The following is a 72,089-nucleotide window of genomic DNA, read 5'->3' as shown; positions in this document are numbered from 1 at the left end:
TTTAATCATTATAAATGACTATCTCTAGAGACAGTTCTTAATGTCTATTTTGTCTTATACAAGTATAGTCACCTTGGCTTTCTTTTGGTTACTATTTGCATGGAATATCTTTTTCCATACCTTTGCTTTCAGCCTATGTGTGTCCTTAATTCCAAAACGAACTTCTTGTAGATAGCAATCTCTGGATTTTGTTTTCTTATCCATTCAGGTATTTTATGCCTTTTGATCTGAGAGTTTAAAGTAATTAATGATAGGTGAGAACTTACTAATGCCATGTTGTTAACTTTTTTCTGTCTGGTTTGCAATTGTTTTGTCATTTCTTTCCATCTTCCTTTATTTTTTTTTTTAGTACTTTACTTTTATTCTTTTCACTTTATCTTTTGTGTTTTTATTATAGGGGTTTTTTTTTGTTTGAAATTAGCTTGATTATTGCACAAAATATCTTATAGTTATAACCATCTGTTTTAAATTGATAACAGCTTAACCTCAGTTGCACACAAAAACTACACTTTTAATCTTCCCCCCGCACTTTATGTTCTTATAATCAGTTTGATTCTTTTTATATTATATATCTCTTAACAATTTTTTAAATTTTATACTGGAATTAAAAGTAATTTATGTACCACCACTACAGGGTAACATTATTTTGTATTTATCTGTTTGTTCACCTTATTAGTGAAATGTATGCTTTTGAGAGTGGGGAAGGACACATAATGAGAACAGAGCCACAGTTGTCTAATAATTATTCACCTACGAACTACAGATGAGAAGTTTTCTTACAGACCCTGGGACACTGGAGGATGAAGCAAGGCTGTGAAAAGATAAGACGTCTCAATGGGTCCATGACTCAGAAAAGAAATACATTTTGAAAACAGACCAAGGACAGGACATGCTTTGATTTAGTTGCTATGCCTGGACCCTGACCCCCTCTGGGAGTTTTTCTCAGGAACACTGACCATTCTCGGGTCCCAGGAATGGGCTGAGCTGTTTGTAACAACATAGTGCCGGAAGCCGGTCCATCCTTGCTGTTTCAAGGGACCTGGCTTATATGGCATACTGTTCTTAATATGTTTGCTCACCTTCTTGGCACTATGTGTTTTAACCAAGGTCACCCCTCTGAGAAAGGTTGTTTCCCCAGGTAAGGATTTTCCCCTGAAGTTAGGGAGGGAATAAAACCCCTTAACTAAGTGCCAGGCGGGTAATTAATCACTTTAACTATGAACAATCATGCTTAAGCTACATAATCTTTACTCCCTGGAATGGAGATAAGAAACGCCCTAACCTTTGGAATAGAGATTGATAGGATTGGAATCAACTGGTATAAATACAGATGTAACAAGACAGCAGGATACACAGAACCTAGACTCAGAACCTATACAGAACCTAGACATAGAACCTAGACACAGAACCTACACAGAACCTAGACACAGAACCTACACACAGAACCTACACACAGAACCTACACACAGAACCTACACAGAACCTAGACAGAACCTACACAGAACTTAGAGACAGAACTTCGCTGGAGAGAACATGGCAAAAGATCCTGGGCAGAAACTGGCCACAGAACCTAGAAACAGAACCTAGAGACAGAACCTAGTGAGAGAACATGGCAAAAGATCCTGGACAGAAACTGGCCACAGAACCTAGAGACAGAACCTAGCGAGAGAACCTGGCTGAAGAACCTAGAGACAGAACCTGGCTACAGAACCTGGATAGAACATGGCAAGAGAACCTGACTAGAACCTGGTGACTGAACCTGGCTGGAGAACCTGGACAGAACCTAGCAAGAGAACATGGACACAGAACCTGGCTGGAGAACCTGGACAGAACCTAGCAAGAGAACATGGATACAGAACCTGGCTGGAGATCCTAACCAGAACTTTGCCGGAGATCCTGATCAGAATTTGGCTAGAGATCCTGGCTAGGCTGCTGATCAACTGAACGCTGCCTCTGTGTCGTTCCTTCTTTGCCGACTCTGTCCACACCTTTGGGGACCCCTGGACCTGCTGGGGTTGGACCCCAGCAGATGAAGTCCAATTTATTAGGGCTTTTGTTGTTGTGTCTAAGAACAGTTCACCAAGTTTTTGGTCCAGAGGTTTTCTACAAATTTAAAAAATATATATATATTTTTATTGATTTCAGAGAGGAAGGGAGAGGGAGAGAGAGATAGAAACATCAATAATGAGAATCATTGATCGGCTGCCTCCTGTATGCCCCCTACTGGAGATGGGGCCTTCAACTCAGGCATGTGCCCTGATGGGAATCGAACCATGACCTCCTGGTTCATAGATCAGCACCCAACCATTGAGTCCCTACAGCCGGGATCTCCAGATTTTAAAAATTCTGTTATTTTATGTTTATATTTAAATGTATGGTGCATTTTAAGTTAATTTTTTTTATAGGGAGTGAGGTCTTTTTTTCCTTCTATTTTTTATCCATTTGCTCTTGTTACCATTATCTTTCTTCCATTGAACTGCATTTTCACCTTTGCAAAGTATCAGTTGGCTCTACTTTACAGGTCTGTCTCTGGGTCTCTAAATCAGGCAGAGTGATGCTTCCCACCTTATACTTCTTTTAAAATATTGTTCTAGCTACTTAACTTAATCTTCACATATAAATTTTGGAATAATACATTATTTAAAAAATAAACTTGCTTGGCTTTTGGTAGGAATTACATTACACAGAATAGGTATCAATTTTATGAGTTAATAGGTTCACTGTGTTGCAACTCATAAAAATAGTATATACATTTATTGAGACCTTTGATTTCTTTTATCAGTATTGTGCAGTTTTCAGCAGAAAAGATACATACATATTTTGGTAGGTTTATAACTCAGTATTTCATTATTTTAGGTAATTGTATTTTAAATTCTGTTTCCTATCGATTGTTTATAGAACATTTTTATATGTTGTTCTTTATGCTGAACTTTCTTAGGAGTGGTCAAAGCAGACATATTGGCCTCGTGTCCAGCCTTAGGGGGAAAGCATGCAGTGTTTCACAGATGATGTTCTTCGCAGAAGGTCTTCATGGGTATGCTTCAGCAACTTGAGGAAGTTCCCCTCCTCTCCTGGTTTTCAGAGAATATTTATCATGAATGAATATTGAATTTTGTCAAATAAGTTTTTTTAAAAAATTTGCTGTGAATTTGTGGTTTTGCTTATTTACCCCATTTTTGAATATTGAACTAGCCTTGAATACTTGGAGTAAGCCTTATTTGGTCATATAGTATAATTCTTTTTATTTATTGCTCAATTGTATGTGCTAATATTTTTAAAGTAGTTTTCTTTTTTTAATCCTTACCAGAGGATATGTTTTCATTGATTTTAGAGAGAGGAAGAGAGAGATGGGGGGGGGGGGAGAGAGAAACATTGATCGGTTGCCTCCCGTACGCACCCTGACTGGGGATCGGAACACAACCTTTTGGTGTATGGGATGACACCCAGCCATCTGAGCCACACTGGTCAGGGCCAAGACTCCTTATCAATACACCTCTCTTCTCTGGTATTTTATCCTACAAGTTCTAGTTGCCATGGCTTCCTTAAAATCCATTTCTGTTTCGTCATCTTACTGAGTCAGCTGGACTGTTTTGGTCTCTTTTTTTGCTATGGGTTGGTAACTCTCTCAGCTGGAAGCAGTGATAATCATAGAGCTCACCTTATTTATTTTCTTGTTCTCAAGTATCCCTGTCTACACTGCCTGTTGTCTCTAGAGTCTAAGAGCCATTTTTTTCAGATGTCTGGTATGGGAGGGGTTAATCCATTTCTTTTACTCCATTATGGCCAGAACTCAAAGTCTTTATGACGTTTCTTGTTCAAAACACAGAAACTGACTATTTTAAAATTTAATGTTACATAGGCTTCTGGTTGAGGGTTTAAGGAGAGTGATCCATTATGAGTGTAAGAAAATGTTTTTTTGTTGTCAATTTCCCCCCCAAAGAAATTTTTTTTAATATATTTTAATTTATTTTTTTACAGAGAGGAAGGGAGAGGGATAGAGAGTTAGAAACATCAATGAAGAGACATCAATCAGCTGCCTCCTGCACACCCCCCACTGGGGATGTGCCCGCAACCAAGGTACATGCCCTTTACTGGAATCGAACCTGGGGCCCTTTAGTCTGCAGGCCGATGCTCTATCCACTGAGCCAAACCAGTTAGGGCCCCCAAAAAATTTTTTAGTGAACATCCTCAATGTGCCACTTCTGAAGCTGTATCTTCCTTGACATTCAGAAACAGCGAAACCTATGCAGCTAACTCAAGTGCTGACTTAGTCCCCATTTACAGGGCACTGCTTTACCAAACCAGAACTGATCTTCACGCTGGAACAAGGAGAGGATCCGTGGTTATTAGAGAAGGAATTTCTAAGCAGAAGCTCCCCCGGAAAGGTACTGATACTGGCAGATGGCACCCAAGAAAACTAGATCGGAGCAATCAGCTAAAGTGAGCAGCTGGAAGTGTTTCCCAGCACCTCCTTTCAGAGGCCTTTACCTTTGAATGATAGAATTAATAGTTCTAATGTGGAAGTGGGCCACCAACAAAGGGAATGCATCATAGGCACTTTGATATTCTTTTTATTTTTTATTTTTTTTCGAATTTATTGAGGTGACACTGGCTAACAAAATTATGCATGTTTCAGGTAGCACAATTGTACAACACATCATCTGTACACTGTACTGTGTGTTTACCATCCCAAGTCAAGTCTGTCCATCACCATTTATGCCCCCTAGACCCTCCTCCACCTCTCTCCACTCGGCCTCTCCCCTGGGCAGTCATCACACTGTTGTCTGTGTCCATGAGTTTTTGCTCAATCCCATCACTCTCTCCACCCGCCCCCAACCCCGCCACACACACACACAGACACACGTGCACACACATGCACAGCTGTTAGCTTGTTCTTTATCTGTGAGTCTATCACTATTTTGCTTGCTCATTAGACTCCACATATGAGTGAGATCATATGGTATTTGTCTTTCTCTGACTGGCTTGTTTCACTTAGCATAATGCTCTCCAGGTCCATCCATGCTGTCACAAAGGGTAAAATTTCCTTCTTTTTTACAGTTGAGTAGTATTCCATTGTGTAGATGTACCATAGCTTTTTTACCCACTCATCTACTGATGGGACTCTAAAGACACAAGTGTAAGAGATTTTGTCCCAGGGCTGTGCTCATTTTGATTCAATATATTTTCTGCTCTGTAATGATTAAGTCACTTCTGTTGTGCTGTACTAAAGTTCAATGGTTTTTTCCCTCTATTCTCTCCATTCTCCTGCTATGATCATGAACTGAGTTTTTTAAAATAAATATTTTAATTTAGAGTAGCTTTAAATTCACAGAAAAGTTGCAGGGATAGAAAGAATTCCTGTATACCTTGTACCCAATCCCTTACTGTTAACATCTTATATTACTAGCAGATTTGTCATTATGACTAATATAATATTGATAATTATTTTTTTTAATATATTTTTTATTGATTAAGATATTACATATGTGTCCTTGTCCCCACGTTACCCTCTACCCCCCACCCCCCCCACCCCCGCTCATGCCCTCACCCCCCCCCCGTTGTCCATGTCCATTGGTTAGGCCTATATGCTTGCATATAAGTCCTTTGGTTGATCTTTCCCCCTTACCCCCACCCTCCCCTACCTTCCCTCCAAGTCCCGACAGTCCAATCAATGTCTCTCCGTCTCTGGATCAGTCCTTGTTCATCAGCTTATGTTGTTCATTATATTCCACAAATGAAGTGAGATCCTGTGGTATTTATCCGCTCTCAGGTTCCATCCATGCTGTGGCAAATGGTAAGAGTTCCTTTTTCTTCTTCCTCTTCTTAAAGAATACCTTTCAGCATTTCATATAATGCTGGTTTGGTGATGATGAACTCCTTTAGCTTTTTCTTATCCGTGAAGCTCTTTATCTGGCCTTCTATTCTGAATGATAGCTTTGCTGGATAAAGTAATCTTGGTTGCAGGTTCTTGCTATTCATCACTTTGAATATTTCTTGCCACTCTCTTCTGGCCTGCATGGTTTCTGTTGAGAAATCAGCTGACAGTCGTATGGGTACTCCCTTGTAGGTAACTGACTGTCTTTCTCTTGCTGCTTTTAAGATTCTCTCTTTATCTTTTGCTCTTGGCATTTTAATTATGATGTGTCTTGGTGTGGTCCTCCTTGGATTCCTTTTGTTTGGGGTTCTCTGCACTTCCTGGACTTGTAAGTCCATTTCTTTCACCAGGTAGGGGAAGTTTTCTGTCATTATTTCTTCAAAAAGGTTTTCAATATCTTGCCCTCTCTCTCCTTCTGGTACCCCTATAATTCTGATGTTGGTACGCTTGAAGTTGTCCCAGAGGTTCCTTACACTATCTTCATATTTTTGGAATCTCTTTTCTTTTTTCTTTTTCGGTTGGGTATTTTTTGTTTCTTTGTATTTCAAATCTTTGACTTGATTCTTGGGATCCTCTTTTCTGCTGCTGGATCTCTGTAAATTATTCTTTATTTCAGTCAGTGTATGCTTAATTTCTAGTTGGTCCTTTTTCATGTCCTCCATGGTCTCCCTATACTTATTGAGGGATTCATTAAATTTATCGGCGGTTTCCATAAAATTCTTGAAAAACCTTATAACCATGGCCTTAAACTCTATATCCAATCGTTTGCTTTCCTCCATTTCTGCCATTTGTGACCTGTTTCTTTGTCTCCGCATTTTGGCAGCTTCCCTGTGTTGATAGAGTGGCCCTGTGCGCCAGGTGTCCTGTAGGGCCCAGTAGCTCAGCCTCCCCAGTTACCTGGGGTGGACACTCTTGGTGCACTCTTGGTGCCTTGGTTGTTGTAGAATCACTGGGAGGAATTGACCTCCAGGCCAATTGGCTGTGAGAATCAGCTGTGTCTAAAGTGGGAGAACTTCTGTGCTGAAGACACCCTTCTGGGGCAAGACTTGCTTCAGTGGGGCTTTGGTGCTCACTGAGTCTGCTCCCTGAGTGTGTCCCTTATGGATCTGAGGAGTTGCAGTCTGGTACCCTCTGACCACTGGGTACAGTGGCTCCTGGATCTAAGGAGGTGCTAATTCAGCCTCTGCCTGAGGCCACACAGCAGGAGCCACGAAGAGGCTCAGCTGTGAAGCAATGCAAGCCGCTGCGGGGCCTTGGGCCTTCTCTTGGAAGTTCCGGGTCTGCCTGGCTGGGCTGCAGTTAGGTACATTCACATGCAAAAGCCTCTGCCGCAGCCTGGGTGGGGCGGGGTCTCAGGGAGTCAGAGGGCGGAGAAAGCGGCCATGGCCGATTCTCCGCCGGAGTCGCGTGTCTCAGTGTTCCGGTAACGGCTGCAAGCACCTCTGAGGGAAAGCCGCCCTCAAGTTCGCTCGCTGCCGGACAGACCAGCTTCTCCCCGTATGAGACCTGGGTCCCCAGAGACTTCCCGGAACCGGAGTTCAGAGCCGTCGGGAGTTTGTGATTCAAAAAGACAGCCGCGTCCTCAGGCGCCACCCCCTTTCCTCGCGCGCGCGCGCCGCCGTACCTCTGCACTTCACCTCCGCAGCGCCTCTGGCTCTCAGCGTGTTTTTCTTTCCTTCTAGTTGTGGAATTTACACTCAGCCAGCCTTCCTGTTTTTCTGGATGATGTTTGCTCAGTCCTTTGCGGTAATTTTCAATTGTTGTATGAGGCGATAATTTCCCGGTGTTTACCTATGCCGCCATCTTAGTTGCTCTCCCGATAATTATTATTAAATGAAATCCATACTTCATTTGTATTTTCTTGTTTTGGTTCTAAATTTTTTAACCTAAGTATGCCATTTGATGCTGGAAAATAATTAATGAATATATATTAACAGAAGAAAAATAAAAACTAAAAAGCAACTAAAATTGGGAGTAACAGATCAGAAGAGAGAAAGGAACCATTGATTTTATCATAATATAATAATTGCTCGATACCATCTTAATAAATAGATGATTAAGAAATTACATAATGAAATTCAAAAGACAACTATTGGTGCAAACTGCAATCGTCCTTATTGTTGGGAGCTACATACATTTGACAGAGCAAAGAAATCAGACCTGTTACTAGAAAAGTTTCCTAAGAAGCTGTATCAGGGGTTCCTGGACCTCCATGAGGTTCATTGAGTCTAGGAGGTCACAGCATATACTGTAGTCATGTCATAGCTAAGATTTCTGCAGGGAAATGATACAAGGCAAAATCAGCTAAGAGAAGGGTGCACGGGACGAAGGCTAGAGGAAACGGGTGCAAGCTTCCAAGATCAGCAGCCATGAATTGTGACAACACATGTGAAATGTTGTCTACCTGGAAAATTCATTAGGACAAGGTCCTTGGGAACCATCTCCAAATCTAAGTTCTCAGATGCCAGTCAATGGTGAATCTTCCAAGCAGGCCGAGCTAAGGGGAGCACTCAGGCCAGCTGTGTTCACTCTTTTCTACACGCAAACTCACTACGTAACATAGAGTAAAACAAACGTACGCCATATGACTGATGTAAGGGGATTACATTCACCTGTTCAGAGCAATGCTATCAGATTATTAAAGCGATACACTGAAAATTTACTGTAGAATGTTTGAAACAAGTCATGAACTGTTAAGCCAATAAACAAAAACAACTCAGTATTTATTTATGTAACTAATACATAAGGTTCAATTCGGGTCAAAAAGTACAATTGCTAAAAAAGACAGTTTTTAAAGGGTATAGAAAAGCTTTGAATATTAGTGTACCAAATAAATTATCAAGTGTCATAAAAAAAAACCAACTTCAAGAGTTGTGAAGAGAAGTAGGAACACATTCAGTGTTATAGAACTTAATATTCCTCTCTGATTCTGTTCCACAGCCAGCGGACTCTAGCAGACTCTTCAGCATGTCCAGCAGGCCCAAAACATTTACTCTCTGGCCTTTTACAGAAAAAGTTTACTGACCTCTGGTCTAGAAATTATACATGGCATATTTTATAAAATTAATCTGCTATGTGTCTTTCAAAACTCTATTCAGAAAACAAAGAACAAACCTAATTTTAAAGGACCTTGGAGCATTAACAAAATATAGAAGTATTTTAGGCAAATGTCAATAAATTCCGCAAAGCAGAGATATTATTTTTCAATAACACTAAATTGCAAACAATATGAGAAAAATTAAAACCCCTCTATCTTAAATCAATAATGCATGTATTTCTTTTTTTAAAACCTATTTTATCAATGAGTAAATAAATATTTTACAATATCCAGACATTGTTTTAAATGAAAAACATATTTATTAGAACCTTTGGGCTATCATATAAAGCAGTTCGTAGAGGAAAATTTTCAGTTTCATATACTTATTTTAAAAAGCAAGAAAGTGGAGAACGAAGATGGCGGCATAGGTTAACAGCGGAGTTTGCTGCCTTGAACAACTACTTCAAAAGTGAAACTAAAAGACGGAAATGACATCACCCAGAACCACAGGAACGCTGGCTGAGTGGAAGTCCTACAACTAGGAGGAAAGAGAAACGCATACGGACACTCAGAGGAGGCGCAGTGCTGAAGTCAAATTCTGAGGTGCGGAGTGCGCGGAGCGGGCTGGCAGCGGAGGGCGCGGTTGGCGTTTTCAATTGGGAGGGAGTCACAGACTCTGAGCTCCAGATACAGGCGAGTCTTTAGGGACCCAGACTCAAACGGGAGAAGCGGGACTGTCTGGCTTCGGTCAGAGCGAGTGCAGCTTTCTCTCTGAGCTTTGCAGCGGGTGCTGGGACTCAGAGAGGCAGAGCCCCTGGGGACAGGACTGAGAGCCGCCATAACTGCTCTCTCCAGCCCAGCCTGTTGATCCTGTGTGACCCGCCCCGCCCAAGCCCTGCACACAGGCATTTGCCGGATAGCCTCAGGCAAACACCAGATTAGCACCTCCCTAGAGGACAGAAGTCCTCTCACTGCAGACACAGCTGATTCTCATAGCCACTTGGCCTGGAGGTCAAACCCTCCCTGGTATTAGCTACAACAATCAAGGTTTAACTATAAGACTGCACACAAAGACCACTAGGGGGTGCACCAAGAAAGCATAACAAAATGCGGAGACAAAGAAACAGGACAAAATTGTCAATGGAAGATATAGAGTTCAGAACCACACTTTTAAGGTCTCTCAAGAACTGTTTAGAAGCCGCCGATAAACTTAATGAGATCTACAAGAAAACTAATGAGACCCTCAATGTTATATTGGGGAACCAACTAGAAATTAAGCATACACGGACTGAAATAACGAATATTATACAGACTCCCGACAGCAGACCAGAGGAGCGCAAGAATCAAGTCAATGATTTGAAATGCGAGGAAGCAAAAAACACCCAACCGGAAAAGCAAAATGAAAAAAGAATCCAAAAATGCGAGGATAGTGTAAGGAGCCTCTGGGACAGCTTCAAGCGTACCAACATCAGAATTATAGGGGTGCCAGAAGATGAGAGAGAGCAAGATATTGAAAACCTATTTGAAGAAATAATGACAGAAAACTTCCCCCACCTGGTGAAAGAAATAGACTTACAGGTCCAAGAAGCGCGGAGAACCCCAAACAAAAGGAATCCAAAGAGGACCACACCAAGACACATCATAATTAAAATGCCAAGAGCAAAAGGTAAAGAGAGAATCTTAAAAACAGCAAGAGAAAGAAACTCAGTTACCTACAAGGGAATACCCATACGACGTCAGCTGATTTCTCAACAGAAACTTTGCAGGCCAGAAGGGAGTGGCAAGAAATATTCAAAGTGATGAATAGCAAGAACCTACAACCAAGATTACTTTATCCAGCAAAGCTATCATTCAGAATTGAAGGTCAGATAAAGAGCTTCACAGATAAGGAAAAGCTAAAGGAGTTCATCACCACCAAACCAGGATTATATGAAATGCTGAAAGGTATCCTTTAAGAAGAGGAAGAGGAAGAAAAAGGTAAAGATACAAATTATGAACAACAAATATGCATCTATCAACAAGTGAATCTAAGAATCAAGTGAATAAATAATCTGATGAACAGAATGAACTGGTGATTATAATAGAATCAGGGACATAGAAAGGGAATGGACTGACTATTCTTGGGGGGGAAAGGGGTGTGGGAGATGCGGGAAGAGACTGGACAAAAATCGTGCACCTATGGATGAGGACAGTGGGTGGGGAGTGAGGGCAGAGGGTGGGGTGGGAACTGGGAGGAGGGGAGTTATGGGGGGGAAAAAAGAGGAACAAATGTAATAATCTGAACAATAAAGATTTAATTAAAAAAAATAAATAAAAAGCAAGAAAGCTTTAAAAGAAAACTAAGCAAAGCAAAAGAGGTAATAAAGATAAAACTATAACTATAATGGTAAAAACTATAAAGCCAAGAGGTGATTCTCGGAATAAAATAGTTAAGTAAATAGCTAACCTCAAGTAGAAGAAAGAAAGCACTACTCTCACGTTAAGTTTGGGCTGAGATTCCTGCTTCTCTCATATCCCTTGGAATACTTCAGCCTATTCTCTCTCTCTTTCTTTTGTAAACTCTTAACCCACATGGGTGTCAAGAGAAAATGAGACTCTGCCAGAGCACATACAGTCACTGAATGAACTCCTTTCCTCAACTGCAGTATAACTTCCCCCAAAAAGGTCATCTCTGTTTTACTCTTCCTTACTCTGGCACGTATCATATAGTAAATATCTATTTATATAAAACCCTAATATGCAAATCGCCCGAATGGCAGAATGACCAGTCACTATGATGCACACTGACCACCAGGGGGCAGATGCTCAACACAGGAGCTGCCCCTAGTCTGCAGGCCCCCACTGGCAGTGGTGAGGAGTGGGACCAGTGAGCGGGCAGCGGCAGGCCAGCCAAGGCAGGTGTGAGCAGGGACTCCGATCACCTCGCCAGTCACCTCACAGATCAGCCCTGATCGCCGGCCAGGCCTAGGGACCATACCCATGCATGAATTTCGTGCACCAGGCCTCTAGTTATTTAATAACATTGCAGATTGATTCCAAAGCCAAGTGGAGAATGGTGTTTCATGTTGATTCACTCAGGAAACACTTCCCATAAATGCAAATGCCCAAGTCAGGCCTCTGGGACTTCAGAATCATCAGGTGTAGGTCAGCTCAGTGAAAAAGCTCTCTAGGTAATTTGGAGGCACTGCTTTTTATGGACCACTTACGCCATTTATTGTACAGACCTGTACAAGGAATATCACAAGGAGAATTTTATTTTGGAGAGCTGTGCAAAGCTGCATAAATATATCTTGTGTCACATAAGGTGCTGTGGGTTAAAAGGTGAACCATTATTTTAGGTACAATAAAGAAAGACAAAGTGCTACTCATTTAACTCTGGAGTTGCCATCTGTTTTTAAGATACTTCCTGATTTTAGTGATGGTAATTATTTTAAAAACCATGACTCCCGGATATGGGTGCTCTCCATGTATCCCTTGTTAAAATAAATGATTTGGGCAGTAATTTCTTTCAGATTTTAAAATAAATGTTGTTTAACTGTGTGAGACAATGACGGAACGCTCTTGGGTGTTTGTTTGTTTGTTTGTTAATCCTCACCTGAGGATATTTTTCCATTGATTTTTAGAGACAGTGGAAGGGAGGGGGAGACAGAGAGAGAAATAGCAATGTGAGAGAGACACATCGATTGGTTGCCTTCTGCACATACTGGACTGGGGGTGGGGATTGAGCCTGAAACCGACGTACATGCCCTTGATCGGAATTGAATCCACGACCCTTCAGTCTGCTGGCCGATGCTTTATCCACTGGGCCAAACTGGCTAGGGCTAGAACCCTTTGTTTTAAATTAAGCTTTGAGAAAATAGTTTTGCCCTGCTTGACAGGGCATCGAGATTGTAAATAGTTCTAAGGCCAGCATGGAGTATCATTTAGGGAAAGAATGTAAGTATAAAGTTATTGCTGGAGCCCAGCCAGTGTGGCTCAGTGGTTGAGCATTGACCTATGAACCCAGGAAGTCACTGTTGGATTCCCGGTCAGGGCATATGCCAGGGTTGCGGACTCCATCCCCAGTAGGGGGTGTGCAGGAGGCAGCTGATCAATGATTATCTCTCATCATTGATGTTTTCATCTCTCTCTCCCTCTCTGAAATCAATAAAATATATTAATAAATAAGTACATACATGCATACCAAAGCCAGAACCAGGATAAAGTGGTGACTCCAATATACATGGAAAATTTACTTTAACTCTCATCAGTTTTTTTACTTCCATTGATACTGTGAGGACCCCGCAGGGGGACCCTCGCTCTGTCCCACCGACCGACGGCGACCCCAATCAACCACAGGAGACGTCACTTGATGCAAACGGCATGAGGCTTTATTCCAGCGCGCGCTGGGGCTCAACCCGTACTCACTCACGCAGGAGTAGAGGAGTTGGGCGCCCAGCAAGCGGTTTTTCAGCTATTTATATGCAAAAATCACACATCAGGGAGGGGGGTGGCATGCAGGAGGGGGAGAGGAGAACAAAGAGATTCCAAAGGGGTCTGGTTCGTGTCTTGATAGGGCATTCCTACCTCGTGTTTTCACAACCTGTTTATCTCAAGGTTGATTGAAGCCCGGTTTACTCAGCCTGCCCTTTGTTGGGGCTATCTCCTGAAACAGCCTTAGGGAGGGCATCATTCTCTCTGTTCCTATCTCTAGTGGGGGAAGCCTAGGGAGTTGAGATAAAACGGGCAGCTAGGCCTGGCAGCTGGGCCTGTGCAGTTTGTAACATTCTTTTATTCTTCCATTCCCCCATTTGCTTTTTGGTAAGTTCTAATCATGGAACTTCTGTCTCTAGACATTCCTTTTCGAAACTATCTCTCTGGCGGAGAGACTGGTATTGCTGCCTGAGCACTAGTACTTGCACAGCACTTATTCCTTCTCTGATAAAGGTGACCAGTCGGTTTAAGATACAGGGCCCAAGAGTAAGAATTAAAAGCAATATAATAAGAGGACCCATAAGGGTGGATATGAGGGTCCACTGAGTCCTGGACTTCTCTATTTTGCCTGGGCTGTCTTAAGCCGGGTGTGATGAAGCCACGTCGGGATCCCGTCGACCTGACTGCCGTGGGGGTGGTCTTTTCAGTCCTTGGGTGGCAAATTTCTTTACCCAAACAGTGTCACCAGGTTGGAAGGGATGAACTGGATACAGGCAGATCATCTTGGACGTGCTTCTGGTCTGCTTTCTGGGTAGACTGTAAAGCCTGAAAGAACTTGAGTAAACGGGTGAGATGAGTAGTACAGGGTCTGGAAGAGTCACTAGAATCTGTAAAGGCCCCACTGGTTTTAGGGCAGCCTCCTGGGCTGCTTTGTCTGCAGTCTAGTTCCCTCCTGCTTCTGGGGAGTCAGTGCCAGTTGGCCCATCGTCCTTGCTCTGCTCATGTCTGTCTAACTGCTTACTATATTACCTCAAGGATCCTGGCTCTGAATTCTTTCAGGGAAAATGGGCGTTGAATTCTCTTCTGTAGCTGCTTCGTGCTGAGGAGGGACAGAAGTTTCTCTCAGAGCCAAGAGATCCTTGCTATCTGTCAGAGGGACGATGAGGCCTGGGCACAGAAGGAGGTGGGCTTGTGACCTGGCAGAGACAAACTGTAACAATGGTCTGGTGGGAGGAAAAGAAAACATTTCAGTTTTAATAACCTCTGTTGAAATGGGATTTTTCTTCTTAAAACTCCTCTATGGCTATCAAAAAGCCAAATCAAGACCAATTTATTTACTGTATCCAATTTGGCCTGATGTTTGCATAAACACAACAAGAATGGTAACTGACTACCTGTGCTGGAATTTCATGATTGAATCTTAATGTGCCCTGTAGGGCCAGGAAGCCAAGCCATCCAGCTGCCATCAGGCCTGCCTGCTGTATCTGCTGCGTTAGGTGAATCCCTCACCTGTAGCAACTCCACCTGAGCCCACGCTCTAGGCTTTAAGGCCCATCTCAGTAGCCCTCCTACTCGTTGCGGCCCAGAGTGTATGGGGTTCCGCAGGGATGCAGAGGCATCCTTATTGCTCCCCTTCTACTCTTACCAACCGCCAGTGATGGTAGGGCATGGGCCTGACGCTTCAGCGCCAGCCATCTTCAGGGCTCCCAAGCAGGATACCAGGCTTTCTCCTGTGGCACTTTTATTGGCTTCAAGTCTTCAGAGCTCAGACAGAACTCTTTAAAACATGATACTCCAGTCAAAGTTTTCATTAAATAAAACCACTACTGGAAACTGGTCTTATTGAATTTATGCAAAGAAATGTATTGCCATGACTTATTAAGCATTGCCAAATTTCAGAGGAATTATATAAGGAGAAAAACATACTGATCTGCTCTAAGATCTTCTGATTTTTCTTGTTACTGCTCTTTTATCATTTTCCCTAAGTACTTTGGCATAACTATTTACCCTCTGTTTAGGGAGGCAGAATGTAAATTATTTACTCTTTCTGACTTACTGGCCTGTATCATTTGATTAATTTTCTTTTAACATTTCTCTTCTCCTTCTTATCACATATACAACCTTTTTTAAATTTCATGCTTTCAAATTAGCCTTTAAACCTTCTTTCTATGTCCTTAAAAAATGCATAACCATGCCTTAGGCCTTCTATTCCAAACAGGCTTTTCCCAGTTTTCTACAGTTGAGGTTTTGTGCCACCTCTGACATGGGCATGGTCACACAGGCCCACAAGATAGTATACAGGCTGCCAACTGTCAACTGTCTCTCGATAGAGACTAAAACCTGATGGGTATTCTCCTTTGCCCAGTTGGGCACCTGCCCTCTTGGCAGCTAGACACCCTTTACTTTTGGAGTTCACCCCACATAGTCCCCTTCCAGGACAGCTAACACATAGCTATAGCAATATTCCTCAGTGTGGGAGACTGGACATTTGCCAGTTACAGCTACATTTAAACCTGTAAGAGAATTGAAGGTTAATACAACACATTAATACAATGAAACATAATAACATAATATTGGCATCATGGCCTCTTCAGGCAGTCAAATCCTCCGCTACTAAACATGAGCTATGGCAGGGCTATACAAACGTTTTAGGGAGGTGACTGAAGTCCACACTTTGACCTTTCTATATAAGGTAAAATTGTCCTTGTCTTTCTGAAGCCATGTTTATGAAGATGCAGGCATCATCTGAGTCTATTATGCAATTTTCTGCAGGTATAGTCCTTTTCAAGTTGGGGTGAGTCCTGGGGTCGTGAACTTCTTTACCCATACCGAGTCCCCAGGCTGGAAAGGATGTACAGAGTCCGAGGTGGCACTGGCAGGGCATCTCGAACAAGCTTATGGATGGCTTGCAATTTCTGTAAGAGATCACATCCAAGTAAGGGGTACAGGCATTCTGGCATGACTAGAAACGAATGAGTTACCGTGTTCTTTCTGAGGTCCACAGTCCTCTTTGATGTCCAAGGAAAAAGGCAGTTTGTCCAGTGGCTCTTAGAACTGGTGTCTTCTTAGATGTTACTGGTCCCATTGGCTCTGTCAAGACTGAATAGGCTGCTCCAGAATCACCAGAAAATTATCCAGGGGTTTTATTTATCTACAAATAATTACACCTAAGTAGACATATAAACATCAAATAAACATCCATATTTACACCTTTTCAGTGAACAAGTACTTTTACAGTCTTGGGAATTTTGGCAGATAACAGGAACACTGCCCAAGTCCCCTGATGGGGGCCTGACAAGAACAGATGTGGGGGCCTTTGGCTGGGGAGTACAAAGTCTCCATTCTTCCTCTCTAGGCACTGCTAAGGACAGGATCATTGGAGAGGTCTCTTCACCTAGGCAAGGCTGTGCTGAGTCATCTGGGGCAAAAGTGGTTTCTGCTCAGTTTCCCTATTTTACTTGTCCCAGCTTACTGGTCTATTATGCATTCTATTTTCTTAAAATGTATTCTGGCACAGGAGAAGGTTGTTTGCTGCACAGAGGCAGCTAACCTCTACACAACTGGGCTCAGACATCTGCCCAGCAACCTGCAGCCTATAAGTTCAATATGCAGCCTCCGGTTTTTCTAACCCAACGAGGTTTCGGCCAGTCTGAGTCAGACTCCTCCTCCTCTCTTGGAGAATTTCAAAGTCCTGATAGCTCCCAGGTCCAGGGAGAGTGCCTTTTTTTGTTAACCCTTAGGGCCCTGCTTTTTGCCTTTTTACCAGTTCCCTTTGTGGCAGAGCAGCAACCAGGCCTCTTTCAAGGGAGCGCACTGGAAGGAGATATTAACCCCTCCTCTTCCAGCCTAGGGTCTCCCAGGGGCCCAGCCAGAGCGTCCCCCAGCAAATCCCGGAAAGCCGCTGCCCTTTTGCAGTGGTATGGACTCAAGCAGGGGTTCACTGGAAGTAGCCGGCAGCGAAGCGCTCACTGGCTTCTGCCTGCAGCTGCTCGCGCCCACAAGCTCTGCCCCGCAGGTGCCCGCCAGCAGCTGCTGCAGCTCCTGTAGGCTCTCCTTGACTGCGCACATGCCTCTTCTCCACCAGGGGCTTCTGGGCCTTGCGGGCAGCTCAGGCATTCAGCCCCCCCTTTCTTTGACCTGGCTCTCAGGGGCGAGTCTACCTGGCAAACAGTTCTAAATCACCAGGGGGGCTGTGGATTCTAGCTTTGTTCCTCCTCCGCTTTTCTAGCGGGAGTTCAGTTGTTGTTTTATTTTATTCTTAGAAACCTTAATCCTTTAATGATTACCAAAGGTGAACATTCGGCAATTTTAGATTAATATTTATGAACATATTTTAAATGTACTTTTACTCTTAAGATATATCTAGACCTTTTGTGATAAAACTAAGAACAGGTATCAGTCTGATTCAGCATTGGAGGGGTTAAAAGAATAAACCAGGGCAGAGAAAGACTGTGCTTACAGTTACTTTTTGTAACCTTGAAGTTCATTGATAAGACCTGTTAGGTTTGCAGCCAGCAGCATAACTGCCAACCCCCCCACTTCTCTCAGCCCAGGCTGCTTTTCTTCACAGATTTTTTTTTTTTTTTTACTCTTTTATAAGCAATCTCAGAACTAAGCAATCTTGGAATTACAGCGATTTATAACCCAGGTAAGAGCAAAGAGCAACTGATAGACAGAAATTTATATTAACTAAGTGGGCGGATTCCTTCTGTAGTGGCGAGCAAAAGACTCTGAGAACTGTTAGAGATTCTTGCAGCCCACCACGGGTCCAGTCCAAACGTTCAGCCAGATGAATTAACAGAAATGCAAAATAAATCAAAGTAACTTTCACTTTACACAGACTAGTAGTGAGCAGCCAAAATAGATAAACACTCGTATTCACGCTCTCAGTAGACTAGCCCAGACTGAAGCTGAGCAGATAAACAAAACAATGCCCAACTCCCCAGACGGGCGTGGGGGCACTCCTGGCACCCATGTCCCAGAACAGAATTCTTGACCAACGTTTTGGTGAGAACCTACCGGAGGAGTTAAGACTGCATCCAGTCCCCCCTTTTGGTAGCAAATTGGCTAGTTCCACACAAACAAACAGCTGTTCACTCATGCTTCCTCAGTGTTTTAGCATTCATTTTAATTTTACAATCTCTATTGTATTCCTTTAAAAAATTTTTCAACATGTAATTAAGAACAGCAGGTTTACTTTGTCCCGACCTCATGATGATCGGTGACGAGAGACAGACAAGGGAGGGGTGACCTGTTTTCACAGATTTTCACTCAGGTACCCGCCTGACCAAAGTTGTGGAGCCACACAAAGGAGAGGAGAGGGCAGGCCCCCTCCCTCCACACTCGCACACTTTCACCAGACATTCATTCAGCAAAGGCATTTAGCCACCACAACACACAGTTTTTCTCAATCAGTAACATTTTTAAGAATAACCTTCAAAAATGCAAGACATAAGTTTTTTTATCATTTGAATTCAGTAAGCTTCAAGGTCCCAAGTTCTCAGCAGTTCTGGAAAACCACACCTGAGGCTGGCAAGCAGGTTTGACCCAGCCCTTGACTTTAAAACGACCATAATGCTTAAAGGAGTAGTTTGAGTCTGTCCCATAGCGTCCGTCCAGTGAGTCCACAAAATCAAACAAAAGAACACAGACACCAAACAAACAAACAAAGACACCTAAGAACAGCCTTCCGACCCCACGGAAAAAAAACTGAGTCTGTCCCATAGTCAGTTCATATGCCACCAAAAACACAAATAACACAGAAGTTGCAGACACGAGGACCCACTTCCCCCTCCTCGTCTGCCACAAACACTTAGCGGAATCAGACGGGCGTGATCCTGACAATCTCTGATCCAACAGCTGAAGCCGATCAGCGCCCTTACTAAAGGAGACTACCAGGCATCCCTGGCTCTCCACCACCCTTGGGGCGTCCCCCAGGGCTGCAACCTGTGGTCCTCCAGGCACGTCTACCGACCACTGTTCGGCCACTCTCACGAGTTGCCGAACGGCTGCCAAACCGAAAACGAAAGCGCGCACTCAAATCCAGACCGCTTGACAAACACAAGACAAAGACAAACAACTCGGGGCCCTCCTTACCTCCAAGGTCGGCTCCGCGGATGAGGGGTGGCCGTCTGATCCAGGACGAGCCCCCAAATGTGAGGACCCCTCAGGGGGACCCTCGCTCTGTCCCACCGACCGACGGCGACCCCAATCAACCACAGGAGACGTCACTTGATGCAAACGGCATGAGGCTTTATTCCAGCGCGCGCTGGGGCTCAACCCGTACTCACTCACGCAGGAGTAGAGGAGTTGGGCGCCCAGCAAGCGGTTTTTCAGCTATTTATATGCAAAAATCACACATCAGGGAGGGGGGTGGCATGCAGGAGGGGGAGAGGAGAACAAAGAGATTCCAAAGGGGTCTGGTTCGTGTCTTGATAGGGCATTCCTACCTCGTGTTTTCACAACCTGTTTATCTCAAGGTTGATTGAAGCCCGGTTTACTCAGCCTGCCCTTTGTTGGGGCTATCTCCTGAAACAGCCTTAGGGAGGGCATCATTCTCTCTGTTCCTATCTCTAGTGGGGGAAGCCTAGGGAGTTGAGATAAAACGGGCAGCTAGGCCTGGCAGCTGGGCCTGTGCAGTTTGTAACATTCTTTTATTCTTTCAATACATCTGTGTTTCAGTGAATGATACTACAGAGAACTAAAGGGTGCCCATTAGAATGATTTCTTTCAACACGAGGAACTTGGTGCCATTAAAAATGTATTTATCGACTGAGTGCCATAACCCTTGTTGAACTCGTCCCATCCTCTGGGTTTCCTGTTCCCAGCATCCAACTCTCTTAAATGTAACCTCCACTCTCGGTTGCTTCTTTCTTTTATATCCTCTTCTCTATTCGGTTTTGAAAATTATATCTTAAGATCCCAAATGCATAATGTATATTCATTTCTAGTTTCCTCTCTTTTTCCACTACACAAAGTTTATTTTAACAAAAATAAAAACATACAGTTGGAATTTTTTTATTGTTGGGAAACTGAGCCAGAAATCAAGGAGTCAAATACATAATAGGGCATATAAGTCCCATTCCTTAAGCAGTGTGTTAAATATCATAATGTATTTGTATTTTTCTAATTTTTAGAAAAATCCCAACTTGATGAACTCTCAGAGAAGAGCCCAGAAAGCCAAGGCAAACGGTTGTGGCAAGTTTTATTTAGCAACAAATCATTGGCTACAGAGCAAGTTATTTCAGGAAAACCATGTAGTCTGGATATAAACATTTTCCTGCAAGAGCGTCGCCCTGTAAAGTTGACACTACAGGGCCTGCTTATTTGCATCTCAGCTCATTGGCACCACATTGTCAGTGTTCAAGGAAGAAGGCTCATGAGATGAATGTGTGTGAGAAATGGCTCCTTGGTATTAGGATGGCAGAGCTAATACTGGAGAGAAATCTTTTGTTTACAGTGAAAACATAAAAGCCTGTGGTCATAAAGATGAAGTTACTCAGCATAAGACAGTTCAGGCTTTGTGGCAAGCTTTTGAATATAATGAATGTGGAAAAGCTTTCCTTGGAAAGACTGCCCTTATTTCATCCAACAACACCGACCCAAAAGTGAATTTTTGTCAACTTAATGAATTTGGGGAAAATCAATGTGATTTGTCAACTCTTGGAGTCCCTCAGAGCAAGCATCCAGAGGGGAAGAGTTACTATGAGTTTAAGGCAGCGGTTCTCAACCTGTGGGCCGCGACCCCTTTGGGGGTGGAACGACCCTTTCACGGGGGTCGCCTAAGACCATCGGAAAACACATACATAATTACATATTGTTTTTGTGATTAATCACTACGCTTTAATTATGTTCAATTTGTAACAATGAAATTGGGGGTCACCACAACATGAGGAACTGTATTAAAGGACCGCGGCATTAGGAAGGTTGAGAACCACTGGTTTAATGGATATGAATGTACTGAAAACAGAAATAATTTCAGTAGAGTCACTTAAAGAACTGACACAGAAGGGAACTCTTTAGGCCAAAAATCACACATTAGAGAACACCAGGAAATTCATATACGGGCAAAACCCTTTGAATATGGAAAGAATTTCAGCCATAATTCAGCCCTCTTGGTGCATCAAAGAACCCACACAACAGACCCATCCTCTGATTATGACACATCGACAGACACATTGGGTTTCAAGTCAACTTTCGACATACATCAGAGAGCTCACATAACAGTGACACTCTGAGTGTAATGAATGTGAGAAATCCTGCTGTATGGATGTACGCGTGACTCCGCCTCAGAAAAGCCACATAGGGGAGAAACGCTATAAATGTCATGAATGTGGGAAAGCTTTCAGTGAGAAATCATGCCTAAGGAAACATCAGAGAACTCACACAGGAGAGAAACCCTATAATGTGATGGGTGTGATAAATCTTTCAGTGCAAAGTCTGGCCTAAAAATACATCAGAGAACCCACACAGGGAGAAACCCTTGGAATGTAATGAATGTGGGAAATCTTTCAGCCTATGCCAGGCCTAAGGACTCATCGGAGAACTCACACAGGAGAAAGACCATATAAATGTGATGAATGTGGGAAGGCTTTCAAACCAAAGTCAGGTCTAAGAAAACATCACAGAACTCACACAGGGAGAAGCCCTATACATGTGATGGGTGTAGGAAAACTTTCAGGCAGAAATAAAATCTCAGAGGGCATCAGAGAGCTCATACAGGAGAGAAACCATACGAATGTAATGAATGTGGAAAAGCTTTCAGCAAGAAGTCAGTCCTAAGAAAACATCCGAGAACTCACACAGGAGAGAAACCCTACAATTATAACCACTGTGGAGAAGCTTTCAGCCAGAAATGAAACCTCAGAGAACATCAGAACTCACCAAGGGGAGAAGCCCTATAAATGTGATAAATGTGGGGAAACTCTCAGCCAGAAATCAAGCCTCAGAGAACATCAGAACTCACCAAGGGGAGAAGCCCTATAAATGTGATAAATGTGGGGAAACTCTCAGCCAGAAATCAAGCCTTAGAGAACATCAGAACTCACACAGGAAATTACACATAAATGTGAAGAATGTGGGAAAACTCTCGAGGTGGCTTATTGACATAACTACTTGGGTATTTATTCCCTGCCCCTTCTGTGTAGCTATGTGACCTTGGGCAAGTTGATTCTTATGTCCCACAGTTGCCTCATGGGTGAAAGGCGGGTAATGATGATAATTATTACAGCTCTTTTTGAAGGCATTTTATGGGTTAATCTATGTCCATCATAAGCAAATAGAACCTGGCACTGAGTATTATTAAAAATCAAAGTAAAGATCTGCATTTCTTTAAAAGGGTTGAAGCAAGAGTATAGTTCCTATTTTTTTAAAGAGATAAATTAGGCCCAAAGGAGATTCAGCCTTGATGTGATCAGCAGGTTGGAGTTCCTCACCCTATTATGGCATCAATTTTTCTCTCTCTCTCTGTGACACCATTTTTGAAAATTTTCAAGCCTGAGGCCCTGTTAACTGGCTCATGAGACTTAGCCCAAAACATTTTCTAAGTGTCTAGTTACCAGAAAATTGCTTTTCCATGAAAACAGAAAAAGCCCCCCTTTCCATCACTTTACCTTTCCCCTCTGCTCCTGAGCTTCTTTCTAATGAAAGCTTATAGAAGCCAGAACTAAGCCAGGGTATTATTCCTTGGGTTCTCTATCACAGTTCGGGTAGTAGTTACACACCAGGTGTATAAATATTTTAGCCTAACAACACACACACACGCACACCGTTTTGCTGCTACCCTAAGTTCTGTTTCTGTTATCCTGGAGGTGATTTCAGGTGTCACTCATGAATTGTAACACAGGAACTATGTCTTGTGTTCTCTTGAGTAACAGAATCACATGGAAACATTCAGAGAAAAGAGGACTCAGAAATTAGAGGCTGACTTAGCCCTACTCATGGGCAAATGGCATGAGTTTTCACATTCTTCCCCACAGGTGCGTCGGAACCTGGAAAAAATTAATTCCAAGTAGTGGATGGTCCTCTGCCAGTGTATAGAATCCATGGGGGAGGGGGCATGATTTGGGCCAGTGTTTGAGAATTCATTTTCGGGTCAGTGGAGAATTGTGACATGGGCCTTGAATAGAGATTGACTCAATTCTTAGAGGTCCTTCCATATTCATAAGGGAAACTTACCATCAGTAGTGGTTTCGGCATGACTATACATGTAAATGTTTCAGCAGTGAGTGAGATGAAATAAAATAGAATGATGAGATAGTCAAGTTACATCATTCTACCCATCAAGATAAAGGAAAACAAGTACAGAAGATTATAGTGAAAAGATGGAGTGTTCTGTGCCTAAGTGTGCAACAGAAACCTCTAAGTTGCCATCGGATTTAACTGCTAGCCCTTATTCCCTGCATTCATGCATTATAACAACCTATTATTTTTAACACATTTCGTAACGCATAGAAATCTCTAAGACATATGCCAGGGACCGCACGTTTTTGGGCAAACTGCACGTTATTTAAATCATCATAACTACAGATCATAATGCACTTTAGGTGTTGTTTTTCAATAATTATAACATTTTTATTTACAAAACAATTAAACAATTAAAGTTCCTAGTACTTTTTTAACGTATGGTACTGCGTAAAACATTTTCCTCGATGAAGAGGGACCAAACAAAATTTACATAAGTATCTAGATTCGCTCCTTTTTCCATGGGCGGCACAAACTCTGCAGGCTCTCGTAAGAAATTTTTTCTTTCCACTCGCTGGAATACACGTAGGTTCATGCTGCTTCATATCACCTGACAACCTTTTGGGTGGATCTTTACGAGGTGCTCTCCTTGCACACCCAGGGGAAGGGCTGGACAGATTTGTCTCTGGTTCCGGAGAGCCTTCATTATTGTCATCCGTTATCCAGTCTCTCGCCACCGATAGCAGAAACTGTTTATACTTCATTTTTGCTTGTGGATTGGGACATTGTACACTCTAAATGAATTGAAAAGTCCACAGTTTATAAGGTACAGCACTACTTTTTTTGTCCATTTCATCGTTTTCCTTAGAATGGAACAACACAAAAGGAAGTGTATCAGTTTCGTTGGTTTCCTTCCTTTTTCTGAGAGAGGGCATTTCTAAAATCTCCAGGAACTTGAAGACGAAGACTATTCGAATGACCAAAATACAATGTAACTGCAATGCTTTATGGGTTCGTGCAATTATATCGTTTTTCGTAGATTGACCTGCACGGTTTCCACCAATGAGGTCGCTTCATTTGATGTGAACAAGACAGCGTGTTGACATCTAAGGTCCGTAACAGATGGCGCGCGAAACACGAGAAAGCTCGTGAGCGGTACGAAAGGTGTTAAATGGAGGTGAGGATTTCAGTCCATAATTTTCTATTTGTATCAAATGTCTTGGTAACTTATCCTTAGAAAACAATATGCAAAGCCTGTACCCCCATAAGAGTTAGATAAACAACAGCTTATCCCGGGCCCACAGGCCCAGGGCTTGTCCCACAGAAGCCCCAGAGCAGTTACATGTCCCGCACAGAGAGATGAAATCCATAATACTGCATTTGTGTGACTCTTGTCCTTACATTTTGTCTATTATTATTGTCGATTACACTGTCATCTCTGAGTCTTAATGCAATATCTGTTCGCCAGCCTTGGAAAAAGAATAGGATATGTCATTGCATCTAATGTAGGAAACAGGATATTGATTTGTTTCATTTTAGTGGCATTTGGATTATTGGGACCTGGTTTACAATGAATGAGCAAGTCCCTTTCAAAAGGAGGTTCTCCATCTTCGTTTCTGAATATGACAGCAACCTCAGTTACACGGGAGAATTATATCTACCTGGGTCACTGTTACGATCATATTTAATCACCACTGTTACCTTTGTGGGAGCAATACCTTTTGCTTCTTCAGATTGGGCTTCTTTTTCTACCTCATGTAGCATCTTGTACAATTTTGTTAATTCAGTTATTTCATGCATGAGGTTGTTGATGTTGATCATGAGTCTTTCTGAGCAGCCCTGGTTTTCTGGCATTGCTAATCTTTTACTTGTAGCTTCGGCTGTATCCAAAATATAGAGTTGAGCAAACTTCCGAGAAACACCATCTGAAGGATGTAAAGTTCCAGTGCGGTGATAAACTTGTCCGTGTATTCTAAAGCAGTATGGCCATATCCTGATGGCGATGCAATATTTGCACCCATGGAAGCAAAAGCAAAAGAACTATTTATGGAACAAATATTTTCCATGAAATTTTTACTGTCAGAATCTTCGTTTGTCATTAATCTTTTTAAATATGCCAGGTAATCTGGAAAATGTATATCATTTGGACAGACTTTCCCTTTGCTACAACATTGAGAAAATTTCCCATCGGATGGTTTTTCATCAGAGAAATTTAGTGATAGGCAAAATTCACATCGAACAGTCATTCCACCACAACTGTGAGGATTGCATCCTTATGTACTCCATTTTCGCTGAGAAGGCACTTCCTACTGGTATTGGTAGTACTTGTTGATGATTGTTCTCGACATATTCTGTTGTTGCTACTGCCTTCTTTCAAGATCAGATGCACACTGCTCTGCAGACACTTTCTGTCGATAATGCCAGCATTTCTTGGCTGCAGAGCTATGTTGTATCAACAGTTGTTCTTATTTTTTTTTTTAAATATATTTTATTGATTTTTTTACAGAGAGGAAGGCAGAGGGATAGAGAGTTAGAAACATCGATGGGAGAGAAACATCGATCAGCTGCCTCCCGCACACTCCCTACTGGGGATGTGCCTGCAACCAAGGTACATGCCCCCGACCGGAATCGAACCTGAGACCCTTCAGTCCGCAGGCCGACGCTCTATCCACTGAGCCAAACTGGTCAGGGCTAACAGTTGTTCTTTAGACATAGTCCCACCTCTCTACTGTCATGGTCTGAGATGCAGGTGATTGAGAGTCCTGTCTATCAGGCCGCTGAAAGCTGTCTGACCAATGGCTGATTCTGGCTGATTCTGTGGGGGTGGGACTTCCTCCACCCTGCTGTCAGTTTCCACAGCTGTGATGAGGAGGCTGGGGTGACAGAGGGAGCTGCGCCCTCCAAGCCGCCCTCTCTCTCTTGCTCTGCTCTATGTCCAGCAGTCTCCTGCTCTGCCAAGTCCTTCAAACCTCTCGGCCAGAAAAGTCCCAGGAGTCCGCAGGTGTGGCTAGATGCCGGTGGCTGTGCCTCCCCAACCGGCGAAAGTTCTGGGAGCCCATGGCTGCGGCCACCATTGCCTCCTGGGGCACTTGACACCTGCGTATGCAAATTAACCACCACCTTTGTTGGATAATTTGCATAGTCACTCAGATTGGCTGGTGGGCATGGCTTGAGCGTAGCAGAGGGACAGTTAATTTGCATGTTTCTATCTTATTATATAGGCCTAGAAGCCCGGTGCACAAAAATTTGTGCACTCGGCGGGGGGTCCCTCAGCCCAGCCTGTGCCCTCTCGCAGTCTGGGACCCCTTGGGGGATGACCACCTGCTGGCTTAGGCATGCTCCCCAGGGTATTGGGCCTAAGCTGGCAGTCAGACATCCCTCTGGCAGCCCGGGAGCCCTCGGGGGATGTCCACTTGCCAGCGGGGACCAGGCCTAAGCTGCAGTTGGACATCCTTAGTGCTGCTGAGGAGGCGGGAGAGGCTCCCACCACCACCACTGTACTGGCAGCCATCAGCCTGGCTTGTGGCTGAGCAGGGCTTCCCCTGTTGGAGCACACTGACCACCAGGGGACAGATCCTGCATTGAGCGTCTGGCCCCTGGTGGTCAGTTTGTGTCATAGTGACCAGTCATTCCCAGTCGTTCTGCTGTTAGGGTCAGTTTGCATATTACCCTTTTATTATATAAGATAGAGGCCTGGTGCACGGGTGGGGGCTGGCTGGTTTGCCCTGAAGGGTGTCCCGAATCTGGGTGGGAGTCCCACTGGGGTGCCTGGCCAGCCTGGGTGAGTGGCTGATGGCTGTTTTCAGGCTGGTCACACCCCCTTCAGGTTGGGGGTCCCCACTGGGGTGCCTGGCCAGCCTCGGTGAGGGACTGATGGCTGTTTGCAGGCTGGTCAACCACCCCCCCAGTGGGGACCCTCACCCCATGGAGGTTTGGCCAGCCTAGGTGAGGGGCTTATGGCTATTTGCAGGCTGGTCAAGCCCCCGCCCAGTGGGGACCCTCACCCCATGGAGGTTTGGCCAGCCTGGGTGATGGGCTGATGGCTGTTTTCAGGCTGGCCACATCCTCTTTAGGGTGGGTGGTCCCCACTGGGGTGCCTGGCCAGTCTGGGTGAGGGGCTGAGGGCCATTTTCAGGCTGGCCAAGCCCCTCTGGCAACGGAAGCTCCCAGCCTCTCCTTTTTTCTTTTTTTTTTTTATTCTGGGATTTATTTACCTTCTATAATTGAAACTTTGTATCCTTGAGAGGAGCTCAGAGCTGGCCAGGGCGGGCAGGAGGGAAACTTGGCTTCCTCCATCGCCAGGGGCAACCAAGCCTCCTGCTTGCTCCAGCTCCATGGCCACGGCCGGCTGAAAGCAGGCATCTGGGGCTTATTTACCTTCTATAATTGAAACTTTGTTGCTTTGAGTGGAGCTCAGAGCTGTCCGCAACAGGCGGGAAGCTTGGCTTCCTCCATCATTGGGGCAACCAAGCCTCCTGCTTGCTCCAGCTCCGTGGCTGCCGGCTGCCATCTTGGTTAGGTTAATTTGCATATAGTTGCTCTGATTGGCTGGTGGGTGTGGCTTAAGGTGTGGCAAAGGTACGTCAATTTGCATGTTTATCTTTTATTAGTGTAGATTACTTCCTAAAAACTTTGCTGTGCTTTCTGCCTGCTTAAAGCATGCAGGTTGTTGGTCATTTCTTTTTACTATCCTTGAAAGTGACTTTAGATCTTGTGAAAATAATATCTTTTGCATGCTCTTTGAAGATGCCTTTTAAATCCATGGGATTATTTAATACTTCCAGAAATATTTGCTGTTAGTCCTGAATGAAACCTGATTGGTAATTTCAAAAGATTTAATAATTCTATGATCAGAAACTTGGCCAATTTGGAAGCTGATATTCAAAGTTTCATAGGATTTTTTTTTTTTTAGGCCTTCCCCTAAATTAAAGGTATGCAGAGGGAAACAAATACATTCCAACATAGGTGGATGAGTGTGTTAATCCTTTGATATTATTTAGGCAAAAACCCAATTTTTTGAGGAGTTAAAAACAGCTATTTTTGTTTTACAAATTAGTCTTAATGGAACTAGACTTGTGGCTCCAGAAATAATTCAAAATCTGCCAATTCTTTCTATCAAACCTCCCATATTCATCTCAAAAGGTTTATTAATATTAGCCTTAGAAAACCAAAATCCTTGAAGGAACTTACAATCTTTTCTTATGACTTTGAGATGCAAATGTTAATTTATCAAGGTGAACTCTTTCAAATAGAAAATTCAGGCAGGTAATTCTTAGAAGAACAACAAAAGAGTGAAAGGTCATTTGAACAGATCCTACTTTAATAAACTAGTGAGTTTTATGTTATCATACCTGTCTCATGGTTAATTTTTTTAGAATGGTAGCTATGAAGTCTCTATTTGCCTGTGTGTGTGTGTGTTGCAGATATGCAATATTTCTACCTCAAGATGGTATTCCAAATTTAATTTGTAAAAGAATTATATTTAATTGGTTTAAAGAAAATCAAGCACTTGTATAAATTAAATGATCAGAAATAGAATAACCCAAATGAATTTCAGGTTTATGTGACCTGAGAAAATAGTCAGTATTAAAGCTAGGTTAAGTTTGATGGTTTAATTAAAACTGACATGTCTTTAGAGTTATAAGAATTAAATATAATACTTTTGTCACTGGAAAGGGACTGGGCCCTGAGTAGGTCTGCCTCGGGCTGGCCGGTAGTGTATGGGCTTTTGCCTTTGTGTAGGAAAGATTTTGCAGCATGATTTTTAAGGAAACTAAAAACTTTCCTTAAGGTGATTTTGAGAGTATGTTTATTAAAGCTGAGGTCAGTGGAACAAACAAAGGGCGTAGGGGAGAAGAGGCAACAGGAGAGAGCTTAGCTAGTGCTCTGCTGTGGCTCTAGAAACATTATAGGAAAGAAGTGGGCCAAGGTAGGGCTGCTGTTAGCTCACTGAAAAGTCTAGGCTAGAAGAAGCCACAGGAGAGAGCCTCGGCAGTGCTCTGCTTCGGCTCTCTAGAAATATTATAGGAAAGAAGTGAGTCATGGTGAGGCTGCTGTTTGTTCACTGAAAGGTCAGAGAAAAGGGGAACTGGGACAGGGATTCAGGGGTAAGCCTGGGACGAGATGCCACTGACCATTGCTCTCCTAGTTGCAAGTCTTGAGGGGACCCTTAGAGTTTAGGAGAGAAAAGCAAAGATGCAAACCTGAGAAGAAAGAAGGGTGTGGAAGTGCTCCAGAGAGAGCCAGAGCTGGGCCTTTGTCTTGAGGGTTCTTATCTATTTAATAAAGGTGGGAATTTTAGGGGAGGGCTTAGGGGGAAATCTTAATAGACTATTCATCAGGTTTATGCTGATATACCAAAATGAGATTTATTCCCCTAATTTCATCCGTCCTTGGGTGTGGTTGCCCCAAATGACACTAATTAGATTTTTGTTATCTACCTCCCTGAGTAGGGTGATTTAAACTATTTACCTTCCGGTTGAGAAATAAACCATTTACTCTTGTGTCCTTGGTTAGGAAAGATAATTTTTTTCCATTTCCTAGATGGCTGTGAACTGGTTGGCCATTTATCTGTCTCAGTTTCCCTATTCTACTTGTCCTGGCTTACTAACCTGTCTCACTTTTATTCTACCTAGAATTATACAAGTCAAATAAGTTCATTTTATCTCTGTTTCAAAATTTGTCAGTAGGAAAGAACTTGAAATAAAATTTTTGTAAGTAATCTAAACATAATTGTTAATAACAAGTAAATTAAATATATGTAAGCAGGAGAGAAAGTTTTTAGTTTCCTTAAATATTATTAGTAATCTAAAACCCTAAATAAAGCTTTTTAAGATTAAACTAAATAATGGAAATTTATTCAATATCTAGTTCATTTATAAAATACAGGAACATTGCCCTAGCCAGTTTGGCTCAATGCATAGAGCATCAGCCTGTGGACCAAAGGGTCCTAGGTTCGATCCTGATCAAAGGCATGTACCTTGGTTGCAGGCTCCTCCTTGGCCTGGGCCCTGGTTGGGACATGTGCAGGAGGCAACCAATCGATGGGTTTCTCTCACAGCAATGTTTCTCTTTGTCTTTCCCTCTTTCTTCCACTCTCTCTAAAAGATCAATGGAAAAATATCCTTGGGTCAGGTTGAACAAAAAAAAAAAAAAGAAAGAACAGAAACATTAATTACTGAACATAGGCATTTCCATTTTTGGCTTCCTTTTACAGAGGAGCTAAAGATATTTGAGTCTATTAATAAACATATTTTGTGCAACACTGAGACTTCTCTATGAAAAAGCATATTTTTAGAAACTGCAAAAATATGTATCCACAGAATGCTAGTGTAAATAACAGTTCACGACAGCTTATTACCCAGTAGTAGAATGCTATTTTTAATTTTGTGACAAACCTCCATACTATTTTCCATAGAGGTTGCAATCCTACCAACAGTGTACAAGGGTTCTCTTGTCTCCACATCCTTGCCAACACATGTTGTTTGTTGATTTATTGATGATAGCCATTTCGACAGGTGTGAGATAATATGTCATTATAGTTTTAATTTAAATTTAACTAATGATTAGTGATGCTGAATATCTTTTCATAGGTCTATTGGCCTTCTGTATATCTTCTTTGGAGAAGTCTCTATTCAGGTCCTCTAATTTTTAATGTTAAATTGTATGAGTTCTTTAAACATTTTGGATATTAACTCATTGGATGTGTCATTGGTGAATATTGGAGAAGTCCATATTGGTAGGATTTCTTTGTGTTTTGTTGATGGTTTCCTTTACTGTTCAAAAACATTTAGTTTGATGTGGTCTCATTTGTTTATTTTTTTCTTTTATTTCCCTTGACCAAAAAGATGTATCAGAAAAAAAATATTACTAAGATCAATGTCAAAAACTTTACTGACAAGCAAATTCTCAAATAAACAATCTAACCTTACATCTAAAGGACTAGAAAAAAACAACAAAGTCCAAAGTGAGTAGGAAATAATAAAGATTAGAGTAAAGTAAATGAAATAAAATATTTTTTAAAAAGTACAAAAGATCAATTAAACCAAAAGCTGGTTCTTTGAAAAGATAAACAAAATTGATAAATATTTAACCAGACTCATCACGAATAAATGAGAGAAGAACCAAGATGGTGGTATAGGTAAATACCGGTACTCTCCACCTCCCACAACCACATCAAAATTACAACTGAAATATAGAACTGCCTGAAATCTGGCTGAATGTAAGTAAAGAAGAAAACACATTGAGACTGGCAGGAGGGGCGGAGGCATGGAATGGGCCAGTCCAACACTCACATGTGATGTTTTTTAATCAGTAGACCTCTCATGAGGAGCAAGGGGTCCCAGCCCCACATCAGACTCCCAGCCCAGGGTTCCAAAGCTGGGAGAAGTCCCCATAGTTTCAGGCTATAAAAACTAGTAAGAATTGTAGCTGAGTGGTACAGAGGCTGCTGGAGACCGAGGAAGTTCCTCATAAAGGGCTGGCACACAAACCTACATGGACTTTCTACTGCTGAGCTTTAGCACTAAGGCAGCAGTTTAGGGGGAATCCAGGGACCTATAGGGAGGAACCATATTGTCTGGCATCAGAGCAAGAACTCAGGGGCAGCTTCCTCCCAGACAGAGGTGCTCACAGCAGTCATTGTTCTTATGCTGAGACCTCCCCCATCACAGAGCTGACTGGCAGCCATATCTGAGTTTCCATCAGTCTGGCTTACACTGTTCGCTCATCCCTGATGATTCTCTGAAATGCCACCCCATCCAATTTGCAGCTCCACCCAAGCTGTTTGCAGTGGCTTTTCCATATGATTGGCCTGTCCTAACTCAGGCTTCAGACTTTGCTAAAATCTCTCAAACAAGCAGCAGCTGGCAACAGCGTGCCCTAAACCTATCAAGAAGAGGCCCAAGACATGGTACTAGCACCAGCCTGCCTTGATGCACAGCTTGACCTCATGTGGGCACTTCCAAGCAGGGGGAGGGGACATGTAACCATCTACCAATAACCCAGAGTAAAGGTAAGAATGATATCTGACTTCTCAGAAACCATGCAAGTAAGAAAACAATGAAATGAAACACTTAAAGTGTTGAGAGAAAAAAAACCTCAAAACCTAGAATTTTGATCCTGGAAATTATCCTTCGAAGGTGAACAAGAAATAAATAATTTTTCAAACTAACAAAAATGGAAAAGACCTGGTGTGTGTGGCTCAGTAGGTTGAGCATCATTCTGTGCACCAAAAGGTTGCCAGTTCAATTTGTGGTCAAGCGCACATGCCCGGGTTGCAGATTGGTCGCCTGTCAGAGTGTGTACAGGAGGCAACCTATTGATGTTTCTCTCTGATACTGATGTTCTCTTTCTCTCCCTCTCTCTTTCTAAAATCATTTTTAAAAATATATTTTTAAAAGTTAAGGAAATGTGCTGCCAGGAATCTGCCTTGCAGGAAACGCTATAGTTCTCCAGAGAAAAGGAAATGTGGATAGGTCAGAAACTTGTATCTACATACGTAAGGCAAGAGCATTAGAAAAGAATGATAGTTGCTGAAACCGGTTTGGCTCAGTGGATAGAGCGTCAGCCTGCGGACTGAAGGGTCCCTGGTTCGATTCCGGCCGAGGGCATGTACCTGGTTGCGGGCACATCCCCAGTGGGAGATGTGCAGGAGGCAGCTGATCGATGTTTCTCTCTCATTGATGTTTCTAACTCTCTATCTCTCTCCCTTCCTCTCTGTGAAAAATCAATAAAATATATTTTTAAAAAAAAAAAAAAAAAGAATGATAGTAAAGTAAAATTCAATTTTTCTTATTCTGAAGTGATTTCACACAACAGCTTGTTCAAAATAATGGGAACAACAATGTATTCAGTAACCACAGCTTACATGTGAGTGAAATGAATGACAGTAATGTCACAAAAGCCAGGAAAAATGAACTAGAAATTTTTGTTTATTATAGGTACTCAAACTCCCCATGCAGTGATGTTGCATTATTTTTAAGTGGCCTTAGGTTAGTTATAAATATATATTGCAATCTCTAGGGCAATCATGAAAAGAAGTACAAAAGGAAGTATAACTGATATGCTAAAAAGTGAGAGAAAATAGAATAATATTAGATGCTCAATTAAACCCACAGAAGGCAGAAAAGGAATGGAAAACAAAAATAGGAACAAAGAACAGGTCAACAAATAGAAAACAGTAACAAATATGGTAGATATTCATCCAACTTATCAATAATAACTTTAAGTGTCAATGTCTAAATATACCAATTAAAAGATAAAGATTGTCAGAGTGCACCAAAAAATAAGACCCAATGATATGTCTAGTTTAATAAAAAGACACATATAGATTAAAAATAAAGGAATAGAGAACAATGTAACATGCTAACACTAACCAAGATAACATTATAGGAGCTATATTAAGTCAGACAGAGCAGACTTCAGAGCAAGGAAAATTATCAGGGATAAAAGGGGCTTTACATATTGATAAAGGGTTCAATTCTCCAAGAAGTCATAACAATCCTTAATATGTATGTGCCTTAAGAATCAGTATTAAAATACATGAAGCAAAACCTGATAGAACTGCTAAGAGCAATGTATACACTATTATCATTGGAGACTTCGCTAGCCCTCTAACAGAAATACACATTTCCAGCAGGCACAACATCACCAAATACATACCTGGACCCAACAGCACCATTGATCAATTGACATTTATAGACTCACCTAACAATAGAAGAATACACATTGTTCTCAAGCTCATATAAAAATTAAACAAGGTAGACCACACTCTACATCATAAAACTCACCTTAACCAATTAAAAAGGATAGAAATGATATAATGTATGCCCTAAGCGCACAATGGAATTAAATTAGTAATCAATACAGAAACAAACCTGGACAATTCCAAAATAGTTGGAGTTTAAGCAATACACTTCTAAACAACACCCGAGTCAAAGAAGACCTCTCAAGAGAAATTTTAAAATATTTTGAAATAAATGAAAATACAACATCAAAATTTGTGGCGTGCAGAGAAAACAGGGCCTAGAGAGACATGTATAGCTTTGTATGCCTGTTAGAAAAGAGAAAGGTCTAAAATCAATCATCTACTATTCCATCTTAGGAAACTAGAAAAAGAAGAACAAATTAAATCCAAAGTAAGCAGAAGAAAGGAAATAGTTAGTGCAGAAATCAATAAAACTGAGAAAAACAATGAAACCAAAAGCTAATTCTTGAAAAAGATAAATAAAATTGATTAACCTCTAACCAATCTAATAAAAAAGAGAGGTGACACAAATTACTAATATCGAAAAGGAAAGTTGGGATATCACTACAGATGCCATGGACATTAGAAGGATAACAAAGGAATGCTATGAATAACTCTGCCCACAAATGTGAAAACCCAGATGAAATGGATCAATTCCCTGAAATACATAAAACTCACATAAAAAGAAATAGACAATCTGAATAGGCCTATATCTATTAGAGAAATTGAATCAATAATTTCTAACCTTCCAACACATATGCCAGGCCCAGATGAGTGCACTTGTGAATCCCACCAAACATTTAAAGAAGAGATCATACCAATTCTCTACAGTCCCTTCCGGAAGACAGAAGCAAAAGAATACTTGGTGATCTGTTCTCCAAGGACAGCATTGCCCTAATACCAAGCCAAACAAAGACATCACAAGAAAAGAAAACTGCAGACCAATATCTATCATTAACATAGGTGCAAAAAGTCTCAACAAAATATTAGCAAATGGAATCAATGTATAAAGAGGATTATATACCACAACCAAGTGGGGTTTATCCTACTTATGCAAGGCTAGTTCCAGATTTAAAAATCAAGTAATGTGATATTACCTATCACATCAATACAATAGGTTAAAGAAGAAAGTGCATATGACCATATTAATAGATCTAGAAAAAGATTTAACAAAATCCAAACTTATTAACAATAAAAACTCTCAGCAAACCAGGAATAGAGGGGAACTTCCTCACCTTGATAAAGATCATCCACAAAAACCTTACAGCTAATGGCAAGAAGCTAGAAGCTCTCCCACTAAGATCAGGAACGAGCAAGGATGTCCCGTCTCACCATTCCTCTTCAACATTGTACTGGAAGTCCTAGTAATATAATAAGGCAAATAAAGGCAATAAAATGTATACATGATGAAAAGAAAGAAATCAAACCAATTTTGTTCACAAATGACATGACTCTCTATGTAAAACATTTGAAAGAATCTACAAAAAATATTCCTGGAGCTAATAAGCAATTACAGCAATATTGCAGGATATAAGGTTAATATTCAAATGCCAATTGTTTTCCTATTTTCTGGCAATGAATAAGTGAAATTTGAAATTAAGGACACAATGCCATTTACATTAATACCCCACAAAAATGAAATACTTAAATGTAAATCTAATAAAATATATACCAAATCTATGAGGAAAACTATAAAACTCTGATGAAAGAATAAACAAGTGAAGAGCTATTCCATCCTCACAGATAGGAAGACTCAATATTGCCACAATGTCAATTTTTCCAAATTTGATCCATAAATTCAATGTGATTCCCAAGTTAATAAATTCAAAATCCCAAGTTATTTTGTGGATACAAACAAACTGATTCCAAAGTTTAGGTAGAGAAGCAAAAGACCCACATGAACCAATACAAAATTGAAAGATAAGAACAAAGTCTGACGATTGACTTTACCTAACTTCAAGACTTACCATAAAGCTGCAGTAGTAAAACAATGTGATATTGGTAAAAGAACAGACCAGCAGATCAATGAAACTGAGCAAGGAGTATACAGCAACCTCTGGCGTCGGGAACTGCCTGCCACTTAGAGCCTGGCTGCTGCTGGGAGCTGTCTTGGTGCTCAAAGCTGTGTTTTCCTGTTGAACGCAAGTCATCCCGCAGAATGCTAGCCGACCAGGCATTCTGTGACCATGATGCCGTGAGACAGACAGAAACAAGCCTGCTGTGCCCTCTCACAATTCCAGACGCCCCCTCCGCTGCTATGAGTGACTGCGGCTTTTATTACTGATTTATGTGTTGCAGCATCCAATCCCGACCAAATTCCGCTGCCTTGGAACCTCTGCAAAATGAACTAACCAGAGCTCAAACCCTATAATTCCTTCCTAGCACTCTCTTACTAAAACGCTTCATGCAACGACCTCATTGCAACCCTATTGAAATCCAAGTTGCTCAATTGCAAGTGTGTTGCTGATGGGATTTGGCTGCAGCATTGACATCGTCCACAGTTATTCATTGGAGTTCTGCTAGGAGGCTCTGTCCCTTACTCATTCCTTCCTTTTATTTATATGGGCACCTGGAGATTATTTCATCCCTTGGGCTCTAATCCATTCCTGTATTTATCATTTTGCTAAATATGTCCCAGCTTTGGTCGTTGGGAGCTCTTTCAGGATGGCTCTGTGTCCTTTTCTCCCGGTAATAAGAGGCTTCCAGGGCAGTTTTACGTTCAGAGCAGAATTGAGCAGAGTGCAGAGCGTTCCCGTCTGTTTTCTGTGCCCCAATCCCTATAGCCCTCCCGACGATGAACATTCTGCCGCAGAGCGGTACATTTGCTGCTCAATGAGCTGACCTTGATAGACCATGACCCCAGATGTATGTGTAACATCAGAAAGGGGGCTCATCTTACAAATCTAAACTAAGTCAGACCGGACTTATGCGGACCACCTGTTAAGGGACCTGCCGCACTAATCACAGCCCTCCGCCTCAGCGTTTGTTAGCTTCCTCCGCCCTGGAAGCTGGCACCTCGCATGTGAGGAAATCTCTGATCTAGCAATCATGCCGCCTCCTGTCGCCCCTTCAGGTGCGCTGGAACACTTGCTCTTGTCCAAAACCCATCGGAAGAGCGATCCACTGCTTGCTAGGCATGTACTTCCCCATTCTGTGGTTTGTTCTCCCCTGAATAAAGCACACGAAACTCATGCTAGATTGTTTTAGTTTTGGCATTTGACTCATATGTCTTTACCTTAAAAGGTACACTTTGAACAGTTCAAAAGTTTCACTTTATATTAGTTTCCAAACACATAGAAAAGTAGAAAACAGTAAAATGAGAATACCAATATTCTAGAGGTAGAACATGATAACATTTTCCTGTATTTGCCTTTCTAGTTAATTACAAATAACTAAAACAACGCTAAGTACTTTAATATGCATCTCGAAGAAAGTAAACTTGCCTAGATAATCCCAATGTTGTTATAAGAATGAACAAAAGTAACGATTACTTCCCTTAATACCGGTCCTATACCAACTTCCACATTGTTCCCCAATGCTTTGTTTTCTCCGGTCAGGCCCCAATCGAGGACCACACACTGTGAAAGTTTAGCCCTTACCTCTGGGTCTGTGGTAGAATCTGCTCTCCAGTTACCAGTAGACTGTTAATAGCACCTTATTGTCACACACACACACACACACACACACACACACACACACACACACACACACACACACACCCTCGCGCAGCATTGTGGGAACCTACGGCCTGTGCTTTCCTCTGCGCATGTGCGACCACCGCCACTGTCCTGTCCGGCTCGCTGGCGCCGAGGGTTTGCAGGCAGGTGAGAGCTTTGGGGGCTGCCACCGCCTCTCCAGGGGCCAGGCCTGGGGTCCCCCGGAAGCGGCTGGGGCGGGCCAGCCCCGCGGCCACCAGGGCGCAGGTGGGTCTCAGTCGGGTCAGAAGATGCTGGAAGCGGGCTGAGTGCGGGAGCCGCCGAGCAGGCCTGGGAAATCCGGCCGGGGCGGAGGGAGGGGGGCGCGTGTAGCGCTGACCTGAACCTGGAGGGAGGGGGCGCTGACCTGAACCTGGAGGGAGGGGGCGCTGACCTGAACCTGGAGGGAGGGGGCGCTGACCTGAACCTGGAGGGAGGGGGGCGCTGACCTGAACCTGGAGGGAGGGGGCGCTGACCTGAACCTGGAGGGAGGGGGAGCTGACCTGAACCTGGAGGGAGGAGAGCGCTGACCTGAACCTGGAGGGAGGAGAGCGCTGACCTGAACCTGGAGGGAGGGGGCGCTGACCTGAACCTGGAGGGAGGGGGCGCTGACCTGAACCTGGAGGGAGGAGAGCGCTGACCTGAACCTGGAGGCGCTGACCTGGAGAGGAGGGGGCGCTGACCTGAACCTGGAGGGAGGGGGCGCTGACCTGAACCTGGAGGGAGGGGGGCGCTGACCTGAACCTGGAGGGAGGGGGGCGCTGACCTGAACCTGGAGGGAGGAGAGCGCTGACCTGAACCTGGAGGGAGGGGGCGCTGACCTGAACCTGGAGGGAGGGGGCGCTGACCTGAACCTGGAGGGAGGGGGCGCTGACCTGAACCTGGAGGGAGGGGGGCGCTGACCTGAACCTGGAGGGAGGGGGGCGCTGACCTGAACCTGGAGGGAGGGGGCGCTGACCTGAACCTGGAGGGAGGGGGCGCTGACCTGAACCTGGAGGGAGGGGGGCGCTGACCTGAACCTGGAGGGAGGGGGGCGCTGACCTGAACCTGGAGGGAGGGGGGCGCTGACCTGAACCTGGAGGGAGGGGGGCGCTGACCTGAACCTGGAGGGAGGGGGGCGCTGACCTGAACCTGGAGGGAGGGGGGCGCTGACCTGAACCTGGAGGGAGGGGGCGCTGACCTGAACCTGGAGGGAGGGGGCGCTGACCTGAACCTGGAGGGAGGGGGCGCTGACCTGAACCTGGAGGGAGGGGGCGCTGACCTGAACCTGGAGGGAGGAGAGCGCTGACCTGAACCTGGAGGGAGGGGGGCGCTGACATGAACCTGGAGGGAGGGGGGCGCTGACCTGAATCTCAGGCCCAGCTTGCTGGCCGCGGGTCTGCAGAGAGGCCGAGGCAGGAGCTGGAGGAGCGGGTGAGTGCCGACACTTGGGCCTGGGTGAGGTTTGTCATTTGGGGGGAAAAATTAGTAAAAACTGTGTTGTGACGTTGTTCAGAGAGAGAATCGTTCCTTGGACAGTATTTGTTTAACCACGTGCTAGTTGATGGGCACTAATAAGCACTGATTCATAGGCCGCCGTTACATGTTGGCTCCCAGCCCGTTTGGAAGAGAGGGTTGTTCTTTTCGTTTAGTGTTTCATTTAATTCTCACAGCCACCCTCTCTGTAGTTATTACCGCGTCATCAGAAAGTGAGAGCGTGGGCTCGGAGGAGTACAGTGTACAGACCCCGTCACCAAGGCGAGGGGCCAGGAGGCAAGTGCAGGTCTGCGTCACCACATGCAGCCTGCCCCTGCCCCGCCTGCCTGAGCCCCTCTGCAGCCTGCATAGCACTCGCAGAGCCGTCTGTGCCCGGCCCCCAGCACCGGGATTATAAAGTCAGTGCCAGCCGACCTCCCTCTGCGGCAAGTGTATGTATTCTGGGGTTTCTGCATGTCTCCAAAGCCCCTGGGGGCTCCTGCCGCCCCCCAGGCCGTGTCTGCCTTCAGAGGCACAATCTGATAGCCCAGGGTAGTGCTCGCAAGGATAGAAAGATAAGGTGGCCTCAGATACAATGGCAAAGGCTCTAGTAGCCACATTAAAAACTAAAAGAAACATGTGAAGATAATTTTAAGAACCTACAGCAGGCCCTTGAATAATGGCATTTAACTCAACAGTGCTTTGTAATAACGTTGGTGAAGGAGGCGAATGAATCAATTCCAGCCGCGCCACTGTGGGGAGGAGTTTGCACGTTCTGCCCCGTGTGCGTGGGTTTTCGCCAGGGACTTCCATTTCCTCCCACGCCCCAAAGATGTGCAGGTTAGGTTAGCTGACATGTCTGCACTGTCCCGGCCTGAGTGAGGGTGTGTGAGGTTAGGTTAGCTGACATGTCTGCACTGTCCCGGCCGGAGTGAGGGCGTGAGTGAGGGCATGTGGTGTGAGCTGCCCTGTGATGGAAGGGTGTCCTGTCGGGGGCGGGGGTCCTGCCTTGCACCGAGCTGCTGGGACGCTCTGGACACCCTGAACCTGAATAAGCAGGCTAGACTAGAACAATCATCTTACTTGTTTTCATTAATCCGTCTTAAAAACATATGTAGCTCACATTTATATCAATGTTTAGTATTGGGGGTATTTGGGGTCTTTATGTAGAAGTTTGGTGATGTTTTTATGACCAGAAATAAGCCATAGGAACTTAACTCTTGCTTATCTCAATTAGCCCGTGTTCAAATGGATTGTGACACACCATTTCACTTAAAGCTGCCACTTCCAAGAACCTGTCGAGGGTGTTAAGTGAGGATCTGTTGCCTTTATCTTAACGTGCAGAATGTCTTTATTCACCTTGCGGCGCTGGCCACATTTCAGGTGCTCAGTAGCAGGATGTGGCCAGTGGCTACAGTAATGGATAGAACAGTCCAGTGAATTCCAAGAGAATCTGGTGTAACGCGATCATGTCACTAGGGTGATTTGCTCCTCAGAGGACTTTTGAAATGTCTAGAGATGTGTTTGGTGTCACAGCTGGGAGGAGGGTGCCGCTAGCACTGGTGAGTAGGGGCCGGCATTGCTGCTAGACAGCCCGCACTGACGGGCAGCCCCCACGATAAAGACCTAGCCAGCCCACGGGTCAGCAGTGTTGAAGTGGAGAAACACTGAGATGGATTTGCTTCCTAGGCCTAGGTCTCAACATCGCTGGAATAAAGTGGCTCTTGCGTGGCAGGAAGGAGGGAGCCATAGGGACAGGCGTCCCACCTGGAAGAACCCCGGTTGGGACTCACCAGAGCTTCAGAACAGCTGCTGGAGAACTCGGAACGGAGCGCGTCTGGATTTGCTCCACCAGCAGCAGTCCTTAGTCACCTTGTCCAGAGGCAGCCATACTTGGTGATGTCCCCACATCCAGAAGCCCAGGTGACAGCGGAAACTGGACCAGCCTGCAGAAGGTGGGAAGCTGGGGCTGAGAGCGATGGGTGACTGTCAGGCTGCACAGGAAAAGCCACAGCCATGGCCAAGGAAATCGGTCTTCTACTGAAATAGCCCTCCATTCTCTTCCTTCTTCCTTCTTCCCAGATCCTGAGCCATTCTCATATCATGTCCATCACATGTGGCACCCAGAGATATGCTGAAGCTTCCTTTATCCTGAACAGATACAATCACAAAATGATAGTATAGGAAGGGATTTCTGTTTCCAACTCTTGAAACCTTAAAGGTGTCGAACCTGGGATGTATGTCCCCTGGTCGACAGGACAGAACTAGGAGCAAAGCAGTATTCATTCTGTCACAGGTAAGTCACTAGAAGTGTCTTATCGAAAGTCTTTTTTATTTTTAATAAGACTTTTGGGAGCTAAGGCAAGGTAGAAGAGGGTAGAGGAGGGATAAATGGTGATGGGAGGAGACTTGACTTTGAGTAGTGAACATTCAATACAGTATACAAATCATCTATTATAGAATTCTATACCTAAAACATATATAGTTTTATTAACTAATGTCACCCCAATAAATTCAATACATTTTTTAAAAATTCAAAAACAAAGCAGATTCAAGAGAAATAACACTCAAGAATTTAGGCATCGGGAGGAGAATAGAAAGGGAAACTTAGCTGAGAAAAAAAAAAGGTTTTTTTGAGAAATTTCAACAAATTAGAACAAAAAGATTTTACATTTTTTAGTCAGTATGTATCTTATTCTTTTCCATTTTCTGTTGATTTTCTAACTCAAGGTGTAAGTAATGACAATATTAACAAATAACAAAAAATCAAGACAGGATTAATATTACCATTATATTTAATAATATCATTAATTACATTAGTCAGAGGGAACGTACTTTTTTAAAATCAATAGTAACATAATTTACAATCACCCAATAAAAAACAGCAAGGTGACATCCATGCGCTCATATCAGAGATGCGCATTTCCGGGAGTGTGGTCTCTGCGTGCTGCTGCCTGTCCTTCTCAAGGGACAGTGAGACATTCCCTCAGGCAGGCCTCGCCCCGGGGGGGTGGTGAGACTTTTGGGCAAGTGACACAGAAGCGCACCAGACCTCTCACGACTCCATTCCTCTCTCCTTGCCCCCAGCGTATCCTTCACAGTCTCCACACTCTCCCGAGAGCAGCAGAGAATGAACAAACCTCAGGTGAGTTATTTATTAACACCCTTTTTACAGTGGATTTTATCAGTGGTTAAAGAACCATATATTGATATGGACAAATAGAACTAGAAAATGTGCCGGCATCATTGAAGGAAGATAGAGGAAAGCCGGTGAATAGCACAGCAGAGTTGTCGTGTAGGTAGATGCACGTCCTCATGTCGCAGATTTTCCGAAGTGCAGCTGCACATTTCTTCCTGACTTTTCCGATAGGCATGTCAGGGTCGGGCACACAATATTAGTTTAAAGATGTGTGTCGATAACAAGCGTAAGCCAAACATTCCTCATGGGACCTAAAATCCTCCAAGTCAGGAAGAAATGTCTGTTGGTCTCCATGGTGATAGTGCACATCTTTCTAATAACGTCCCTGCAATGAATGCAGGAGGTTGTTTCCACTCCCTCCTCAGTGGAAGCAGAGGACACATTGCCAATGCAGGGCTTCCAGTTGTCCAGGTAACTAAAACAGAAGTTAGATATTTTCCTGACCATCCTGTAGAATTCAGAAATCATTCTTAGACTAGCTGGAGGTCAGTATGAATGATCTAAAGATCCACATCCTTAAAATATTTCTCCATAAATATTTCTCCCAAGTACCTGCCATAAACGAGTTGTTCAGCAGATAGTCTAACTTTCTATTCTCTGGCAGATGTTGCCACACTTGCCATTCACACCTTTGCATGAGGCCTTGATGTCTCTCCTCCCACACCCATGCCCTGCACCCACCAGTGACCTAATCACCGTCAAATTGCGTGGGTCCTGCCTCGTCCTCACCTCACTAGACCCGTGTGCAGCGCCTGACTGCCCGCACTCCTCCCTCTGGAAGAACTTTTGTCTCTTGTTAGCGTCTGCCCCCTCCTCTGCGGCTGTCCTGCCTCTCACTGATTTCATGGAGCCACATCCTTCTCTTGCCCTTGCACGTGTGTCATCCACGTTTCCATCCTTTCTCACTACCCTTCCAACTGGTCTTGACTCATCCCTCCCCCTCTCTGGCTCGTTCTCCCAAAGGTGGCCCTGCGGCCCCCTCTGGCCATGGCACTTTGGGTGAGGATGGAAAGGGGCTATACCTGCCCTGTCCAGAGTGGTGGCACGAGCCACCTGCGCCTGTTGAACACTTGAGATGTGGCTTCTTTGACTGAGGAACTGAATTTTTAAGTTCTAAATGGCCACATGTGGCTGGTGCCTACCACATTGGACATAACTGACTTAGCATCTCCCTGTAGGTGTCTGCAGCTCAACTGATTCACAGCACAAGCCAACATTGCCAGTCCTTCCCAAACTACTTTTCCCCATCTTTCCCTATTCCCTGGTAAACCCTGTTTTGCCAGACACCCAAGCCACAAAAGTGGGTGCATCCATCTGTGGGTCCCCTTGCTCTCGCTCTCGCTCTCGCTCTTTCTTTCTCAACTCCTGTCGGTGCTGGTCAGTAATCATGTTTTGCTACTTTTTCTACTTGAGTCTGTCAGAAATAATAGCACTTGTATATGGTTCCACCTAATGTCTTTAAATGCATTTCTCGACTTCATTCCCCTATCTTATGGTCTCTCCACTGAACTGTTGGAATAGCTTCTCTACTACTCTGCCCACTTCTTTCCTCGCCTCCTCACACACATTTCACACGGGCTGTTCACCTGACCGCTCCTGAGGTAATGTCCCTCCCGCGTGTGAATCACCCCAGTGGCTCCGCACCCGTCGGCAGTAACATTCTGTCTCTCAAGGTGACCACGGCAGGCTTTGGAGGCACCGCCCCTTCCCCTTTCTCCTTTCCCTTCATTGCTGCTCTAGCTTGATTGATGTTTATTTGCTGACAGCCAAGATGTTCCAGCGAATTGACATGTTTTATAGTTACACTTAAACAACACAGGTCGTTTTTTTTCTTAATGTTAACAATCTAGTGCAGTGGTTCTCAACCTTCCTAACGCCGCGACCCTTTCATACAGTTCCTCATGTTGTGGTGACCCCCAAATTATTGTTACAAATTAAACATAATTAAAACATAGTGATTAATCAGAAAATCAATATGTAATTATATATGTGTTTTCCGATGGTCTTAGGCGACCTCTGTGAAAGGGTCGTTTGACCCCCAACGACCCACAGGTTGAGAACCGCTGATCTAGTGGGAAATATAACATTAAAAAATTCAGTATGTAACTTTATTCTAAAGCAAAGCCAAACCTCGTTTAGCTTGTTCCTGGCACTGCCTCTTAGTATGTTCTCATTGTCTTCTCTGAATAGAACCATATTTTCATTGTGTTCACCTGGTGCTGTGGACTGAGCTGTGTCCTGTTCCGCCCCCCACCCCCAATTCATGTGCTGGAGCCCTAACCCCTAATGCTACTGTATTTGGAGACAGAGCTTTCAGGGGGTAATGAAAGTTAAACGGGGGCATCAGGCTCTGAGCAAAGTCCATGCACAGACAGTGAGCAGGTCTGTAAGCCAGGAAGAAAGCCTCACCAGAATACACCATGCTGATGCCTCACACACTTCCAGCCTCTAGAACTGGGAGGAAATACCTCTGTTGGTTAAACCACTAGTCTGGTGTTTGGTTATGGCAGCCTGTGAAGCTAGGGCACCTGGCTCTTTACCTTTTTTTTTTTTAATTTTATTTTTAATTGTGGTAAGATGCAGGTAGCATGAAATGTTCCATTTTAGCCATTTTTTAAGTGTAGAGTTTAGTAGTGTTAAGTACATTCATATTGTTGTGCATCCAATCTCCAGAATTGTTTTCATCTTGCAAACCTAAAGGTCTAGATCCATTAAATAGCAATTCCCCATTCCTCCAGCCCCTGGCAAACACCATTGTACTTTCTGTCTATGAATTCCACTACTCATAGAAGTGGAATCGTATGGTGTTTGTCTTTTTGTGACTGGCTTATTTCATTAGCATAAGTTCTCAAAAGTTCATCCATGTTGTAGCATATATCAGAATATACTTCCATATTAAGGCTAAATAATATTGTATTGTGTGTATTTACCCCAATTCATTTATCCATTCATCCAGTGATGGACACCTAGGGTGCTTCCACCTTTTTGTTGTTGTTAATCCTCACCTCTAGGATATATTTTTTCCATTGATTTTTTTTTGCGAGAGAGGAAGGAAGGAAGGAAGGAAGGGAAAGAGGAAGGGAGGGAAGGAGGAAGGGAGTGGGGAGAGAGAGAGAGAAACGTCAATGTGAGGGACACATTGGTTGCCTCCCACATGCGCCCCAACCAGGACTGGGGAACAAACCTACAACCAGGTAAGTGCCCTTGACCAGGAATCGACCCACAATCCTTTGGTGCTTGGGCCATGCTCTGACTGAGCAACACTGGCCAGGCGCTTCCACCTTTTGACTATTGTGACTAATACTGCTATGGATAAAAGTATACCAATATCTCTTCGAGACCTGGCCTTTAATTCTTGTGGATATATATCCAGAAGTAGATTGTCTTGATTCTGTTGCTTTATAGCTAAGTTGTGAAATCAGGAAGTCCTCAAAGGTCAGTGTCAGTGTCTTCTTTAATGGTAGTCCTCTGTGTGTCATGGTTGAAAGGTGTTTCTCTACCCCAAGATCATGAAGGTATTTTATGCTTTAGCAGATGCTTGATGACTTAAGCTTGGCCACCTGGAATTGCTTCAGTGTGTGATATCATGTCAAGGCTCATGTTTCCATATGGATATCAAGTTACTCTGGTAACATTTCTTTAAAAGACCATCCTCTGTCCACTGAATTGCAACAGGGCCTCTGTTGTCAATCAAATGACTGTGTGTGCATGTGTGTGTGTGTGTGTGTCTATATCTACACTGTATTCTATTCCTTTGATCCAATTATTTATCCCTTTGCTAGTACTTCACTGTCATAATTACTATTGCATTGTAGTAAATCATGAAATATGGTAGTGTAAGGCCTTAAAGTTAATAAAAAAAACTTATTGGCTAATTTTGGTCCTTTGCATTTTCATAGAAATACTAGAGGCCTGATGCACAAAATTCGTGCAAGGGGCTTGGCCCCCGCCACCACGGCTTTGTCTGGAAGGACACTCGGTCTAATTAGCATATTACGCTTTTATTATTATAGATTGTCAGTTTCACCCTAGCTGGTTTGGCGCAGTGGACAGAACGTTAGCCCATGGACTGAAGGGTCCCAGGTTCAGTTCTGGTCAAGGGCACATACCTTGGTTGCAGGCTTGATCCCTGACCCCAGTTGGGACACATGAGGGAGGCAACCAATAGATATGTCTTTTTCACATTGATGTTTCTCTCTGTCTCTCCCCCTCCCTTCCACTCTCTACAATGGAGAAGTATCCTCAGGTGGGGATTAAAAAAATAAAACAAAAAAACGTACTTTGCCGGGCAGTGGCAGCTCAGAGCATTGACCTATGAACCAGTAGCCATAGTTTGATTTCCAGTCAGGGCACATGCCTGGGTTTCGGGCTTGATCCCCAGTAGGGGGTGTGCAGGAGGCAGCCAATCAATGACTCTCTCTCATCACTGATGTTTCTCTCTCTCCCTTTCCCTTCCTCTAGATTAAAAAAAAAATAAAGAAAGAAAAGAAGTATTGTCAGTTTCCACAGAAAATCCTGCTGGGTAGTTTTTCAGATTAGAGATGAAGTCTTTGACATGTTTCATTAGATTTATCCCTATGTATTTGGTCTATTTTGATATTGTTAATAATGCTATTTTTTATTTTCTAATTGTTTATTGTTGGCTTATTAAAATACAATGTATTTTTAAATACAGGCATACCTCAGAAATATTGCGGGTTTGATTCTACACCTGAATAAAGCAAATATCACAGTAAAGTGGGTCACATGATTTTTTTGGTTTCCCAGTGCATTTAAAAGTTGTTTACACTAAACTATAGTCTATAAAGTGTGCAATAGCATTGTCAAAAAAAATTGTACATATCTTAATTGAAAAATAGTTTATTGCTAAAAAAAATGCTAACCAGTATTTGAGCCTTCAGTGAGTCATATTTTTGGTGGAGGTCTTAACTTCAATTTTGGAAAAAAACACAATATCTGTAAAGTGTAATAAAATGTATTCATTAATTTCATATCTAATCATTTATTTGAATAGCTTGTTTGTAGATTCTTTTTTATTTTAAATATGCACAATTAGGTCTTTTAAAAATAAACAAGTTTTACTTCTTTTCCAATCTTTATATCTTTAATTTCTTTTTAAGCTTTATTCTTGTACTTTCAGAACAACGCTGAATACAAGTGATAATAACAGAAATCCTTTTCTTATACCTCACCTGAGGGGGAAAGTACTCAATATTTCTGGTTTCTTTTGTACATGTCCTTTGTTAGAATGAAGAGATTCTGCCCTAGCTGGTTTGGCTCAGCGGATACAGTGTTGGCCTGTGGACTGAAGGGTCCCAGGTCCAATCTGGCCCTGGTCGGGGCATGCAGGAGGCAACCAATCAATGTGTCTCTCTCACATTGGTCTTTCTCTCTGTTTCTCCCTCTCTCTTCCACTCTCTCTAAAAATCAATGGAAAAAATATCCTCGAGTGAGGATTTAAAAAAAAATAATAATAAGGAAGTTCTTTTTCTGTTTTTAGTTTTCTTAACATGTTTATGACATATAGATATTAAATTCTGTCGAGTGTTTTTCTGCATCTAGTGAGATAATAAAATTTTATTCCTTTATTGTGTTAAAGGGGTGAATTATATTGATTCATTGCATTCTTGAGATAATTCCCACCTGGTCATGAAGTACTATCCCTTTAATATGTCTTGGATTCAATTTGTTGGTATTTCAATTAGTATTTCTCAGTATGCATTAATGGAGAGTTAATTGGCCTGAACTTTTCTTTTCATGTAATGTCTTAGCATCAATATTATACTCATAAAATGGTTTTCTATTTTCTGTTTTATGCAAGAGTTTAAGATAGTTGTTATTCCTCTTTAAGTGTTTGGAAAATATATTGTTAAAGCAAGTTTGCCTATGGGTTTCTTTGTGTCTGGTTTTTAATTATGAATTCAATTTCTGTAGTAGACATAAAAGATCTGAAAATGCCCGTTTTTCTGGTGTCCTTTTCAAAAACAACTTCATGGAAATAAAAATCACATACCTTACAAGTCACACATTTAAAGTAGTCAGTGGTTTTTAGTATATTCACTATTGTGCAATCATCACCACAGTCAATTTTAGAACATCTTTATCACTTAAAAAAAACTCCATATCATTAACTATCACACACCCCTCTCCCAACATACCCCCAGCCCTGCCCTAAGCAACCACTAATCTACATTTTGTCTCTATAGATTGGCTTAGACTGGACATTTCAAATAAATCAAATTGTATAATCTGTGGTCTTTGTGACTGTTTCTTTCACTTTGTATAATGTTTTCAAAATTTTTTTATACGGATACATCACATTTTGTTTATACCCTCATCAACTGTTGGGCTTAGGGTGTTTCTACCTTGGCTGTTATGAATAGATTGCTATTAACATCAAATACATAGATAGGTAGATACGTAGATATGTGGATATACACACGTACTTGTATGAACACCTGTTTTTCATTTCTTTAGGGAATAAATCTAGGCGTGGGATCACTGAGTTATATGATAACACTACATTTATCTTATTGCCAAACTATTTACCACAACAACGATACCATTTTACATTCCCATGGGCAGTGTATTAGGTTTCCAAATCGTCCACATTGTCACCACCATTTGTTTAACTTTTTTGTTATCCTCACCCAAGGATGTGTTTATTGATTTTTAGAGAAAGAGAGAGAAACATTGATCAGTTGCCCTCCATATGTGCTCCATTGGGATCGAATCTACAACCAAGGTATGTGCCCTGACTGGGAATTGAACCTTCAACATTTTGATGTATAGGATGATGCTCCAACTAACTGAGCCAGCTGGCCAGGGCTAACTTTTTGTTGTTGTTGTTTTTAATTATGACCATCTTAGAGTGTGAAGTTGTAACTCACTGGAGTTTTAGGTTTTGATTTGCATTTCCCTGACAATAATATTGAGCATCTTTTCATGTGCTTACTGGCCATTTGTGTATCTTTTAAATATATATATATATTTAAAATATATATATTTCAGAGAGGAAGAGAGAGATAGAAACATCAATGATGAGAGAGAATCACTGATTGGCTGCCTCCTACACAACCCCCACTGGGGATCAAGCTCACAACACATGCATACGTCCTCGACTGGTATTGAACCTGGGACCCTTCAGTCTGCAGGCCGACACTCTATCCACTGAGCCAAACCAGCTAGGGCATTTGTGTATCTTTGAAGAAAAGTCTATTCAGATTCTTTGCCCATTTTTAAAATTAGATTTTGTTTTTGTTCAGTTGTAAGAGTTATTTATATATTCTGGCTACTAGATACTCCTGGATGATTACGTCCTGATAAATCCATTGTTAAGTTGAAAATATATGTAAAAAATGCATTTAACATACCTAACCTATGGAATGTCATAGTGAAGCTTCTCCTATTTTTAGCATGCTCAGAACACTTACCTTAGCCTTCAGTTGGGCAAAATCATATTACACAAAGCCTATCTTATAATAAAATATTGAATAGCTCATGTAATTTATTATGTATCACTTCCACACTATTAATAAGTAAGAAAATTGTAAGTCAAACCATTGTAAGTCAAGGTTTCTGTATATAATTCATGAATATTTCTTCTCATTCTGTGGGTTGTCTTTTCACTATCTTGAATGTGTCCTTTGATGCAGTTTTTAACTTTTATTAAATCCAAATTATTATTTTTTCTTTGGTTTCTTCTGTTTTTGGTGTAGCATCTGGGAAAGCATTGTCAAATCCAAGGTCATGAAGATTTATCTCCCATTTCTTCCAAGAGTTTCATACCTTACACTTATATTTAGGTCTTTGATTATTATGAGATAAATTTTTTAATGTGGTATGAGTAGGATTTCAATTTCATTCGTTTGCATGTAGCTATCCAGTTTTCCCAGCATCATTTGTTGAAAAGACTATTCTTTTCCTATGAAATGATTGCATGAATGAGTTTATTTCTAGACTATTAGTTCTATTCCATGAATCCATATATCTGCACCAGTACCACACTGTCTTAATTACTGTTGCTTTATAATTAAGTTTTGAAACCAGGAAATTCAAGTCCTCAAACTTTGTTATTCTTTTAAGATTGTTTTGGCTACTCAAGGGTCCCTTGTGATTTCAATATGAATGTTAGGATTGACATTTCTACAAAATAAGCCATTGGGGTTTTGATACAGATTTCACTGAATCTGTAGATCACTTTTGTGAGTATTACCATTGTAACAGTATTAAATCTTCCAATCCATAAACATAGGATGACTTTCTATTTACTTAGGTCTTTAATTCTTCTTAGCAATGTTTTCTAGTGTTGAATGCCTAAGTATTTGACATTGTAAATTCAATTGTTTTATTACACTTTTTGTAGTTCATTGTTAGTATATAGGAATACACTAACAATGAACAATAAATGGTTTTAGTGTGTTCATTTTGAATCCTAAAAGTTGCTGAATTCATTTGTTAGCTCTAATAGATTTTTGTAGATTCTTTAATATTTGTAGACATTAATTTTCAATTTGCCCAGCTTTTTTCTTGTAATGATGTTACTACAGTCATGCGCCACATAATGATGTGCATATATAATGCTGGTATACCATATAGCCTAGGTGTGCTTTCGGCTATACCATCAGGTTTGTGTAAGCACACTATATGATGTTCACACAGCGATGAAATTGCCTAAGAAAGCATGTCTTAGAACATGTCCCCATTGTTAAGTGGTGCGTCACTGCACTGCTCCTTTCAGCTCTACATCTCTGAGCAAAAATTCAAAGCCACTCTGGATGCAATTTTTTTCTGATTTTGTGAGACTTACTGTGTTTGTATTTTAGTGTGAAAAGTGCTTAAGACTAATTTATGTTATGATCAGGTTATCCTATATATTTCACTAGTCAAGTTGGTCAATCATTTAAATTTTCTGTAACAGTGGCCAGCAAACTTTATGTAAATGTTAGATGGTAGGCTTGTTGTAACTACCAAACTCTACAGTTTTAGTGCTATAGCAACTATAAATAACACGTAAGCAGAGGAATGTGACTGTGTCCCAATAACATTTTACTTATAAAAGAACCAGCAGTGGTTAGATTTGGCTTCTGAGCTATAGTCTGCTGACCCCTCTTCCAATTACCTTTTGTTTGTTTTTCATACTGCTTGTCCTGTCAGTTACTGAGTTGTGTGAAAATCACTAATTATAACTGCGGGTCTGTCTATCTAATTTCTGTTAACTTTTATTCATATACAGTTAATTGTAATTATTCTCAGTAGTTATGTTCTAAGTTACCACGAACACTGAATAAGCAAATACTGAATTTTTACTCCGAGGGGAAATACAGGGTCAGGTTCCTTTGAGCCTCTGGTCACAACATTTGGGACAGTCAGTACATAATCTGAAAACACCTTATTTGATATTATTGTTGATTCATGCTCTAACAGCCAACAGCACCATAATTAATGCTTGAACAAAGCTTATCTAACACCCCTGTTTTCTCCATAAGGCAGAGCACAATCTTCTTGTACTCAGGAATATTAGGCAGCATTTCACAGGGGGGCGGGGGTGGTGGTGGCTGTTTTACAAAGTGAAATCACAAGAAAAAGCAGGAAAAAATGCTAAATAGACTGCAAAAAAGACACATGTTTACTCTGTGACAGCTGAAACACGAAGGCAAAGCATTATTCTGTTCAACCTCAGCTGGGAAAACTTGTATTGGGCGCTCAAATTTTTCACCATTTTGTGAATGTCCACAAATGGCCACAAATTCATGAGTACTGATTTTGAAGTTACAAGTAAATTTTAGTGAGTAGGTGAATTTGCAAATTCAGAATCTCTGAATAATAAGGATCTACTATTTAGAGCTATATTTTCAAGTGCATACCAGTTTGTTATATTTGCTTTTAAAAGGACCATTTTGTCTTTATGTTGTTATTCATTATGTTTTTATTATTTGTTCTTACCTTCAAATCTACTGCTATTCATGTTAATATAACCAAATCAATTTTCTTTATGTTGGTGATTATTTGTGTATCTTTTTCCATCTCTTACTTTCAACCTAAATATATCACTCTCTACAAATTGTGTTGTTTTTTAAAATACGTTTTTATTGATTTTTTTTAGAGAGAGAAAGGAAAGGGGGGGGCAGAGAGAGAGAGAGAGAGACTGAGAGAAACATCAACATTGATGGGCTGCCTCCTGCATGCTCCCTGCTGGGTGGGGATCGAGCCCACAACCCTGGCATGTGCCCTGACTAGGAATCAAACTGGTAACCTCCTGGTGCGTGGGTTGACACTCAACCACTGAGCAACACCAGCTGGGCTCTATAAATTCTGTTTGATTTGTTGTTTTTATACTGTCAATCTTTCCTTTAATTGGATTGGTTAGTCCAGAAGTTGACAAATTTGTTCTGTAATGGACCAGAGAGTATATATCTGCCTTTAATAGTTACAAGGTCTCTTATGGAACTACTAGGTGATGCTAGTTCAGCACAAGAGCAACTATAGACAGTACTAAATAACTGGGTGTGTGTGACTATGTCCCAATGAAACTTGACTGAAAAAGTGGCAAACTGAAATTGGCCAAGGTCATGTTTGCTGACCCTAACCTAAGTATGTATACCTGGGGTTGTGTATTGAGGGTGTAGGATAAAAATTGTAGGAACTTTATATTTGCTTGCTAAAAAAAATTCAAGCAAAAAAATCTTTACTAATGTGCTTATTGATTGTACATGTATATAACTCAAAAATATATACAATAAGTTACAAATACTTTTACTAATTAACTCCAAAGTATAAAATTAGACCCCAAATAGGCGTCTTTATTTTTATTTGTGTTTTAAGCTCTTTACAGTAAGCATAAGAATTGTTTTCATATGTATTTTTCTATGTCACCTAATTCTGAACCCTTCAAATTGAACAGAAGCGTATGCAGGCATCAGTGTCATTCAGGGATGTGACTGTGGAGTTCACCCAGGAGGAGTGGCAGCACATGGGTCCTATTCAAAGGACGCTCTACAGAGATGTGACGCTGGAGAACTACAGCAACCTCGTCGCAGTGGGTGAGCATAGCGCACAACTTACTTTTGTAACTCTGTCTAGAAGGCATTTCTTTTTCAAGCATTAGTACACATGGCTACTTTACTTAGGGCTTTCATTCAGGAGTATAAAGTAACTAAGCCTTGTTGAACAATGTGCTGTCAACTCCCAATGATAAATTCAATGAGGATCTTCAGGCTGCTCTTCCTGAAGCTGCGTCTTTTTCCACTTTTGGAGACCAAAAGGCTTATCCTCTGCCCTAAGTGCTCCATTGTTCCTACTTCTAGGAAACTGCCTTTTCAAACCAGAGGTCATCTTCAAGTTGGAGCAAGGAGAAGAGCCTTGGTTCTTAGAGGAAGAATTCTCAAACCAGGGCCACCACGGTGAGTTACTGAGCACCAGCAGACAGAATTCGGTGGCGCTAGTTAGACTCTAGAAGGTCAGCTTAGCAGCGAACACCTATGTATTTCAAGACTTTTAAAAGGCACAAAAAGCACCAATAGAAGGAAATGATTAACAGACTTTACTAAATTAAAATTGAGCCAAAACCGGTTTGGCTCAGTGGAGAGAGCGTCGGCCTGCGGACTGAAAGGTCCCAGGTTCGATTCCGGTCAAGGGCATGTACATGGGTTGCGGGCACATCCCCAGTAGGAGGTGTGCAGGAGGCAGCTGGTCGATGTTTCTCTCTCATCGATGTTTCTGACTCTCTATCCCTCTCCCTTCCTCTCTGTAAAAAATCAATAAAATATATTTTTTTAAAAATAAAAATAAAAAAATAATAATAAAATTGAGAACTTTGTTCATAAAAGACCATTAAAAGGATGAAAAAAATAAGCCACAGAGTAGCAGAATAGTCATACAATAAAAGTAACCTAAGAAGGATACACATCCTGAAAATGTAAGAACTTTTGCAGGTAAATATAGGTAAAGGTAGCAATCCAGTTGGCTAGAGACTTTGAATAGGAACTTTGAAATGGCCAATTAAATCTTTGAAAATGATTAACCTTATTAGTTTTCACAGAGTGCAAAAAATATATGAGGTGAGATAAGAGAGATGCATGATATGCAATGAGATCCACAAATTTGGTAATGCCAGGCCCTGATGAGAATGTGAAATATCAAAGATCTTCACACACTGAGTGAAAATGTGAACTGGTAAAACCACTGTGAAATTAGGAGGATGTTATCAAATCAAGTTGAAGTTTTACATACCTTGTCACCAAGCAGTCCCTTTCCTAATTGTATCACCTACAGAAAGGCATGATTGTATTCTCTAGAACAGCAGTCGCGAACCTTTCAGACTTCATGGACCACCAGTATCCACAGACCACCGATTGGCGACTGCTGCTCTAGAATGAATAAAAGAATATTTATGGCAATTTTGCTTATTTTTGCCAAAAATTAGGCTCAGCAGAATAAGGAAATAATTGTTTTCCTAAGGGAGAATTATAAAGCTACGTAAAATCTTATATACTGATTATAAATATACTAGAGGCCTGATGCACAAAACTCCTGCAAGAGTAGGCCCTCCTTCCCCCAGCTGCTGGCACCAGCTTCATCTGGAAGGACATCTGGTCTAATTAGCATATTATGCTTTTATTATTATAGATTAAGTAAAAGAAACAAAAAATATAAATATGTCTATATGATTATATGTTAGAAAAAGGCAAAACTCAGTTACATTTTTAAGAAGTCATATATTGGTCTAAAACTATAAAGAAAATACAGGAAATTATTACATAAACATTAGGCGACATAAACATGAAGAAAGTGTAACCAGGGAGAGTCAAATAGGGATTTTTGCAGAGCAATTTGTATTCTGTTTTTTTGACATGATTTCTAATTCCATGAGTTCACTGTATACTGTTATATTGTACATATAAGTTAGATGCAGATATAAATTATGTTTCATGCTTAATGGAGTGTTAAGAGATGAGTAAAAAGTAGATGATATTTGCAAGTTATATAACCCATAAATGATGGGCATTCAGAATACATAAAGAATTTAGACCTTTCTTAAGTGTCGTCTTTGCCTTAAGATTTTCCATAATACCCCATTTAAAACTGCACCCTCATATAAAATTAAAATGTGAAAATTTAGGGTGAGGTAGTGATCAGGGTCACTTATTGTTCAATTTTGATAGATAGAATAAATCAAAGGAGAATCTAATTTGGTTGCAAGAATGGATTTTCCTTTCATCAGTTTTAGTCTTGTTTGTATTACTATATAGACTCACAGCTATAAGGTGGACTAAATCCTTCCCCTTTTGGGCCTAGCCCATTAATGCTCATTAAGTTCTTATTTTTCTTATTACTTAAATTTATAGTCTTGTTGTATCCATCCCATAATCTGGTTTTCCTGCTGTCTAAAATAACCACTCCAATAAAAGTCCAATTTCTATTATCTTTTCATTTTCCATCCAGGTAGCAAAATTCAATCTATCTAAAATTCAAATATAAATATGTATTTATTGCCAGTTTCCTCTCTCATTTTTGCTATATCAATATTTTTTTAAAAGAGAGTGAATAGACATATATCTACATACATATGTGTATGCATGCAAATTATTTAATCTTGAAAAACCAAAAACTGAAATGCAACATAAGGTGTATGTCTGTAAGCCCCACTCACAAAAAAATGTAAGACTCATAAGGTCTTTTCCATTTTTCCCGTGTTAGAACATTACAGAAATGATGACCTGATCAAGAGGAACAAGAAAATAAAAGACAAACACTTGCAGCAAATAACACTGATCAATAATAAGCCTTTGACTAGAAAAGAAGAGGAAATTTGGGGGAAACCATTTACTCTACACATAGCTCCTGTTTCTTCAACAAAAATGTCCTGTAAATATGTCTCATGGGGAGTGAATTTGCAAAATATTTCTCAATATGTCATTAATAGAACCTATTCAACAACAAAAACGGGTTGCTGTAGTGTCTGTGAAAATGTGCCTTTCAAAATTAACTTTGAGAGAACTCATACTGGAGATAAATTTTTTGAATGTAATAAAAATGGGAAAGCCCTCATTTATAAAGAAAATTTTCTTGAGCATCAAAAGTGTCAAATTTTGGAGCAAGGTTCGGAATATAATTCTGAAAAATTCCATGATGAGGCTGCCTTTGTTACACACAAGAGTATTCACACAGGAGAAAAGTCCTGTAAAGATGATGGATATAGCAAAAATCATGATAAGATAAAACTCTTTGATCAAAAAAGCACTGAAACAGAAGATAAATACTCTAATCTTAAACAGTGTGGGAAATCCTTCTGTGAGAAGTCAGCTGTCATGGAACACCATAAAGTTAGCATGGCTGTGAAACACTATGTATATAATGCCAGTGAGAATAATTTCAACAGGAAATCTCATCTCGCTCAGTCTCAGAGAATTGCCACAGAAGAGAATGCATTGGTATATAATGACAAAACACAAACTGGGGATAAATCCGTTGAATATCATGAAAATAGAAAATCCTACCTGATGTCAGCCCACAAAGTATGCCAAAGAACTCACTCTAACATAAAATCCTATAAATGTAATGAATGTGGGAAATCCTTCTGTCAAAAAGGACATCTCATTCAACACCAGAGAACCCACACAGGAGAGAAACCATTTGGATGTAATGAGTGTGGAAAAACTTTCTCCCAGAAGTCTCATCTCAGTACACATCAGAGAATTCACACAGCAGAGAAACCCTATAAGTGTAATGAATGTGGGAAAACATTTGTCCAGAAATCAACCCTCAGAGGACATCAGAGAATTCATACAGGAGAGAAGCCCTATGAATGTAGTGAGTGTGGGAAAACTTTTGTTCAAAAGTCAACCCTCAGAGACCATCATAGAATTCACACAGGGGAGAAATCATTTCGATGTAATGAATGTGGTAAAACTTTTGGCCAGAAATCAAACCTCAGAATACATCAGAGAATTCATGGTGGTGAGAAAACTTATCAATGTAATGAATGTGAAAAATCTTTCTGGCGAAAAGACCATCTCATTCAACATCAGAAAACACACACAGGAGAGAAACCATTTAATTGTAATGAATGTGGGAAAACTTTTGCCCGGACATCAACCCTCCAAGTTCATCAGAGAATTCACACTGGGGAGAAACCATTTAAATGTAATGAATGTGGGAAAAAATTTGTCCGGAAGGCAATCCTTAGTGATCATCATAGAATTCATACAGGGGAGAAACCCTTTCAATGTAATAAATGTGGGAAAACTTTTGGCCAGAAATCAAACTTCAGAATACATCAGAGAACTCACAGCAGGGAGACTTCTTATAAATGTAATGAATATGAAAAATTGTATAAGAAGTCAACCCTAAATGTAGGCCAGAGAATTAAGGGAGGAAGAAAACCCTATTGATATAACAATTAAGGAAAATCCTTCTGGCTAAAGACCAACCCATTTGACATTAGAAAATTCACATAGAATGAAAACCATATAAATATGAATGTAGGAAGAATTTTGTCCAACAGGTAACCCTGAGAGTATATCAGAGAATTTACACAAGCTACTATGGAGAAAGCCCTTTTGAATGCAGTCATGCCCTATTAGAACTCTTGCAATAACAAGGCCTGGTAATCTGTTCACTAGTAAGAATTTCATTTTTCCTCTAGGCACATAGCTAATCTAAATTTCTCAGTCTCCCCTTCATCTACGTGGGACTTTGTGACTGACTAGGGAAATGTGGATGCTCACGTTGTATGCCACATCCAGTTCTGACAAAAGACTTCCCCAACAAGTGACCAGGCTGCTGTAAGGGTAACATGGAGATGACTTCCAGGCCAGCCTGGTATGCTGTGGATTAACGTGGCATGGAACAAGATGAAAGCCAGGGTGCCTGAAATATGTGGAACCAAATTTTCTTCCACATCTTTCCTTTTGAAGATTTTGTGAGCAAGACTTGGGCTTGTATTCTGTTGAGCACTTATTTTTGCAGGTCTGTTTCTGCACATAACTTAACCATCCCAATGCTGGAGAACAGAATACTATTGCGTAAGCCAAGCTTACATCAGCCAGTGGGTACAGTCCTTATTAGAGAGTTGATATGTGAAGGGGTCCTTCAAAGATCATCAGAGAATTTATACAAAAGACTTCCTTTCAGTATCATGAGGTAAGATCATACCACCTGATACTGGGCTTTGGATGAATCAAAAAAGTTGGGAGATCTTAAAAATTGGATGAATGGTGAGCAGCTATCATGTAACTAAAGTAAACCTGGCTTGTTTAACGGCATGAAGCCACGCTCCCTCCACACCTCCTGGCACTTTGCTCTACCCCAACCTCAGCTGCTTTATGGGAAGAGGTTTTCCTGTCTCCAGCGGGGACTCAAGGCCTTTGGCATATACCCAGTTATTCTGGGGAACTTCGAGGGAGGGGAAGGAAAGTGTTTATGGTCCTATAGGATACAGGTACCCAAGTCAACATCTTACCAGTTCCCATGGAGTTAGGGGTACCTAGATTTAGTTATTGTCCTCAGGGAAGGGTTCACGGTAGGGAAGGAAAATGAATGTAACCTTCTCAGTAAATGGGCCATTTGCACCAGTGCAATGTACTGTGGTTACTTCTGTATCTGGAAATAGAGTCAAAATTAATGTAGCCCTGATCAGTGTGGCTCAGTTGGTTGAGCATCGTCCCATCCACTGTGAGGTTGACAGTTCGGTTCCTATTTGGGGCACATGCCTGGATTGTGGGCTCGATCCCCAGTAGGGAGCATTCAGGAGGCAACTGATCAATGTTACCTTCTCACATCGATGTTTCCCTCTCTCTTCCCCTTTCTCTGAAATAAACAATATTTTTTTTAATTTTTAAAAGAAATTAATGTCATATGTTATACTCCCCCTTCCCATAAGGTACAGAGAGAATTCTCCCAGTCAGGAAATAAGATGCCTTTGAGGTCCCACAGCCCTTAGTGGGCTTCAACTCTCTGCCTGATTTTGTTGACTCAAACTTCCAGCAAAAGGAGGCCCCTTGCGGGTGAGGGGACAGGGTGGTTTGACTTGATGCCCTGGAAAAGCTACCAAGCATATCCCCTTTTTAGATACCTATTAACTTAGTCTTGAGCTCTCTTACACTGAATGTCTGCCTCCCAAAGACCTCTGACTTGATTGTGGAGTGTATCATCTTAGACCAACTAACAAGATGGAAAGGACTTCATGGTATGTTCAAGAATACAGCTCTCCTAGTCCCAGCAGTATCAGCCATACATGAAATAGTAGCTATCCCTTAGAGAAGAAGTTTATCCCCACGCTGCTGCCTGGGGCAAAGCTGCTGGCTCAGCAGGGCCCTACATCCACAGAGGTTACTCTGAGCAGCCCTTGTTTCCCTGATGGTGTAACCAGTTGAAATCACTCAGAGCCTGTGACTATTCAACCTGTCACTATGCAGACCCAAAACTTGATGTGTTCTCAACTCCAGCCAGCATTCCCTTTGATCAAACTCGGTGTGTTTTTATTTACTCTTGGGCTCTTACTGTGCCTACCTGACATGTCATATGTAACGCACGCCACAGAATGACAAAAGCAGCCCCCTGGTTCTGTGAACTGTGGGGAAAGGCACAGCTGCTGAGCATCATACCTGGGTTATTTAACTAGATGCCATGGTAAGAGACTATTCTCTGACAAAACTGACTGGAATCAAGTTGTTGATGAAGACTTCACTACCCTGATAGCCAGCATTGCTACCTGGATCAACTGTCCTACTGACAGCAAAACGTCCACCATCATGCACTGGATACAAGGTAAAGGTCTCTGTTTATCAAGTGCCTCACTTGATGTAATTTGATATTAGAATCTATACTTTATTTTCTTCTGGATTAATAGGCAATGTTCAATATACCATTTTATTAATTCACCCCTTTCCTACTGATTTTAAATGTCTTCATATGCTAACTTGTCATTTGTAAAGATATTGCCTGTGGGGCTGCTCATGGCCCATTTCCTACATTCTGTTATACTAGTGTCTCGGTGTACAGATTCATGCACATTGAAAAGAAATTAATTAGAAGAAATATTTTAATATCTCTATTTGTGTCTTGCTAATAAAAAGAAAATAGGATTCTACCGAGTCTCCTATCTACCTACTCCGGACTTCTGTCAGGATCAAATGAGATGAGGCATGGGAAAATGCTTCACAAACATTTGGTTAAACTATAAAATGTTTGCACCTGGCTATAAAGCAAGTTGGGTTCCTGGGCTGAAGAAACTCCAAGGAGGCTAGTTGCTAGGGAGAGGAAGCTGGGCGTTGCTACGTGACGCCATTACCTGGTGCTCACAGACCCTTTCCAAGATGGGCTGGGCTGTGGGCCGCATTTTGCGCCAGGGGGTCTTGGCAGCATTGGCTGCAATTTGGTGGGGTGTTGCTCCAGGGTGGTGGCGGGGTCTGTGTCCCACTTGGGGGAAGCCGAGTGTTGGTTTGTTGGCACCAGGTCTGTGGTGCCATTTATTTTTAAATGGCCAGTACGTGTCATGGCAGCTCCTGCATTGAGCGTTTGCCCCCTGGTGGTCAGTGCTCATCATAGCACTGATGGTTGCAATGGTCGGATGGTTGAACACTTAGCCTTTTATATGTATAGACTAGGGGTCCGGTGCACGAAATTCGTGCACTGGGTGTGTGTGTGGGGGGGAGTGTCCCTCAGCCCAGCCTGCCCCCTCTCACATACTGGGAGCCCTCAGGCGTTGACCCCCATCACCCTCCAATCGCAGGATCGGCCCCTTGCCCAGGCCTGACACCTCTGACAGAGGTGTCAGGCCTGGGCAGGGGACCCTCATTTCCCCCCATCACTGGTTCTGCCCCCAGCCCAGGCCTGATGCCTCTGGCCCAGGCGTCAGGCCTGGGCAGGGGACCCCCAGACCCCTCCGATTGCTGGCTCTGCCCCTTGCCCAGGCCTGATGCCTCGGCCAGAGGCGTAGACCCCCATCACCCTCGGATCGCCTGATCGGCCCCTTGCCCAGGCCTGATGCCTCCACCAGAGGTGTCAGGTTTGGACAGGGGACCCCCATCTCCCCCTGATCACTGGCTCTGACCCCCGCCCAGGCCTGAGGCCTCTGGCCCAGGAATCATGCCTGGGCAGGGGACCCCCATCTCCCTCTGATCGCTTGCTCCACCCCCTGCCCAAGCCTGACGCCTCTGACCCAGGCTTCAGGCCTGGGCAAGGGGACCATCATATCCCTCCAATCCCCGGCTCCGCCCCCCACCCAGGCCTGATGCCTCTGGCCCAGGCATCAGGCCTGGGCAGGGGCCCGCCCAGGCCTGATGCCTTGGCCAGAGGAGTTGACCCTCATCACCCTCCAATCACCAATCACCGAATCGGCCGCTTGCCCAGGCCTGAGGCCTCCGGCAGAGGTGTCAGGCCTGGGCAGGGGACTCCCAGCTCCCCGCAATCTCCCGCTCTGCCCCTGCCCAGGCCTAACACCTCTGGCCGAGGCGTTAGGCCTGGGCAGGGGACCCCCAGCTCCCCACGGTTGCAGGCTCCGCCCCTGCCCAGGCCTAACGCCTCTGGCCGAGGCGTCCGGCCCGGGCAGCGGGGACCCGCAGCTGCAGTGGCCCCGTGATCGTGGGCTCCACTTTAGGCCCAGGCAAGGGACCCCTAGCTCCTGGGACTGCCAGCATCGACCGTGCCCAGCTCCCATCGCTGGCTCCACCCCTACTTCCTGCTATCACTGGCCAGGGCGGCAAAGGCGCCTGATTCTCCGATCATGGCTGGGGGGCAGGGCAAAGGTGGCCCCAGGGCCGCCTTTGCCCTGCCCCCCACCTCTTAGCTCCCCCCTGGGTTTCTGATCACTGTCAGTGGCAGGGGGCTTCTTCCTGCTTTCCCTTTTGCCTCCCTGCATTGTGCCTACATATGCAAATTAGCTGCCATCTTTGTTGGCAGTTAACTGCCATCTCAGTTGGCAGTTAATTTGCATATAGCCCTGATTAGCCAATGAAAAGGGTAGTGCCATATGCCAATTACCATTTTTCTCTTTTATTAGTGTAGACTAGAGGCCCGGTGCACAAAAATTTGTGCACTTGGCGGGGGGGAGGTCCCTCAGCCCGGCCTGTGCCCTCTCACAGTCTGGGACCCCTCAGGGGATGACCATCTTCTGGCTGAGGCCTGCTCCCCAGGGGATTGGGCCTAAGCTGGCAATCAGACATTCCTCTGGCAGTCCGGCAGTCCTCAGGGGATGTCCACTTTCCAGCGGGGAACAGACCTAAGCTGCAGTCAAACATCCTTATCACTGCTGAGGAGGCAGGAGAGGCTCCCACCACCACCGCTGTACTGGCAGCCATCAGCCTGGCTTATGGCTGAGCAGAGTTCCTCCATGTGGGAGCTCACTGACCACCAGAGAGCAGCTCCTGCATTGAGCATCTGCCCCCTGGTGGTCAGTGTGTATCATAGTGACCAGTCATTCCCAGTCTTTCTGCTGTTAGGGTCAGTTTGCATATTACCCTTTTACTATATAGGATAGAGGCCTGGTGCACAGGTGGGGGCCGGCTGGTTTGCCCTGAAGGGTGTCCCGGATCAGGGTGGGGGTCCCGCTTGGGTGCCTGGCCAGCCTCGGTGAGGGGCTGATGGCTGTTTGCAGCTGGTGGCACCCTCTTCAGGGTGGGGGTCCCCACTGGGGTGCCTGGCCAGTCTGGGTGATGAGATGATGGCTGTTTGCAGCTGGTCACACCCCTTTCATGGTGGGGGTCCCCACTGGGGTGCCTGGCCAGCCTGGCTGAGGGGCTGATGGCTGTTTTCAGGCTGGCAGGCGACTGAAGCTCCCAACCTTTCCTTTTTTTCTTTTTCTTTTTCTATTCTGGGATTTATTTACCTTCTATGGCTGTCACTGGAGCTGAGAGCCGGCTTTAGCTCTGGGGCCAGCTCCAGCTTGAGGCCTCGGCTGCTGAAAGCAGGCATCTGGGGTTTGTTTGGCTTCTATAATTGAAACACTGTTGCAGCTCCAGCTCTGAGGCCTCCGCTGCTGAAAGCAGGTTTCTGGGGTTTGTTTAGCTTCTATAATTGCTACATTGTTTCTTAGAGTGAAGCTCAGAGCCGGGCAGTGGCAGGCAGGGAACCTTGGCTTCCGCCATCACTGGAGCAAGCAAGCCTCCCGTTCGCTTCAGCTGCCTGGCTGCGGCTGCCATCTTGGTTGGCAGTTAATTTGCATATCGCCCTGATTAGCCAAAGGGAAGCCTGTCAGAGGTATGGTTAATTACCATGTTTGTCTATTATTAGATAGGATAGATATAGATTAGTAACAGATCCTCCTTTTGTGAACAGGGCTACTTTTTGTGAGCCCAAGTACTCCATATTTCTGGCCAGATACTGAAGGTTTCACTGAAAGATGTTTGAATCAAGTTTACAGAAGGAGAATACCTCCCAGGAGGTTGGAAATGGAACATCACAGACCCGTTACATGTTACTCTAGAGCAGTGGTCAGCAAACCGCAGCTCACGATCCACATGCGGCTCTTTGGCCACTTTGAGTGTGGCTCTTCCTCAAAATACCACGTGCGGTCACGCAGGTACAGTGCGATTGAAACTTCGTGGCCCATGCGCAGAAGTCGGTTTTTGGAAAGGAGACAGACAAAACAAGTATACAAGATGAGTGTGGATGGGAGAGTTGGAAGGGGTGACCTCAGCAAACGTACCTCAATCAGATTGAGGACATTTTTAGCAAAGGCCAGCTTAGGAGTACCCTAATTAAGTTAATAACAATGTACCTACCTATATAGTTTAAGTTTAAAAATCTGGCTCTCAAAAGAAATTTCAATCGTTGTGCTGTTGATATTTGGCTCTGTTGACTAATGAGTGTGCCGACCACTGGGCTAGGGCTACCAGCAGCCTTGCCAAGAAGATGCATCTGCAATAAGAGAAGATAATGTCCAGTTAGTGCTATATTCCCAGAAAATCAAGAAATTATTGTTTACTCTGTTTTTATGATAGTTGGTAATATATAGAAAGCCTCATTCTTTCTTAAAAATATTTTCTTGGATTCTTAAGATACTTAAAATCATCTCCCTAACTCCCCCTTTTCTATAGAATCATTGAGGGTTATGACTGGACTTTCTATCATGTACAGGATCATCCACCCACCAGGATGAAACCAATTCACCCCAGTGGCCTGAGGCATTCAGTGGAGGCCAGGTGGCAACGTCTCAGCTGGAGGCTCTGGGCTACGCTGTAGTTGTGACTGCTCTCATCTCCCTGCCTGGGTGATCTCCTTTCCAGGTCACGGACTTTTTTTTTTTTTTTTTTTTTTTAAGAAGGGAAAAGGATTTATTAGCACACTTCCAGGACAGGGACCCGGGCGGTGGCTGGGTTCATGTTCTCACATTCAGAGGGAGGAGGCATCAGTGAGACCCGCCTGACTGCCTTCACTCCTTCTGATGTGCACAGCTTGGTGTTCACAGACCCCTCTCCTCCTGCAGGGAGGAACAGGACTCGGGATGCCGACTTGGGAGGGTGCGGGTGGCTTGGCTTTACTCTTGGCCTTTACAGGCAGAGCTTGGGCTGGGGATCCAGGGCATCAGCCACTCAGTTCACAAGGAGCGACACTTGGGTCTAAAAGGAACGGGCCACGGGGGCTCGCAGGTCAGCTGCACCAACCCCACTGCTCGGCTGCTCCACTCGGTGATGCTTCCAGGTGATTTTGACTTTATTTATAAACAAGATGAAAATCCAAGCAGCATTAATTTAGAGCAGTGGTTCTCAACCTTCCTAATGCCACGACCCTTTAATACAGTTCCTCATGTTGTGGTGACCCCCAACCATAAAATTATTTTCGTTGCTACTTCATAACTGTAATTTTGCTACTGTTATGAATCGTCATGTAAATATCTGATATGCAGGATGTATTTTCATTGTTACAAATTGAACATAATTAAAGCATAGTGATTAATCACAAAAACAATATGTAATTATATATGTGTTTTCCGATGGTTTTAGGCGATCCCTGTAAAAGGGTAGTTGGACCCCCAAAGGGGTTGCGACCCACAGGTTAAGAACCGCTGATTTAGAGGAACAAAAAGGCTTTAAAAGCAAACATGGAGTGGCAGGACAAGGAGTTGGTGAGCATCCAGAAGAGGAGGAGGAAGCAGGAAGAGCCAGTATTCCACCCGCTGCCAGATGTGCTTCTGCATCTCTGTGGCCGGGAGCCCCTTCCTTCCTGCTCCTTGGCTGGCGGCCAGACAGCCCAGGGGACACTGAGTGATTTTAGGACGAGCCCGGCAGCCCTGTCTGGCCACCGACAGGAGGACTGCATGAATTTACCGCCATCAACCTCCCGCGTCACCGTCACCAGAGTGAAAAGCTTTTAACTCTCCTGTCCAAAGTCCTCTGAGAATTTCTTCACTTTCAGGAGGTCATCTGCATTCACTGTGGGCCGGGTGGTGGCCAAAGACCGGGGCATGTCCAACATGCAAACCACAGGCTCTAAGAGTTTGTCACTAGGGACATCCATCCCAGTCATCTCCATGGCCCCTGGGTCCCCTGGAGAGCATGGGGTCAGGAGGTCATCGGTCACAATGTTAGGGTTGGTGCGGGAAGGGACCTTTCTGAGGTATGTTGCTGACTGTACTTTTCTCACGGGCTGCGTGAGGGAGTCCCGCACACGATGCTGATGTCGGCACCTGAGTAGCCCTCTGTCTTCCGGGCCAGCTCCTGGATACTGGCGTCCGTGAGGCTGTGTGGCGTGCTGCCCAGATGCAACCAGAACATCTGGGAACGGGCAGCCTCCTCCGGCAACGGGATGTGAATCCGCTTTTCAAACCTCCTTCTAAAGGCCGAATCCGACACCCAGGGGATGTTTGTGGCACCAAGAACCAGAGTCCCATCGTTGTTATTCCCACTCCTTGCATCTGGACCAAGAACTCTGTTTTGATCCTTCGGGCAGCCTCGCCCTCATTTTCATTGTGGGATCCGCAGAGGGAATCCACCTCGTCGATGAAGATTACGGAAAGCTTGTGCTGCCTGGCCAGCTCAAACAGGTTCTTGACTAGCTTCTCATTCTCCCCAACCACTTAGACATCAAGTCTGAGGAGGACACAGAGAAGAAGGTGGAGTTGTTGCCCTCTGTTGCCACCGCTTTGGCCAGGTAGGATTTCCTGGTGCCTGGGGTCCAAAGAGCAGTATCCCTCGCCAAGGGTGCGCTTGCCTGTGAACAAGTGTGGGAATTTAATGGGCAAAATGACAGCTTCTTCCAGGGCCTCCTTGGCCAACTCCAGCCTGGCCCTGTCACTCCACTGAATGTTGGGCTTCTCCATCATGACGGCACCCGTCAGTTGTTCTTGCAATTTCTTTTTCTCTGGATTCCCCCCTGCACTGTCACTATCACTGCCCTTGCTCTCACTCTGGCTCTCTGTGACTGGCTTCTTGCCGTGCTTCTCTTTGTTCCATAGGTAACCCTTCAGCTTCTCTGCCCGGTCTAGGCACTGCATGCACTTGGCTCGAATGCTCTCCTTGGCCTCGTCGCTGTGTGCCTCATATTTGATAGCGTGTGGGAAACCCTCCACCGCGCGCTGGTGGAGCCGGAGCGCCTCTTAATTCTTGGCTTTATCCTCTTCTGTGGCTTTTGTCACCAGATCAATGGCTTTCTGGAGGGTTGGCCTTGTCATTTCATCTCCTGGGTCCGCCTCACACCCCGCGGCGCTGCTTGCGGTCTTGGTCTGGCCTCCGAGAGCCAAGGTGCTGGGTCCGGCGCGGGGAGCCCCATGGGTCCACGCTGGGCGCGGGGAAGGGTGGTCGCTGGCAGCCCCAAGTCACGGACTTTTATTCCAACAGGTGGATGCCTCATCTAGAGACTCTGCCCGCCTGCCCGCCTGCGAAGGGACTTCAAGCTAATAATGAAAAGTCTCCGTGAGGGCAGGGATTTTTATCTGTTTTGTTCATAATGTATCCCAAGTGTCTAAAACGGTCCCCGTATATGCTGGGCACTCAGAAATATTTCTTGAAGATAGAATTATCAAAGTGAAATCTGAACTCTTATTTTCCTTTTGATGCTGCAAATTCTCTTTGAGATTATTCACCATTTATTGTAGTTAAAGAAAATTATTAATGTAGCTCCCACTCAAAGACTTTTGTTTTGCACAATTTTCTAAAATTGTTAAAAGATACTTAACTTGCTCTTAATATTCAGATGTGTACACTACTGTCTTTCAGATCTTTTCAATAAACTGGTATACCCAATTCAAAATTTTATCTACATATCTATCCATTTTTTATTAGCATTTTAAGAGTTCAGGCTTTCATTGTAAGCACCAAGTCAAGCAATATTGTAAACCAATAGTAATGGTAAATCAGATTTTCAGTGTCAACCAAATGGGAGACAAAAGAATTGGTTTTCAGGACCATCCATTTAATCCACTGTACCTAGTTACATTCATTTTTACTTCCAAATCGTCATGCTAGCAACTCCAAGAAGTTTTTTTTATTTTTTCAGGTTCAAGAATATATCTCCTGGGAGAGATTTCTGACCCCCAAAGGAGGGGCATAACACCTGTTCTGACCTGCCCCCTTGTTTGTCTTTCCTTGCCAGGTTCATTATATCTTCTCTCTCATAGGTCTTGCTGGAAGCCCAGCAGAAATCATATAGTCTGTCCTAGTAGGGAAGCTCCACACTGTAATGAGGGGGAAACACATTTGTTTTCTTGTTGGAGACTGAACAGTTTCCAAACACCGTTAGACTGCCTGGCCACGTGGCTGTGTGAGTGATCTTCTGGTGTCTGTGGATCGCACTGCACAACTGACAGAAAAATGTAATTAGCTTAACTATCCGCTGACTGACTCTTGATACATAATTAATAAAATAAACTATGTGGCCTGACGTCGTGGCAATTCTGCTATACATATACCCAAAAGATTTGAAAACGAAGTAAAAAACTTGTACATGAATGTCACAGCAGCACTGTTCACAATATCCAAAAGATATAAACAATCCAAATTGTCCATCAACAGATTAATGGATAAATAAAATGTGCTATATTTGTCAAATAAAATATTATTCAGTTATAAAAAGAAAAGAAGTACTGATACATACTACAAAACAGACCAACCTCAAAACATGCAAAAGTGAAAGAAGCCAAACGCTAAAGGCAGACTTCACAGCAAAGGATATTTCTAAGGTAGAAAGTGACATTACATGATAAAAAGCTCTATCCACCAAAAACACAACAATCCTCTGTGTATAAAACAAGATATCACCACATGTGAAACCAAACAGAACTAAAAGGAGAAATAGACAAATCCATTATGGTTGTCAAATTCAACATTCCTCTTCCAGCAATTGGCAATACCACTAAATAGGAAATCAGCAAGGATATAAAGGAATTGAACAGTACCTAAACCAAATGAATATAATTTCCATTATAGAACACCCAGCAATAGCAGAATACACATTTCAAGAACAAATGAAACATTCACTAAGATAGGCCATATATTACAATACAAAACAAATTGTAAATTTTTAAAAATATACAGTTTATGTCCTATGACTATAATGAAATCAAACTAGAAATGAATAACAAAAAAATAACAGACAAATATAAACTTGGAAATGAATCAACACACTTGTCAATATTACACGGGACAAAAAGAAAGTTAAAAAGGGGAATGAAAAAGTAATTTGAATTGAATGTGTGTGGTGAGGGAGCTTGTGCAGATTTGTGCCTTAGAGTTAAAGCAGTGCTGATGGGAAATTTATACCACCAAATGCTTACATCAGAAAAGAAGAAAGGTCAGTAAGTCTAAGAGCTCATCTCAGGAAACAAACAAACAAACAAAAAGAGTAAAATAAACAAAGCAAGCAGAAGCAAATAACATAAGAGCAAGATTCAATGATGCTGAAAACATAAAAAGAGAAAACCTGCCCTAGCCGGTTTGGCTCAGGGGATAGAGTGTCAGCCTATGGACTGAAGGGTCCCAGGTTCAATTCCGGCCAAGGGCACATGCCCGGGTTGCGGGCTTGATCCCAGTAGGGGGAATGCAAGAGGCAGCCGATCAATGGTTCTCTCTCATCATTGATGTTTCTATCTCTCTCTCCCTCTCCCTTCCTCTCTGAAATCAATAAAAAAATATATTTATTAAAAAAAAGAGAAAACCCATTAAACTTAAAGTTGATCATTTGAAAATAAAACTGATAAAACTCTACTATGACAACAAAAAAAGAAGATACAAGTTACCAAATTCAGGAATAAAAATGATCATCTAAAAATGTTACAATTGATACCACAGAAATACAAAGGCTCATGAGAGACACTATGAAATATTATATTCCAATATGTTGGATAACCTAGAAGAAATGCCTGAATTCCTAGAGACATACAACTTACTATGACTGAATTATGATAAAATAGAAAACCTGAAAACAATTACTAGTAAGGAAATTAAATCAGCAACAAAGTCCAGAACCAGACAGCTTCACTAGTAAATTCTACCAAACATTCAAAGAAAAATTAATACCTCTCGCTAAACGGCCCCAGGCCTGACACTAGCAGCAGCTGGCCTTATTTTGCAGCTTGGCCTCTCCTGGCACCTGCAAGCCCAGCACAAGTAGCAACATCTGAAGATTTCTCTGTCACTCATGTGGGGTAGCCCTGGGCAGAACACAGGCTGACCTTGGCCTGCACCTCCTGGGAGGCCCTGGAGCCAGCACACCCTGTGGACAGCTTCAGACCACACTGAAGCATCACCACCCAACCACCTCCACAAGGGACACACTCAAGGGGTGGACTCAGCAGACTCCAGAGCCTCACTGAAGTAAGTCCTGCTCTGTGCGGTGGTCCCCTGCACAGCTGATCCTTCACCATGGTCAGAGGTTGGTGGTCAGTGGTCGCAGTCAGTCCTTGCAGCTGATCAGCCTGGGGGTAAATCCCTCCTGGGGATGTCCCAACAGCAATCAAGGCTCAACTACAATAGGACGGTGTACACAGTCCACAGGGGGAGGCAGGGAAAGGGGGTCCACCTCAAGTGCCCAGCTTGGGTGAGTGAGAGACTCTGCCACTGGACCCTACAGATCACCTACTACAGGAGGCCACTCTACCAAGCCCGGGAGACATAAGAGCTCTACCTAATACATAGAAACAAACACAAGGAGGCTGCCCAAATGAGAAGACAAAGAAACATGTCCCAAATAAAAGAATAGAACAAAACTCCTGAAACAGAACTAGACAAAATGGAGACAAGCAATCTACTAGGTGCAGAGTTCAAAATACTGGTTATAAGGATGCTCAATGAACTTAGTGAGAACCTCAATAGCACATAAAAGGATCAGTCAGAAATGAAGGATAGGCTAACTGACATGATGAGTAATTTACAGGGAATAATAATAGAGGAGATGAAGCTGAGAACCAAATCAGTGATTTGGAATATAAGGAAGGGAAAACACCAAATCAGAATAGCAAAAAGAAAAAGAATTTAAAAAAATGGGGATAGTGTAAGGAGTCTCTGGGACAACTCCAAGTGTACCAACATTCAAATGGTGGGGGGCTGGAAGGAGAAGAGGGAGAGAGCAAGAACCCAAAGAAGCACTCACCAAGAAACATCATAACTAAAATGCCAAGGGTTCAAGACAAAGAGAGAATCTTAAAAGCAGCAAGAGAAAAGTGGTTAGTTACCTTCAAGGGAGGGCCCATACGACTGTCAGCTGATTTCTCAACAGAAACTTTGCAGGCCAGAAGCGATTGGCAAAAAATATTCAAAGTGATAAAAAGCAAGGGCCTACAACCAAGATTCCTCTACCCAGCAAAACTATCCAGAATAAAAGGGCAGATAAAGAGCTTCCCAGACAAGAAAAAGCTAAAGGAGTTAATCACCACCAAACTAGTATTACATGAAATGCTAAAGGGTCTTTCTTTTTTAAAATATGCTTTTATTGATTTCAGAGAGAAAAAAGGGAGAGCGATAGAAACATCAATCAGCTGCCTTCCACATGCCCCCTGCCGGAGATAGAACCCACAACCCTGGCATGTGTCCAAACCGGAATCAACTGGCAACCTCATGGTGCATGGGACGACACTCAACCAATGGAACAGCAGCAGTTGGGCTAAAGGGTCTCCTTTAAGAAGAAGAGGAAAAGGGTCCCACAGCGCACCAGAGGAGGAATTGGTGCCGTTGTTACTCCCTCCCCTCCCTGGGCTGGCTCCCAGGGCACACAGGGCCGCAGTCCCTGGCTGCTTTGCGCTGCCCTGCTGTTCTCTGTTTGCTTTACACCCTTGCTCCCCTCCTCAGGCCGCCTCTTACTCTGGGTCTGAGGAAGGACTGGGACGACCCCTACCTGCTCATCACCAGAGCAGATGAGAAGATCGTTTATTATCCGCAGGGAAATACAAGGAGGCTATTTCTTGTCACAGAAAGGCCACAGCACATCTCCATGAAGCCAGGAAGCTGACGCAGTCTGAGCAGCTCATTCACTAGTGGAGCTGCCATAAAACAGGCCCTCCTCATTCAGGAAGGTGGCAGAGGGCACAGCAGGAGGAAGGGGGAAAGCCCTGCGGA

The 72,089-nt window shown here is 43.1% G+C and overlaps 1 protein-coding gene and 1 pseudogene across 1 annotated transcript; one reads left to right on the top strand and one right to left on the bottom strand.

Annotated features, from left to right (window-relative positions):
* The first annotated feature begins 38,032 nt into the window (after positions 1-38,032).
* On the top strand, positions 38,033-58,378 carry ZNF510 (zinc finger protein 510). The gene is made up of 7 exons (XM_036329155.1): positions 38,033-38,078; positions 41,094-41,359; positions 42,492-42,549; positions 53,507-53,645; positions 53,910-54,005; positions 56,302-56,703; positions 58,350-58,378. Exons 2-7 carry the CDS (start codon positions 41,304-41,306, stop codon positions 58,376-58,378), a joined length of 780 nt encoding a protein of 259 aa, XP_036185048.1. The 5' UTR covers positions 38,033-38,078; positions 41,094-41,303.
* A 7,220-nt stretch (positions 58,379-65,598) lies between these two features.
* Positions 65,599-67,357, bottom strand: LOC118667654 (annotated as a pseudogene).
* Between the last annotated feature and the right edge of the window lie 4,732 nt (positions 67,358-72,089).

Source organism: Myotis myotis, unplaced genomic scaffold (genome assembly GCF_014108235.1).
Source record: "Myotis myotis isolate mMyoMyo1 unplaced genomic scaffold, mMyoMyo1.p scaffold_m19_p_12, whole genome shotgun sequence".
NCBI lineage: Eukaryota > Metazoa > Chordata > Mammalia > Chiroptera > Vespertilionidae > Myotis > Myotis myotis.
This window is presented reverse-complemented; position numbering and strand designations above follow the sequence as displayed.

What these genes read in the sequence shown, in the direction of transcription:
- ZNF510 (XM_036329155.1), top strand. Translation starts at nt 41,304, where the DNA reads ATGTCCCCACATCCAGAAGCCCAGGTGACAGCGGAAACTGGACCAGCC. An exon ending in CAGCAACCTCGTCGCAGTGG is followed by an intron (nt 53,646 to 53,909) that starts GTGAGCATAGCG and finishes TCCTACTTCTAG; the next exon opens with GAAACTGCCTTTTCAAACCA. An exon ending in CTCAAACCAGGGCCACCACG is followed by an intron (nt 54,006 to 56,301) that starts GTGAGTTACTGA and finishes TTCCCGTGTTAG; the next exon opens with AACATTACAGAAATGATGAC.